Source organism: Lutra lutra, chromosome 2 (assembly GCF_902655055.1).
Source record: "Lutra lutra chromosome 2, mLutLut1.2, whole genome shotgun sequence".
In the NCBI taxonomy this organism is placed as follows: domain Eukaryota; kingdom Metazoa; phylum Chordata; class Mammalia; order Carnivora; family Mustelidae; genus Lutra; species Lutra lutra.
In genome coordinates this window covers 185136305-185207881 of record NC_062279.1, presented here as the reverse complement: position 1 = coordinate 185207881, position 71577 = coordinate 185136305, and the positions used below count along the sequence as shown (strand labels likewise).

The 71577-nt window shown below is 46.8% G+C and overlaps 1 protein-coding gene across 7 annotated transcripts; it reads right to left on the bottom strand.

Annotated features, from left to right (window-relative positions):
- Positions 1 to 15531: 15531 nt before the first annotated feature.
- PDGFRA (platelet derived growth factor receptor alpha) lies at positions 15532 to 61772 on the bottom strand. Of its 7 annotated transcripts, none has more exons than XR_007125326.1 (24): positions 58210 to 58378; positions 49134 to 49194; positions 47023 to 47340; positions 44073 to 44333; positions 42785 to 42915; positions 41385 to 41556; positions 41105 to 41294; positions 38278 to 38393; positions 37180 to 37306; positions 35911 to 36104; positions 35093 to 35187; positions 34750 to 34882; positions 32518 to 32622; positions 32000 to 32110; positions 31626 to 31779; positions 30568 to 30734; positions 28134 to 28249; positions 27699 to 27821; positions 26839 to 26950; positions 25458 to 25557; positions 25231 to 25336; positions 23281 to 23522; positions 16645 to 18112; positions 15532 to 16533 (listed from the first exon to the last, which is right to left on the bottom strand). XR_007125326.1 is itself a non-coding variant. In XM_047719279.1 (24 exons), exons 3-24 carry the CDS (start codon positions 49183 to 49185, stop codon positions 17965 to 17967), a joined length of 3273 nt encoding a protein of 1090 aa, XP_047575235.1. In that variant the 5' UTR covers positions 49186 to 49194; positions 57025 to 57148; positions 58210 to 58378; the 3' UTR covers positions 15532 to 17964. The 7 variants fall into 7 exon arrangements, 6 of the variants coding, with proteins under 6 accessions (XP_047575235.1, XP_047575237.1, XP_047575231.1 ...); XM_047719279.1 differs by adding an exon at positions 57025 to 57148 and having other exon boundaries at positions 15532 to 18112; XM_047719281.1 differs by lacking the exon at positions 58210 to 58378 and adding an exon at positions 61754 to 61772 and having other exon boundaries at positions 15532 to 18112.
- Positions 61773 to 71577: the final 9805 nt, after the last annotated feature.

Here is a 71577-nt window from a genome sequence, read left to right as displayed (position 1 = left end):
TCCTGACTGACTCCGGTTTCCCATGTGGCCCTGCACAGTGTGGTTTGTGCCCCCCTCCTCTCAGGAAATTTAAGAAATAAGAATCTTTCAATGGCATTTGACTTCTCCATGTCATCACTCAGTCCTCTTTATATTTATAAATTAAGGGGGAAAATAATCACACATCTTCCTTTGTAATTCTAAACATGCTACTTTCTTTGAACTTTCTTTTGTTTATCTAAAATATAGGAATAATAATAATGAGTTACTTCGTATGGTCATCATGAGACTTGCTTCAAATAGGTGATAACAGTCTTTGCACATTATGAACATGTTCATTATTATAATTAGCCCTCAAAAAACTGATCTCCTAGTGTGTTTTCAGCAAAATCAGCTTCTGACTTTTTTTTCCCCTGACAATATAGTCAACGAGTCATTTTCATGAAGCATCATTCCTGTCCAGGTGAAGAGTAAGTTGTCAGAACCAGGTAAATTCAAGCAACAGATACAGAGCTACAAGGAATTGTTGAATTGTTTGGACTTACCTGATGCAGTATCACATACAAAACTGATTAATTTAGAAAGGGAAGATAAAAAGTGCTCCCCAGACTATAAAAGGATGGCTGGATTTGTGATCATTCTAGTTAGACCTTTTCAGGAGTCCAACTAAACAGAACTTGGCTATTAAGCCTTTGTTAAATGCAATTGCTAGTTTACAAAAATTTCCCACCAGATTCTTAATTATTGTTGTTCTAAACAGAATAAATGGAACAAATAATGTTTCAGGAAGGAAGGGGAGACAATCTATGTAGAAGGGGAATAAATAGAAAGAAAGAGAATAGAAATAGAGAAAAATATAGAGAAAGAAATAGAAAAGATATAAAGAAAGAAAAAAAAGATATAGAGAAAGAAATAAAAATAGAAAAGAAAGAGTAAATAGAAAGAAAATGGCCTTTTCCATAAGCAAAATGGCATTATTGTTGTTCCAGGAAATAACAAAGTTTCCACAGAGAGCTCTCCATAGTTTCAAGATGCTAACAGGAAAGGGTTTGTCCAAGACTGTTCAGAGAGTATCACAACCAAGATGGTGGAAATCTAGATTTCCTGGAACATTTAGTGCTAATTTCACTTGATTCAGAACAAGAACAGATCATAGCAGGACAATGACCCGGGTGAGGTAAGTGAGATGCCAAGGGTGCAAAGTTTAAGGAGGCACTTGAGATTTCTGACTGTGAGTGCCCCCGATCCCCACCCCACAGTACAGCTACCAAGGATAAAGAATTTCCTTTCTAGCATCATTAACATAGAGAAGTTCCATCAAGTGGCTAGCCCTCAGCTGTAGCATAATCATAATGCAGACTATTGTGTGCTATACTCCACGCTGAAACATGCCTCTATGGATAGACTGGGTTCTTTGCCAAGTAGCCTCCATCAAAACCTAACGAGAGTCCTGAATTTGAAGAGGAATTGAGACTAAACAATGTTTGCTTATTCATACCAGAAGCGGAATAAATTCTCAGTCTTAGTGAGGTGAAAGTCAATGTTTCTGAGAAATTCACCTCAACGTCTACAAATACAAATGTGTCCTTATGACAATAGCCACTACCCAACGCCACCCATGTACTTAATTCCTATAATAATAGTGCTCAGGATTTTGCCACTATTTTCCTCCCCTGTTGCCTCACTTCAAACTTGGACAGCTTGCCAGTAAAGCTCTGGGTTTTATTTAACCCATGCATATATGGTCAATTAATTTGCAATGAAGGCCACAAGAATATACAATGGGAAAAGGATAGTCTTCAATAAGTGGCTCTGGGAAAACTGGACAGACATACAAAAGAATAAAACTGAACCACTGCCTTACACCTTACACAAAAAAAACTCAAAATGGATTAAGAACTTGAATGTAAGACCTAAAACAAGGAAACGCAGGCTGGGGGCACCTGGGTGGCTCAGTGGGTTAAACCTCTGCCTTCAGCTCAGGTCATGATCTCAGGGTCCTGGGATCAAGCCCCACATTGGGCTCTAGGCTCAGCAGGGAGTCTGCTTCCTCACCCCGCCCCCGCCTGCGTCTCTGCCTACTTGTGACCTCTGTCAAATAAATAAATAAATAAAATCTTTAAAAAAAAAAAAAAGAAAGAAAACACAGGCAGTAAGCTCCTTGACATAGGTCTTAGAGGTTTTTTTTCTTTAATCTGTCTTCAAAGGCAAGGGCAACAAAAGCAAAAATAAACAAGGGAGACCACAAACTAAAAAGTTTCTGGGGGCACCTGGGTGGCTCAGTGGGTTAAGGCCTCTGCCTTTGGCTCAGGTCATGGTCTCGGGGTCCCGGGATCGAGCCCCGCATCGGGCTCTCTGCAGGCAGGGAACCTGCTCCCTCCCCCCACCTGCCTGCCTCTCTGCCTACTTGTGATCTGTCTGTCAAATAAATAAATAAAGTCTTTTAAAAAAAAAGTTTCTGCAAATCAACAGAAACCATCAACGAAATGAAAAAGAAACCTGCCTAATGGGAGAAGTTATTCGCAAATCATGTATCTGGTAAAGAGCTGATATACAAAATATACAAAGAACTCAAAAAACTCAATAACAACAACAAACATCAGATTTAAAAATGGGCAGAGTATCTCTATAGATACATAAGAAGACATCCAGATGGCCAACGGGCACATGAAAAGATGCTCAACATCACTAATCATCAGGGAAATGCAAGTCAATATCACTATGGGATCTCCCTTACACCTGTCAAGATGCTATTACCAAAAAGACAAGAAATAGGGGTGCCTGGGTGGCTCAGTAGGTTAAAGCCTCTGCCTTCCGCTCGGGTCATGATCCCGAGGGTCCTGGGATCAAGCCCTGCATTGGGCTCTCTGCTCAGTAGGGAGCCTGCTTCCTCCTCTCTCTCTACCTGCCTCTCTGCCTACTTGTGATCTCTGTCTGTCAAACAAATAAATAAAATCTTTAAAAAAAAAAAAAAGACAAGAAATAACAAGTGTTGGTAAAGATGAAAAGGAAATCCTCTGTGCCCCATTGATGAGAATGTAAAGGTGCAGCCAGCATGGAAAACAGTATGGAAGTCCCACAAAAAAAAATTAAAAATAGGGGCGCCTGGGTGGCTCAGTGGGTTAAGCCTCTGCCTTCAGCTCAGGTCATGATCTCAGGGTCCTGAGATCAAGCCCCACATCGGGCTCTCTGCTCAGCAGGGAGCCTGCTTCCCCCTCTCTCTCTGCCTGCCTCTCTGCCTACTTGTGATCTCCATCTGTCAAATAAATAAATAAAATCTTAAAAAAATATATAGCGCATGATTTCACTTACACATGGAATCTAAAAAACAAAATAAACAAACTCAGGCTCACAGATACAGAGAATAGACTTGTGGTTACCAGAAGGAAGGAAAGTAGGGAGGTGGTAAAATGAGTGAAGGGGATACAAATTGAAATGAGTGAAGAAGTACAAACTTTCAGTTATAAAATAAGCAAGTTATGTGAATGTAATGTATAGCACAGGGAGTAGAGTCAGTGATACTGTAGTAACCTTGTATGGTGACAGATAGACACTAGACTTACTGAGGTGATCATTGTGCAATGTATACAAAGACTGAATCACTGTTGTACACCTGAAACTAATACAACATTGTATGTCAATTATACTTCAATTATTTAAAAAATTGGGGGTATTCAAAATAAGTAATGTAATTCTTCCTATAAGTCTGAAAGGAATGTTATGATGATAAATGAGGGCATTCGACAGAAGGTTTGATTTTGGGGGATTTAAGAGAAGCTCTATTTAAACACTTTCCAGCACTTTGCAAATGTGTCCTACTAAATACCTCCCGTACACGGATGCCTGGGTTGCTTAGTCGGTTAAGCAGCTGCCTTCAGCTCAGGTCGTGATCCCTTGGTCCTGGGATCAAGTCCCTCATAGGGCTCCTTGCTCAGCAGGGAGTCTGCTTCTCCCTCTGCCCGCTGCTCCCCCTGCTTGTGTGCTCTCTCTGACAAATAAATAAAATCATTAAAAAAAAAAAAACAACCCTCCCCTACAATCACTGTCATGATTGTTTTTCTTTTTCTCACTAGAGAAAAAAAACAGGCCATTATGTAATAGGCATTTTAGATTGGTGCACATGGGCGGGAGCTTTGGGATCAACATTGAATTTGTCCTCCAGAATTGCCAGAGATTTAAGTGTTGCTTTCTCAATTCTTCTGCTGCCCTGCAACAAATATGTACCAGGCTTTTATTCTAAACCAGGCACTATTCTAGGGACCAGGGATATATCAGTGAAGAAAACAGATATAGATCTTGTAATCATACAGCTTACATTCTAGCAGAGGAGACAGAAAATAACAACGAATATATCACTAACTTATACAGTAAGCGAGATGCTTGTAAGTGGAGGAAGAAAGAAAAAGTAGAGCAGGGTAGGTGGAAAAGGAAATGCTGGAGGTAAGGGGCAGTGTCAGGGGGTCAGGGGGCGGGTGGTACCAATGTCCATATTAAACAGGAGGTCAGGTTTGGCCTCGTGGGAAAAGTGAAATTGCAAAGACACATGGAAGAAATGAGGGAATTATCCAAGCATAGCTGGGGACGAGGATTCCAATTCAAAAGCAATAACATGAGTGTGTACTTGTGTTCCAGCAACAGCAATGAGGCCAGTGAGGTTGGAAAGGAGTAAACAAAGGGAAGAAGAGGAGAAGAAGTCAGAGAGATGGCAGAGGCCAGACCTTGAAGGGCCTTGACACCTATTTTCAACACTTTATGTTTTACTCTGAGTAAAATGGAGAGCCATTATAGGGTTTTGAGCCAAGGGGGTAACTGCGATCTGACTTCATTTTAAAAAGATCACTCTGGTTGTGGTATTGAAAACAGTCTACTGTGGGAGAGAAGAAAGCAGAGAAAGGTAGACCTAAGAGTAACCTGATGAGGCCTTGGTCAATGGTGGCAGCAAGGCAGGTAGTGACAAGTGGCCAGATTATGAATCCATCTGGATAGGCTTCAGGTAGAACCAAAGTCTTGGCAGATTAATTTCAGAGTGTGAGAAAAAGAGAGTTGTCAAGAATGACTCCAAGATTTGGAGCATAAGCAACTGGAAGGTTAGAGCTGTCAACACACAGAGGGAGACTAAAGACAGATCAAACTTGAGGGAAGAAGTGAGAGTCAAGTTTTCAAGTTAAGAGGTCAGGGCACCTGGGTGGCTTAGTGGGTTAAGCCTCTGCCTTCGGCTCAGGTCATGATCCCAGGGTCCTAGGATCGAGCCGCACATCTGGCTCTCTGCTCAGCGGGGAGCCTGCTTCCCTCCGCCATCCCCCTCCCGCCTACCTCTCTGCCTACTTGTGATCTCTGTCTGTCAAATAAATAAATTTAAAAATATATAATAAAGTTAAGAGGTCAACTATTTGACATCCAAATGAAGATGCTGAGGACGCAGTTGGACACATGTATCTGTAGTTTAGGAAAAAGGACTGGGTTGGAAATACGCATTTAGAAATTGCCAGCACATAGGGTATTTGATGCCATGAACTTAGATAAGACCAGGAAAAAAATGAGGTTCAGAATTTGCCTTGGGGCACTCCGATATAAACAGAGGCTGGGAGAAGAGAAGGATTAGTAAAGAGACTGATTAAAATCAACCAGTAGGGATGCCTGAGTGGCTCAGTCAGTTAAGCATCTGCCTTCTGCTAAGGTCATGATCTCAAGTTGCTGGGATCAAACCCTGCATCCAGCCCCACACTGGGCTCCCTGCTCCATGTGGAGCCTGCTTCTCCTTCTCCCTCTCCTCCCACTCATGCTTGCTCTGTTTCTCAAATAAATAAATAAATAAATAAATTCAACCAGTAGTGCAGGATGAAAACGAAGAGACGTTGATATCTTGGAAGCCCAGTTAAGAAAGTTGTTACAGGTTGAAATTATAGATATCCCCATACAACTTTTTTACTTGTTACAAAAAGGTTGCAACACTTATGAATGAATTTATTTTAAGTGATAGAAAACATGGAAGATAGTCGCTTGAACTTGTGTTTTTTTTAACAACAAAAAAAAGGGGATTAGATAGGTCAGAACTAATGTACTTGTTCAAGAATGTCATCAGGAAGCCTGCTGCAGTGTCCTGGACTGCCATTTTTAGGATGTGATTTTGAATGTCATGGTCAAAAATGACTGCTGCCACCCTAGGAATTGTCTCCAAGTTCCAGGAAGGAAAAAATGGGAATCCTGGACTATGTACGAAAGATGAAAACTTCTTCTCATCTTTGCCTTTTTAATGCAATAAGGAAGTCCTCCCCAGAAACTACACCCACATCTTATTGGCCAGGATCATGTCACATGGCCAAACTCTAGCAGCAAGGGAATTTGAGTGTTATGCCTTCCAACCTTGGTATTTTTTAAAAAGCAACGAAAGTGTACAGAAAGATGTTGAGTGGGCCAATCTATAATATCTGCTACAGAGATTAAGAAACCATGCAGAGATAAAGGTCCTATGACTGTAGAAGTAGATGGGAAGTTGGGAGATTCTAAGGCAATATCTCTCTAATAAATGAGTGTTTCTTAATGGTCTATATCTAAGAGTTATAACCAGATACTGCTCTCCTGTTTCCATGTGCACCTTATTTTGCCTTTGTTCTGATCAATATCCAAGAATTTCACACATGACAGTACTTTCTTTTCTTTTCTTTCTTTCTTTCTTTTTTTTTTTTTTTTTTTTACTCTCTTGGACCAACACTATTCTCATTTAAAATGTTATCAGCTAAAAGGATGACTTCAAGACCCAAACCAACGTTCAGCCTTAATATCACTTTTGGTTTATGGGAATGACTGGCTCTGTCCCTGTCTTTCAAAGATGTTCTATCTGTGGACTATAGCTATTAAATATTCATGAGCATGCTTTAAAAGGAAATGTCAATTCATGAATCCTGGCTTATTGTTCTTTTGGCTTAGAATGCTCTTACCTTCTTCTATCTCTGGAAAAAAAAGTCATTCGAAGGCCAGCTCTAACACTTCTCTGCAACACCCCCTTCATCGATTAAAGGCTCTTTTCTCTGTACTCTGGTAATACTTTGAATTACATATCATACTGCACTTTACCAACATTTGTAGGATGCATCTAAATTAACTCTTATAAGGAAGCTTAAAGCGTTAAATCTGTACGTTAGGAAGTTTAAAGGTATCACAAAAATTATCTAAGCTTTTACCTTAAGAAACTAGAAAAGAACAAATTAAGCCTAAAGTAAGCAGAAGGAAAAAAGTAATAGAGTAGAAGTCAATAAAATAGAAGCAGGACAAACAATAGAGAACAGATAAACAATGAAACCAAAAGCTGATTTTTTTGAAATTATTCTTAAAATTAATATGCTGCTGTGAATATCCTCAATTAAAAAAGGAAGAAGAGGGCGCCTGGGTGGCTCAGTGTGTTAAGCCACTGCCTTCGGCTCAGGTCATGATCTCAAGGTCCTGGGATCGAATCCCGCATCAGGCTCTCTGCTCGGCAGGGAGCCTGCTTCCCTCTCTCTCTCTCTGCCTGTCTCTCTGCCTGCTTGTGATCTCTCTCTGTCAAATAAATAAATAAAATCTTAAAAAAAAAAATCAATAAATAAAATCTTCAAAAAAAAAAAGGAAGAAGACACAAATTATCAATATCATGAATGAGCAAGGAGACAACACTACAGATTTTATAATAAAGAATAATAAGGAATGTTATCAACAACTTCATGTTAGTAAAATCAAAAACTTTCTCCTAATACATTCATAACTGATACGGACAAATTCCTTCAAACACAAACTACCCAACTTACTCAAAAAGAATCAGACAGATTGAAGAGCCCTGTATTTATTAAGGAAATTGAATTCATAATTTGTGACCCTCCAACAAAGAAACTTCCAGGCCCAGGTGGCTTCTATGGTGAATTATATAATACCAATTCTACACAAACTCTTCTAGAATATAGAGGAGGAGGAAACATGTCACAACTCATTATATAAAGCCACTTATTACCTTTATGCAAACCAAGACAAAGAAATGACAAGAGTAGAAAATTACAATTATAGAAAACAGAAAAAAAGTCAATATTCATCATGAACAAGGATGGAATGTTTTATGTATATATATCTTTTAGAACAGTGTATTCTGACTGTACTTCAAGTAAAAAATGTTCTTGTTGAAAAAAATAACTCTAACTGAGGGTACTTGTTTAAAATAAAGCATATCAGAGGGGAGGTAGGTGGATAGATGAGTGAAATAGGTGAAGGGGAATAAGAGTACACTTATAATGATGAGCACTAAGTAATGCAAAGAATTGTTGGATCACTATATTGTACACCTGAAACTAAAAACACTGAATGTTATCTATACTGTAATTAAAATTAAAAACAATAAGAAATAAAATTTTAAAAATTAGAATAAAAAATAAAAGAGCCCCAGAACAAAAATAGACCCCAGCCATTAAGTACCTGAGGGGGGAACATTTTGATAAAGACACCTGAGGATACTGTAAGCAACAAGGACATTAGCTAAGTAACTATACTATGCTGGCTAAGAATCTTATTTTTTAATTTTTTAATTTTAAAATTTTTTAAAATTTTTTTCAGTGTTCCAAGATTCATTGTTTATGCACCACACCCAGTGCTCCATGCAATACATGCCCTCCTTAATACCCACCACGAGGCTCACCCAAACCCCCACCTCCCTCTCCTCCAAAACCCTCAATTTGTTTCTCAGTGTTCACAGTCTCTCATGGTTTGTCTCCCTCTCCAATTTCCCCCAACCACTTCTCCTCTCCTTCTCCCAGTGTCCTCCGTGTTACTCCTTATGCTCCACAAGTAAGTGAAACCTTATGATAATTGACTTTCTCTGCTTGACTTATTTCACTCAGCATAATCTCCTCCAGTCCCATCCATGTTGATACAAAAGTTGGGTATTCATCCTTTCTGTTGGAGGCATAATACTCCATGTATATATGGACCATATCCTCTTTATCCATTCGCCTGTTGAAGGGCATCTTGGCTCAAGGAAATGTTGAAAAAGAAAAACAAAACTGGGGGCATCACGCTGCCTGATTTCAAGCTTTACTACAAAGCTGTGATCACTGAGACAGCACGGTACTGGCACAAAAGCAGACACACAGACCAGTGGAACAGAGTAGAGAGCCCAGATATGGACCTGCAACTCTATGGTCAACTAATCTTGGACAAAGCAGGAAAAAATATAACAGTGGAAAAAAGACAGTCTCTTCAATAAATTGTGCTGGGAAAACTGGACAGCTATGTATAGAAGAATGAAATTCGACCATTCTCTTACCCCATACACAAAGATAAACTCAAAATTGTTAAAAGACCTCAATGTGAGGCAGGAATCTATCAAAATCCTAGAGAACATAGGCAGTAACCTGTTTGACATCAGCCACAGCAACTTCTTTCAAGATATGTCCCCAGAGGCAAAGGAAACAAAAGTGAAAATGAACTTTTGGGACTTCATCAAGATCAAAAGTTTCTGCACAGCAAAGGAAACAGTCAACAAAACAAAGAAGCCCATTCCCATGGAATGGAAGAAGATATTCTCAAATGACACTACAGACAAAGGGCTGATATCCAAGATCTATAAGGAGAACTCCTCAAACTCAACACACACAAAACAGATAATCATGTCAAAAAAATGGGCAGAAGATTCACAGACCTGTACCCCTGGGGCTAATAATACATTATATGTTTATAAAAAAATTAAAATTTTTTTTAAAAAATGGGCAGAAGAAACAGACACTTCTCCAAAGAGGGTATACAAATGGCTAACAGACACATGAAAAAATGTTCATCATCATTAGCCATCAGGTAGATTCAAATCAAAACCACATTGAGATACCACCTTACACCAGTTAAAATGGCCAAAATCAACAGGACAGTAAACAACAAGTGTTGGAGAGGATGTGGAGAAAGGGGAACCCTCTTACACTGTTGGTGGGAATGCAAGTTGGTGAAGCTGCTTTGGAAAACAGTGTGGAGATTCCTTAAGAAATTAAAAATAGAGCTTCCCTATGACCTTGCAATTGCACTACTGGGTATTTACCCCAAAGATACAGATGTAGTGAAAAGATGGGCCATCTGTACCCCAATGTTCACAGCAGCAATGGCCACAGTCGCCAAACTGTGACAAAGAATCTTGTGGGGTAAAATAAAGTTGGTGATCAATCAAGCTGTTCCGAGAAGGAAAAGAACAATTCTTAACAAAATATTAGCATACTGATTCCAGCAATATATAAAAAGAATAATAAATCACAGTTAAGGGTATTTTAACCCAGGAATGTAAGAATCCTTGACTTTTGGAAAGCAGTCAATGTAACTAACCAAACTAACAAATGAAAAAAGAGAAAGTATATGATAATCTCAAAAGATGCAGAAAAAAGCCTTCCTAATAAACTGTTTTCATTCAACTTTGTAGTGGAATTCCTAACCAGTGCAATAAGGCAAGTAAAACAAATAAAAGGCATCCAAATTAGAAAGGAAGAAGTATAATTGTCTTTACTTATACATAACATCATTTTCTATGGTAAAAAATTATGTTGAGTTAGTGTCAAGAACTATGAAGGGTCTAAGATTTTATTGTACTGGAAGCTTACAGGTTGGACCACCACAGTTTCATGGATGCTTCAGAAAATAAAAGAGACTCCTGGATCAGAAACAAGGGACTTTACTACCCACAATCCAGTAAACAGCATGAGCTTGATATTTAGGTCAGTTTTCCCTGCATCCTGAACTCTATGAGGGAAATGCAAAGTGGCCTGGGTGGGTGCTCAGAAGCAATGGTCCTCATAGGCAAGAACCTTGAGCTTAGGAAACACCAGTGTTTACGATAGGCTGCAAGCACATCTGACCAACATCTGTCCCAGAAGGAGACACCATCAAATAAATCTGCTTTCTGCTCTTGAGAGAAACTATTTCCATCTTCCGTGATGTAGAGATCTTGTGTGTTGTATTACTTCTGAATCCCAGGGCCTGTAACAAGTGCCTTGCTCAAGACCATCTAAGGATAGGGGGAAAAATTGGGGGAGGATGGATGTGATGGTGGCTGTGAAGCGTCTGGAATCAAGCTAGGACAGGGGCTGGAGGAAACAAGTCCACAGGTCTCGCTACCCCAGCCCTACCTTCCCATTCTCAGATGTTCCGACAACACTTTGTGTCCTCTGGTTGCAGGAAAGCTTTAGTTTTACCGGAAGTCTCCATTAAGCTATACTCATATCATATAGATTATTCATGATATACTACTCCAGCTTTTCGTTACTCCCAAGTATAGACTGTGGCCCTCCACCCACCACGTTTTCTGTTCGGTGCTGCTCTGCTCTGTGATGTCATGTTCCCCTCAGGTAATTAGCCAGTTGGAATCAACTCTGCCAGCTGCCTCAGTGAGGCTTAAATATTCTAGAGATCAACTAAACAAAGAAGAGGCTGTTCTCTAATAATATTTGTTGAAGAGATTAATTAAAAAATGACTTTCTGTGGCCAGATCATTACATTATGTCCTCACGCATTTTCCATACTTAGAAAACCTATCCTAATCCCTCTAGGGAAAAAAGAAAGGATGTCTAATAATCTCAGGCTAACGAAGGATACTTTGGAATTGTCTTCATATATGCCAGATATTACATGCAACCCTGTGGGATGGCAAGCTCAGCAAAAGGAAAAATGTAATGGAATACTCAAGTCAGAGAAGAAAAAGGTTTTCTTCATTGCAAAGAGTTACTTAATTTCTAATCAAGTCTAAAACTTTGACCAACCCAACAATCTGCAGCTCAAGCACCACACAGAAAATTCTGGATCCAATTCTGTTTGGAGCAGTCAGCATGAAATGGAATGAAATTCAAAATAGACAGGATACACATGCTCCAGAGGGAAGTCATTAATACCCATGAATAATGATAAAGCAAAATACCATCTGCCAGGATCATGTGGCAAATCTTTTTAAAATTCCAATTAGCCTTTAAACCAGAAACAGGGAGCAAATATGCTCCCCTTGCCATGTGAAACCATGTGTCCTTGATATCTCCATTGCTTTACATGTAGACTAAAATGCGGTTGATGGAAACATTACCCACATAGGAATAGATTTTGGAAGATGCGTTCATTATTCCTTAGGACATTGGTGCTATTTATGTAGCTGGGTAGAACAGAACATTACAATCTGCTAATAAGGCTATATTATACATATATTCACATATATTTAATTGTAGGGGTGAAAAAATTGTGTTATTAGCGCAGTATATTAATTTTGCTCTAACAACGTGGTTGGGTTTAATCCTTGTATGTATTTGGAGTCAGAGATAATGAAGCATTTCTGTTGCCATTATCCTGGGGGAAATTGCCTAGTTTATGATGGATTCAGGTATTCTAAGTCATTTTCTTGAGCTGCATTTTATGAGGCATATAACTATTAGAGTCATAATATTATTAGAGCTGTTGTAGTATAGCCTAAAAAGAAATTCTTATTATAAACGTGTGAAATGCTTCTACAGGCGAACTAGTCCATCACTTGTCTTTTGAAGTATCTCAAGAAGCAAAGCAACCTACTTCTGAACACGAACCCTTTCTCGGGATCTCTTGCTTTCCCATGGTCCCGTATGGTATAAACACTGGAATCAATATACTCGGAATTTCTAGCCTTGGTGCTGTCATTACTCAGCTGTATGGTTTTTGCAAGTCACTTGGTTTCCTCATCAAATGTCTTCCCTGCCTCAACGTGCTATCTTAAGAATCAAAAAAAGTAAATGTGAAAAGGATCTTTGACCGAGTTTTAAAACCATCTAATAGTCTAACTGGGTGATGGGCATTAAGGAGGGCACGTGACAGGACGAGTGCTGGGTGTTACACGCAACTGATGAATCACTCAATGCTACATATGAAACTAATGACATGGGTTAATATGTGGGCTAATTGAATTCAAATAAAAAAAAACCTCCAATAGTGAAAGTTGTTCTTATTGGCATGAGGAGATAAAGTAGGCCACATTGTATGTATTATATTAAGAGGTAGAATTATACATTAAAAAGGAGAATAGAAAGATCACTCTGCAGGCTGAGCGCCTTGCGTGGATGCTAGATCACGTCTCCTTCTTGGGGCTGGAATGGAAGCAGAGCCAATACCCAGCCTGCAATCCACATCTTACAACTGAATGCCATGAAGGTGAACTTTGATCTTCAGGCTAATAGAATATGGGTAATAAGGAGTTATATTAGAATAGGGTGCTACATTCCCATTATTAGTAACAATCATTTCCATCATCCAGAAATTGAAAATAAGTTGAACTGTTATCATTTTTGTGTTTTTTTTTTTAATTTATTGGACAGAAGGAGTAGGAGAGCACAAGCAGGGGGAACAATAGAGGGACAGGGAGAAGCAGGCTTCCCACTGATCAGGGAGTCCAATGCAGGGCTTAATCCCAGGACCCTGGGATCATGATCTGAGCCAAAGGCAGATGCTTAACCATCTGAGCCACCCAGGTGCCCCTCTAATTTTTGTTCTTTAAATCCTAAAGTCATTTGATTCAACACGCTTCAGAACACAAAAACCAACATCTTCCCAACACTTAACATATCGCAGTGAACAATGAGAGGCAGAGGAAACCCTAGAAAACTAGGGTTCCTAAAATAATGTGCATATCAGGTGATTCAAAAATTTACTGGGACAATCATACAGGAAGACCTGGGCTTAATATCAACTTATTTCTGCAAACCCTTTGGCCTTGCAAATTTCATTTCTAAAATTCTGTCCTAGTGAAACAATACAATGTGCGCACAAGGACATGTGTGCTAAGAGCTTCATGAAGTCATTCCAATAGCAAAGCCTGGGAACCATAAAGGCACCTAGGAACATGATCGCATTGATTCTAGAACCATTGATTCCCATCGCATTGACTCATGGGAACCATAAAGACACCTAGAGAACACGATCACATTGATTACGTTCACATGTGGAACTGTAAAACATGAGGGAAGCCTGTCTACAGGGACTTCTCACAGAGATCTCTAAAACATAGCATTGACAGAGAAGAGCAGCACAAAGTCTGATAAGGATGTGTCAGTATTATTTCATCAACTGTAACAGATGTGCCACTCTGGGAGATGCTGATGATGGGAAAGGCAAGGGGTAGAAGGGGAACCTCTGTGCCTCCCATTCAATTTTGCTGTGAACCTAAAACTGCTCTAGGAAATAAAGTCTTTGTTTAAAAAAAAAGAAAAGGTGGGGGGAAGCACTTTAGAAAGCATTATGGAGGCACCTGGGTGACTCAGTTGGTTAAGCATCTGACTCTTGGTTTCAGCTCAGGTCATGATCTCAAGGTCATGGGATAGAGCCTTGCATTGGGCTCTGCGCTCAGTGAGGAGTCTGCTGGAGGCTCTGCCCTCTCCTTCTCCCTCTCCCTCCACCCAGTTCATGCACACATGCTCTCTCCCATGCTCATGCTCTAAAATAAAAATAAATAAAATATTTTCTAAAAACAGAAGTAAATCTCATTTAGGTAAAATAAAAAGCAAAAATACAGATGTATATATATGTATAAAAACAGATGCACAGAAAGGAAACTAGAAAGATAGAAGATGCATTTCTGCCTCTGGGAACCAGCATGGGGACAGGGAAGAGGTTAGAATGAAAAAACTCTGTCATCTTTTGTATTACACCTATGTACCATGTTTGAATGTTGTAGACAGTAAACACAGTCGTGTACTTCTGCAGGGGAGAAAAGTACCATGCAATACGACGCTTTTAACAGTAGGATCAAAGATGAGCCACGTACCCGTCATCTATAAGACAAATCCTGGGTCTGAAAACTAACCAGCTCAAATAATGTTTCAATCTTAAATTTCCTATTGGTTTCATCGAAACCCTATTATGGAGTCCCACTGAAATGTTGCTAACAAAGCAAATTGCACAGGATGGCTTTAATTTCTGGGATTCAGCTAAAGACCAAAATGCTAGAACCTCAGCATAACTTTAAATTATATATATCATTTATTGAAATATAAAGATCTTCATTTACACGTTTTAAAACAAAAACACAAATGGGGCATTTTGTAATACATTTTTTTTTTTTATCAGTAGACCCTATTGAGTTACCTCTCACACATTCGCCACACCACTATTTTGGAAACACTGACGTATTTTTCTCTTTATTTTTCTAAAATATAAATTTTGGACATTCAAAAGTGCAAGAGTCAATGTGCCTGTGGGGAATATCACAGTCAAAAAAATATAAACCAAGGCAGTGATACAGCTCTGTCATAAATGTTTTGGCAGTATTCTCCAAGTCTACATAGAAATACATATATACATATTGATGTATAACATCATTTTATCTCACGTCCCTCTTCACAAAAATAGGACCATTTGTACAGATCGGCAGACCACATTTTAAGGACATCATCGACCATTTAAAAAAGTCACAAATTGTGTTTCTCAGGCCAGCTTTGATTGTCTTCATAAAAATAGAAAGCAGGGAGGATTGGCCAATTTTCATCTGGGGACTTTGCAGGAGGCCAAAAAGGAAACAAATCTTAATACACCGAAAACACGGTAAAAAATTAAAAAAAAAATGCAGTCACACACAAACTCAGGTGGGAGTATTCATTAGGACTGGAACGTACTCATCTGAGAATTTTCATCCAGTCTCATGATGTCATGCAGAACTCCAAGGAACATCAAAATGCAAAGTACCGTCAAAAGAAGGCTGTACAACAGACAGGGAGCGATCAACAGAATGCTTGAGCTGTGATTCTAGAAACACGAATGTATTTCAAGTCTAATTGGCTCTACAGAACCTAGTCAGATTTTCTGTTTTTAATTGGCCAATCTGGCTCAGTCTTCACACTCAGTATGAAAATGGGGGAGAAGAAAAGTTGGAGCTTGCATTGAGACTGCACCCGTGGGGAGTCAAGGACCTTGTTTGTTACCGCTGCTGCGTCTTCCATCACCTGCCAGGAGCACACGCCGTGATTGCACTAATCACAGCCCAGGTTTTTTTCACACGGTGTCAGCAATTAAGCGCTACTGCAAAGAATGCCAATGAACCCACACCAATCAGTCTGACAGTCTGGATGGATGTGACTATCATCCTGCCGTCTCACCCCACAATTTTGGCAAAACTTAAAAAATCTTTTTTTTTCACCCAAATATCAACCTGGTTACGCAGAGACTTGGGACACTGAATTGTGTCATTTTCATGCATGCCACGGGGGGGCAGGTCCAGTTGCCTCATGCAGCTGGAAGCAGTGTCTTTACTCCTAGAAGACCTGCCAAACCAAGGTTTGGCTCTCTTCGCCTCAGCTAAGACTGGGAAGTTAAACGAAAGGAAGCAATTGCTGGATGGAGGGCACTGAATGTCACTGACCCAGAGCCAAGGATTTAAACTGTAGGCTTCTGGCATGGCTGACTTCTAGCCCAGTTCCAAATTTCAAATGATCTGTTTCCCATGGCAACTTCCTAAGCAGGTGTTTCCCAAACCTGGCTCATCAGAACAGCCAAGGAATTTATAAAAATACAGGTTCCTGCTCCTGGCCAGACTCGGTAATTCAGAGGCTCTGGGGTGGGGACCTAAGCAGGTGTTTCCCAAACCTGGCTCATCAGAACAGCCAAGGAATTTATAAAAATACAGGTTCCTGCTCCTGGCCAGACTCGGTAATTCAGAGGCTCTGGGGTGGGGACCTAGAATTTGGTGATCCTGGTTGCCATTAAATTTGGGAACCAAGGACCTAAGCTAACACATACGCCTGTGTGTTCTCCCAGTTTCAAACTATTTCTCTGTGGGGAAGGAGATGAACCAAAGAGAGCCATAGTCAAGGCATCCTTCTGACTCTTCTAGGGTTTGTAAAATTTTAAAAAAATATAGACGCTGGGATGCACCAGAGTCACCAGGCATGAAAATGGCCTCTGCAAATTCAGTCTTTTTTGCTGATGATTGTATTTTCCACTGGGTAATAACATGAGAAGTCACGTTAGGCATGGGCTTATGCCTTCATATTGAGAACATTGCGGATTTAGGGGTTTTGTTTCTTTCAAATCCCATCACTTCAGAGGGCGATTAATTGTATTTAGCACAATGGATTAGGGAACCTATTCAGTCCACACTTTAAAACACTTGACTTCCTGGAAGATGCTACTTTTACTCTGTTCTCTATGTTCAACTAAATTTAATCCACTAAAGCTATTACCATATTTTCTAGAGAAACATCGGTTATTTGATATAAATGTCAAAAACTGTCAAACTTGTTGCCTACTTAGTAAGAATTTTTTAATTGTGCTTTCTCTATAGGGAAAACGTGTTACACATGACACATTTAGCATTACTGATAACAGTAGTATTATAAACGTAGATTACTATATGAAATGAGTTGGTGGGCTTCTAAATGACCCAAATCTAGTAAACAAGATTGGTTAATTGTTATTCTTTATCTCTTTAACATTTAAAAAAAAAAAGTGAACTACTATAGTACCTGTACCTTTTAAGGTTCAAAAGTGGTTTTGCATGTACTTCACAGAGGAGCTCAACAGCAGCTGATACCAGTTTTCAAGCAGAAGTACATGGATGGGACGAGTGGTCTCTTCAGAAGTCCAGAGAAGACAGTTAACATAAACCTAAACACGTCCTCCGTTAGACCTATTTACATAATTACAATGCTGGAGTTTTCTCACAATCAAAGTTGTTGTGTCTGTTGGAATCTCACCAAATGCCCTTGAAAAGTGGAGTTCACCTTCCATGGCCTATCACTTCCTTGTCCATCCATCTCCAGAGTTCACACGCTGCTGAGATGCTACTGAATCACGGCCAAGAGGCAAGGCCGACGAAGTCCATCTCTAAATCTCCCATTCAGCCATAGTGAGCAGGCTCCCTGAGGCCCTCGGCTGGGAACTTCTCTTGACGCCTCATCCAAGTCCTCCTCCCAAACTTCTGCATTGCAATAAAGTGGTTTGCTTAAAGGGATCCAAAGTGGCTCCAGGAGTGGAAGGTCCCCGCCGAAATCTCAGTCACAGGAAGCTGTCCTCTACCAGGTCTGAGGAGTCTATGCCAATGTCGTCCATCATGTCGATGTCCTCGATGGTTTCGTCCTCTCTCTTGATGAAAGTAGAGCTGCTGGAACCTGTCTCGATAGCGCTCTCTTCAGAGGTCTGCGAGCTGGACGAGGGAGAGGCGGAAAGGTTAAGCCCACGTGCAGACCCATGAGACTGGGGTTGGGTGGCTAGGGTGGTCCCCCAAAGGGAAAGGAACTCTTCCTGCACGATCTTTTGGCTTTCAACCTCGGGCCATCTGATCTGGCAAGATTGTACTGCCAAGCCAGGCAGCTACTCATCACGCCACAGTGGGCCCCGGGGCAAAACCGATATCCACAGGTCCTCTCCACACATTGGCCCTCCTCCTGTCAAATCTTCCAGCAGAGCTGCTAACAAGCTGTGACCATTTCTATGCTCCCTACTCAGTCCTAGTGGAAAAGAAAGCAAGCAGTGCCTGATCAGAAGACAATGAGGGAAGGAAAAGGACAGAGGGAAGAAATCAGCTGCAAACTATAGTCGGGCCAGTCACTTGCTGTCCCTGAAATTTCCCCAGTGTCCAAACAGTGTTCTCAGGATCTGAATCCATGCCCTGGGAATGCCTTCCTCCCTTTCCTCTTTACACCCTCCCACTTCCCCCATCCCTAGTCTGGAAGTCCCCATGAAGGGGGGGACTTTACCCTCTAGAGGAGAGGCTGAAAAGGACTGTTCTAGAGTTGGAAAGCTGTAGGTCTGGAATCGTCCACCACGCAGCAGCTGTCAGAGTCCCACCAGTCACTTAACCCCCTGAGCTTGTTGTTCCCTGGCCTACAGAAAGGGATGATAACAGTACCTGATGAGATTCCTGTTGTCAGGGTGAATGAAGGTAAAAACCATAAATCACTGAGAAAGTACCTAGAACATACTAAGTCTCAATAAATATTAGCTATTATTATTACTGTTGTTACTCGAACTCCTACCTGAAAAGGCCCTGAATAGTAGAAGATATCATGGAGGGTGCCTGGGTGGCTCAGTCATTAGGTGTCTGCCTTCGGCTCAGGTCATGATCCCAGGGTTCTGGGATCCAGCCTCGCACTGAGCTCCCTGCTCAGAGGGAAACCTGCTTCTCCTTCTCCCACTCCCCACCCCCTGCTGTGTTCCCTCTCTGTGTCTGTCAAATAAATCAATAAAATCTTAAAAAAAAAAAAAGAAGATATCAGGAAATGGTTAATTTTCTTACATGTGATCATGCGGTTATGATTTTATAGGAATATCCTTATTTTTTTTTTTAAGATTTTAGTTATCTATCTGATGGAGTGCGTGTAGGTATGAGTGTGGGGGTGGGTAGGACAGAGGCAGAGAGGGAGAAGCAGGCTCCCCACTGAGCAGGGAGCCCGACATGGGGCTCGAAACCAGGACCCTGGGATCATAACCTGAGCTGAAGGCACACGCTTAACCCAATGAGCCACCCAGGCACCCTGAGAGTATCCTTATTCTCAGGGAGGTGTTTGCTGGAGTTTCTAATGCTTTAGCAAAAAAAGAAAAAGTATAGGTATATATGTCTCTGTGGTACATATACATCACATGTGATACGTAGTATATATTAGATATATACATACAATAGGCATAAGTATACATTATATACTTAGAGAAACCAAATGTTAACAACTACTAAAGCTGAGCAAAAGATGTAATCTCTCAATTTTTCTGGACATTTACAATTGGTCACGAAGAGTTTTCGAAAAATAATTCTCCCTAGTCTCTAGCCTGTCATGGTTCCCTGTCTGTCTCCTGTCTCTGAACCCCTACTGCCTTATCATTCTCTTGCCTGGGATTGCAACAGATCTACATGTCTTTTTGCCCCCCCCCGGCCCCCGACAGGGTATGTGCTGACAGGCAGGCCCATCCGCTCTCCCCGCAAGGCTCCAGCAGCATGCTGGACACATGACGTAAGCCTCACTATGGACTGGCCAGCTAGAGCAGGGAGGGAGGCGTGCGCACGCGCGCACACACACACACCCTTGCAGTGGCTCTCAACCCTGCCAGCTGTTTTCTTCCATGAGGACCAGGCTTGACAACTCTGCCTCGCTCCCCTCCTCTCCAGGTCAGTCCCGTTTCCAAACAGAGAACTGAGCCTGGCCGGTAGGAGCCCATGGGAAAACAGTCTGCTGCCCTCCACCCCAAGGCCACTGCAGCCCAGAGAGCTCTTAGAGCCTGCGGGGTCCCCAAACTGAGGTTTCCTTTCACAACCCCACAGACTGGGCCCTTCCTCTGTCTCTGTTCTGCATTTGTACGCCACTCCACCCCCAACTGATACCCTGGTCCGGGAGCCTCCCGCTGAACCCCAGTCCATTGGGGCTGGTCTTGATAATCCCATCGTCCTGACAACCCTTCTCCCTGGGAGGCCAGACAGATCTGCTTCCTGGAGCCCCCACCAGTAGCTGGAGGCCTGAGTCAACCTTTGGATATGGACCCCAACCCAATGAGGACCTGCCTTTATGAGACTTCTTTGGACACTGTGATTCAGACTAATGGCCCCTCCAGGGGGGACTCGATAGCTGAGTCCCGCAGTGGAGTCACCCCACCGTGCACTGACGCTCCTGGGCTTAGCCCGCTCCTCTCTGCCGCTGCATCTCACAGACAGAAGGCAGGGGTGGCCATGGAGGAACCTAACTTCAGGGAGACTCAGCCCCAGATCATCCTGGCTGCGTGCCAGGCTTTGTGGCGGACCTAGATCTGATGACTGGGCTTATTTCTGATTCCTTTCTTACTGACGGAGCACCCCAATACCCTCTACAGCAAGCAAGGCCCAGTCTTTCTCATGCCCACTCCCCTCCCAAGGCCAAGCCTCCTGAGCCCAAGGAGGGGATTCCACAGGACCACTAAGCCTTCCTAGACCCAGAACATCCCAACTCTAGCATCCCTACCCCCATGACCCTCGGAACTGTATACTCCGTCCCCCAAATTTACATGTTGAAGCCCTAATCCCCATTGTGATTTTATTTGGAGATAAGGCTTCTTAGGAGGTAATTAAGGTTAAATGAGGTCATTAAAGTGGAGCCCTCACCCAAATGGGGTGGGGTCCTTGTAAGAGGAAGAGACACAGGCAAAGCACACACAGAAAAAGACCACGTGAGGACACATTAAGACAACGGCCATCTGCAAGCCAAGGAGAGAGGCTTCAGAAAAAAACAAACCTGCCAACACCTTGATCTTGGACTTCCAGCCTCCAGAACCGTGAGAAAACAGATTTCTATTGTTTAAACCCCCAAATCTATGATAGTCTAAGCTGACCAAGACGCTCCCTGTGCTCAGCCCACCTGTCAGAGCCACAGTTTCACCTGACCTGGGGTGTTGGGACATACTTTTTACAATTCGAAAATCAAACATTACCACCCTTGCCAAAGTTCTGATTATCTAGGATGACAACTAGCTATCAGCTAAAATTAGTCTCTCCATGTAATAGATGTCAAATTCTGCAGTGCAGTCTTGTGTACCCTCAGAAAAGTTCTGGGCAATTTACCTATGTTACTTATCAATACAATTTCCTAACTCAACTTAGAAGCAAGACCTTTTTATAACTGAAATATTATTCAGAGTCCCCGACAGACAAAATAACCAAAATGGATGGCAGATCCGGGGTCAAGTGCTACCACAGATAACCCAAAGCTCAGGGAAACACTTTGCTATAAGAATATGAACGAATAGAAGAATATGAGCTTTGTCCTCAGCGAAGGTAAATCAGGGCACTCTGCCCAAACTCTCCTATTCTCATAGCACATTTTGAAAACAAAAGAACCCAACTATACTTCTTAAATTACCTGACTCATACCAATAGCAAAGGATGCTAAAATCACAAGGCTCCAAACTAATGATGCCATGTGCTTCTGCCTAAGTAACTGTACGTAGCAAACCAAATGACAGAGGAAAAAGGGATAGGAGTCTCCTGAATGAAGAGGGGGGAAAAAAAGGGAGAGAGAGATTCATACGAAACTTGGACCTGGAACCCAGGACCACTATGATCATTTTCTCCTGCCTCTGTTCAAGGGCTACGCAAAGACCATGAGGAACTGGGACGCGGTTCCCTATTTGGGACTCTGTAAACTAATGGCTTTAGTCCTAGCTGGGTGTTAGCATCACCTTGTTCATTAATCAGTGGATCCAGGTGATGATCACTGGTGGCCATTAATGTCACAGAAGGGGAGACAGCTGGACAGTACGTAGTTCCCAATGGCCGTACACACCACCAGCTTTGAAGCATGCTTGCCCAAACTCTAACCTGAGCCACATCAAGGCTCTAGACTACCAGTTGACAGAAAATACAAGAGACAAAGCACGTGGTAAGAGACACTACAGGATGCACTCCGCGACATTCAGAACGTGGGAACATTACAGACAGATGCTCCAGTTTCTTCACAAATACCATGCAAGGTGGTAAAAACGGGCAGGACAAACATACAGAAACATAGCAACTAAATGCCATGTGTCACTCTTGTTTGGTTCTCAGAACAAAACAAATGCAAAACCGTATTTATGAGAGAATCAGGGAAATTTGAACACATGTGATCCTCTTAACAATTTATTGTCAATGGGTGGGAGAGCAAGATAATGATACTGCAGTTCTTTTTGATAACTTAGTAACTCCAGCTGTTTTTTTAAAATAAAGCCTGTATCTTTTAGAGGCACCATAATGGGAGTATTTATGGAGGAAATGATAGGATGTCTGGGATTTCCTTCAAGACAATCCAGGAAGAGGAGAAACAGCTCTTTGTCAGTCTGGCCATGAGGTCATAGATGCTCAAGCTGAGCGAGAGAACTGACAGTTCACTAGTCGCCTTGAATGGGGCAGGTCAGAAATCTTCCATGGTAACCAAGTTAAAAAGAAAGAATAAATCAGCCAGCAGGTGCCTGGGCCGGGTTCCCAGAGATTCTAACCTGCTGGTCTGGGTGAGGTATGCAGATCAGTTTTCAAGTCTCCCCACGCACAGCTGGGGTTAAGATCCACTGGAACTATCAGTATGGAACAGCCCAGTCTAGCCTCTCTCGGCTCTCTCCCCAGTCCCAGGACCCATGCCGGAAACAGCGGAGGCTTCGAGTATCTCGAGAATCAGGGCTGCAGTGACTGATCAAACTACCTGGGGACTCGGGTCAGAGACTCTCCCCCTACCCACTCTCACCTCGCCCAGCCCCATAGGGCCGCATTAGGATTGTCTAGGAGGTCTTTACAAAAGCCGAGCCTGGGGCCTCTGCAGCAGGGGGCGAGCCTCACCAGCAGGTGCTCTGGGGAGCGGGGCGGGTGGCTCCCAGAAGCCCTACCTGTGTCTGTTCCTCTTGCCCAGGTCCTCCTCCTCAGGGACGGGGTCAATGTCGGGCAGGGGGATGATGTAGCCGCTGTCCGCACTCAGCCTCTGCTCATCCAAGCTGCCGTCCCAGTCCTTCAGCTTGTCCTCCTCGTTTTTGTAGGTGACGCCGATGTAGGCGTTGTCCGCGTCCACGCGCATGCGCGCCACGGCGGGGTGGTCGCTCTTCAGAAAGTCCAGGTGAATCTTCTCGTAACTCTGCGGACATGCATTTCACACGGTTAGCCACGTGCCACGGACCGAACTGCAGAAAGGACACTCAGAACTTAACTCCCATTTAACCATGTGTGTCTCCAAGCTCCCTCAAAGATACAGGATTTAGACAACTAAGAGTCTGATGTCACCCGTCCGAGGGTGTGGGCCATGGAGAAAGGGCCACCAATGACAGGGTCATCCTGCAGGAAAGATCTCTCATCACCTTAAGATACAATGAGCCCGTTCTCTGAGTCGGTAGCTAGGACTGTCCCCCTCAACCATCCCCCACGCACACACCCACTCCCTTCTCTGAGACTAGCAGGGACCCTTCTGGTTCTCATTACAGTCTCTCTCCAGGGCTTGGATGCATCCCAGTAAGAGGTGACAAGGACTTCCACGGGGAGCACCATCCCTGGAAACTTCCTGATCCCTAAATACTGGAGAAAGATATCTAATTCCAAACTCACAGACCTTTGATTGAAAAAGACCCCATTTTCAGCAACAGTTCTAGTCTCTTCCCACCAACATGTACCCCAGACAGAACTCCTTTGACGGACCTATCTTAATTTCCTTCTGCCTCCTCACTGCCTCACTTCTAGGAGTTGTAATGGGCAATGAAATAATCAAAAGACAAAAGTATTTAACTCTCAGTTCAGCACGCAACCTCCTAACATGGCTCCTCTTTGAGGAGCAACAACAAATACAAAAACTACACAGAGTGACTCATCTGACTCGCAGAAATGCAGTTTATAATGCAACTGCGTCTGTGGTTCCCTCCCAGCGTCTCAGCAGAAAGTTGTTCCATTCATTAACATATCCTGCTTGGTTCCATGAAATTACATTTGTTCCTCTGAACAATGCTTCCTATTGCACACACACAAAAAAAAACAGCTGGAGCCCCAGATAACAGCTGAGGTTGTTCCTTCTAGTCAGCTGGTAAAAGCCAATTTCACATGGATTTAAGTGCATTCAAATGAGCGACAGAATGGCTGTAGATGCCCCGAGACTTCTGACTGCACGGTAGCATCTGGAGAATACAGTGCTTACAGGTGTTGCACACTTAAGATGAAAGGGGAGCCCTGCAGAAAGGGGAGGGTTTTCAGACATCACTGCTACTAGGGGACTGGGGAGCACTCCAGGATAAGCCAGGCCACCGGATCAAACAATCTTTTTCCTCCTCTGAAAATATCCCTTTAAAACAGTGCTGAAAGGCGCCTGGGTGGCTCAGTGGGTTAAGCCTCTGCCTTCGGCTCAGGTCATTATCTCAGGGTCTTGGGATCGAGTCCCGCATAGGGCTCTCTGCTCCGCGGGGAGCCTGCTTCCTCCTCTCTCTCTCTGCCTGCCTCTCTGCCTACTTGTGATCCCTGTCTGTCAAATAAATAAATAAAATATTTAAAACAGTGCTGAAAACAAACTGAGGGTTTGGGAAGGGAGGGGCACGGGGGGTGGGGTGAGCCTGGTGATAGGTATTAAGGAGAGCACGTGTTGCATGGAGCACTGGGTATGGTGCATTAACAATGAATCCTGGAACACTGAACAAATATTAAAATTTTTAAAAATATACACATAAAATCTTTTGAAAATAAAAAAAATAAAAATAAAATAAAAACAAAACAGTGCTAAGCAGTGCTGCTTGCCACAGAACCACCAGCTACTGCCATCTTCCCTTTGCCAGTTCCTTTCCACCCAACTTGAAGGGGCCCAGACCAACCTTCTTGTACTGTCCAGGCAGCAGATTCTCCACAATCTCACTCAGGTGGTAGAAGGAGGGTCTCTTCTCTGGCTCACTGTGCCAGCACTTCACCATGATCTCGTAGCTGCGGGAGCACACAACCAGAGTGGGCCTGCGGAGCAGTGTCAGGGCACCCCTGCCACCCACAGACCGCCCCCACCCCCCGGGCATGAACACAAGGCCCCCAAGCTAGGGACGGGGCTCACACTTCACTGGTGGCATGGTCCGGCTTGGCCATCCGGTACCCGCTCTTTATCTTATTGTAGAAAGTCGAATCCACCATCATGCCGGGGTACGGTGTGCCGCCTGAAAACCGAGGGAAACCACCGGGGTTAGCCAGCGCATGGGACACTGCTGAAACTCCCAGGGTGACACAGAACCTACAGAGAACGCCTGGGGATCCCCACTTGAAGTTCTGGTTCTTTCAAGGAAATTAAGTGTGATCGTCTCTTTGACTTCACAGGCTTCTGCCAATCTTGAACGTAACTAGGACTGAACATTGGTCAAGTCCAGACACCCGAGGCACAAATTCTACATCTTTAGAAAGAGCACAAACGTGTTTCTCAATGTATCTGACTCCTGGGTCTACATACACAAAGCAAAATAGAGAATCAAGAGAAAATTCAGAACCATGGAAGGAAAAATTATTTTCACCAAAATATTCAAGTAACTAGAGCCAAAGTCAAAGCTGGGGCTTAAAATATCTAGATAATACTCTGCTTTTAATAGACTGTAAGACTCCATGAAGCCACCCACTGGGATGACCCACAGTGACATCCAAGCAGGGAGAACAGGGATCGAAAAAGGAGACGAAGAAGGGAGGAATTCCTTTCCTACAGTTCAGGAAACGTTTTATTTACTGTGTATGGCCAAGTTCAGATCAAGCTTAGCTTCCTCTCTAAAGCCTCCCAAAACTACCGCAGGGCTCCCTTCTTTCTTCCCATTACAAGTTGAAACTGTTTATTGCCACGTGGAGGTCTTGCCTCTCCGAAGGAGCTAAGGTCAGTGTCACAAATCCCTCCTCCCTCCTCCCTCAGGGCCCTCGCCTGGCAGTGCGGGGTACCTGTATTATTTGGGACCTGGTGACCGACTCACTCAATGACCAGATGGTCCCTCTCCTCTCCCAGAGCGATGACCAGGAAGGCTAGTCACTCCCATGCCCTCAGCATACTCCTTTTCACCTGAGCCTTGATCACCATGAAGCCACAGAGGCGACTGTCTGCCAGTGAACCTACTTAACCCACAGTCCCACTTGAAAAAGCAGCTGGGGAGTGGGTGTTCTAAGAACACTTCCAGTGGGAGAAAGTCACTCTGGCACAGCCCAGGGGTGAAGGTGCAGTCCCCCAAGACTCCCGGCTCAGTCCGCATGGGTGTACACCAGCCACCGCAACCGTGCAATTCGTCATTCAAAGCAGCGGCCGCACCCTTGACTCACAGCAGGCATCTTAGCATCGTTTACACCCTGGAGCTCGGAAACCAGTGTTTCCCTTCCAATTTTAGTATATGTGCTGCCGAAGCGAGCACCAGCGTTTCCCTTCCAGTGCTGTTGCAAAACCACCCAAATGAGCGGAGAGGTCAGGCCCGTACCAAGGGAAAAGATCTCCCAGAGCAGAATGCCGTAAGACCAGACGTCACTCAGCGTGGTGTAGAGATTGTCGAAGATGCTCTCGGGGGCCATCCACTTCACGGGGAGGAAGGTCTGCATGGGGAGAGGGAGGAAGTTAAACCCAGTGTCCCCGCTGATGACCCACAGCAGCAGAAATAATAGGGCTTCTCTTTGGACTAATAATAACTTGCACTAACAACCTTGCCCAGGAAATCTTTGTTTCTTGTTCGGCACTCCGCTCCCCACACTCTTCTGAGCCTGGCATCTAGTAGGTGCTCAATAAATATCTAATAAAGGACAGATGGTTGATGTCACCTCTCATGTCCTCCCAACGGAAAGCACCCAAAAGTATTAACCCTGAATGTTCACCCAAAGCATAGGAGCCTTAAATGCCATCTGCAGATCTGACAGAAGTCAGAGCTGCTCTCTCTGGAAATGAATGCATGTACACGGGCATGTAGGAGTAGTAGCTAACACTTGCTAAGTGCTCGTTGTGTACCAGGCTCAGTTCTAAGCATCTGACATTTAAGTCACTGAATCACCACGGCAATCCAGGAGACAGGTATTATCAGGTCACTGCTACTGACAGGGGAAACCAGGGTACAGAACAGGCAAGAAACTTGTCCCCAATCTCCAGGCTACTAAGTGCTAAGCCAGTAGTCGCGCCCAGGCCATCTGGCTACAGAGCCTACGCTGTGCATGCTGATTCCCTGGAGCCCGTTCCTGGGTTTCATGGACTCCATGTTAAAAATGCAGACCCTGAGTGGCCAGAAGCGACATCTAGTTCTAGAGACTGAGTGAAGAAAGACGAGCATGCCCAGTGAGTGGAGGGAGCACGTACGCTGCCTTTCGACACGTAGTTGGAATCATGCATGATGTCTCTGGCCAGACCAAAGTCACAGATCTTCACGATTTTCCCTTGCGCCAGGAGGACATTTCGAGCAGCCAGGTCCCGGTGGACACACTGCATGGGAAGGGAAAAACAACAGTCTGTCCATCTGTCCCTAGACAACGTCAGCCCTATGTGACTGGCCGCCTACAGTGGTGCCAGGAGCTGCGTGGCACACTTCACAGAGGGTGTCCCAGCACAGAGAGGTCACCTCCTCCAGGCTCTCCTCCCAGCCAATCCCAAGACGGAGAAAGTTCTCTAGAACAGGGTAGATACCTGATGATACCAGACTCCCCACTATGCTTCAGGAAAAAGGAAGAGAGAAGCAGCCATTGCCACCAGCTTCTTGGAGATCTACAGAGAACTCTGTTCCACGAACACACTCACATTTTTTGAAGCCAAAAATTCCATTCCTCGTGCAACTTGATAGGTAAAGCTCAACAAATCCAACAAAGTAAGGCCTTCTGAGTTGTCGTCCGAAAGGAGATTTTTGACTTCTGAGTCTGCAGAAAAGGAGTGAAGGGAGTTGGCCTTAGAGGGCAGCATGAAACATCTCCCACCAGGACGCTCCCATGGGGCTGGGCCACTTGTCAGTGTTCGAAGGCTTGTCCAGAGAACAGATCTAAGATTTTTTCTTTCCTATAGTGTTTCTGGACCTCATGGGTGGGTATGCAAGACACGCCAAGGTTCTACCATTAAAAAGAAATCTACCTGCAGAAATCTCTCTCTGGTTTACATACACATGTATCCATAAGGACCAGTCTAGTGGGTTCTCACACATCTTGTTGTTTGCGGTCCCAAATTTTTTTCAGCCTTAGTTAGCAAGTTACCTCAGCCACCTCTCTCTCTCTCTCTCTCTCTCTCACACACACACACACACACACACACACTTGCAAAATCTTCTATGATGAATATACATGAGGGTCCTTTGAAAAAGTAGTTTCTAGGAGCCCCCTCCCCTTTTTTTTTCCCTCTTTTTAAAGCCACCTTCACAGCATTTGGCTCATTTCCTGAATAAAATCCAGCCCCAGTCAGACCAGAGTAACAGTCTTCAAAGGTCAGTCCCAAGGATTCTGCCTTTAGTTCCTTTTATAACTTGTCCACTTGCCCCAGTCAGTCCCATCTGGAGGAGTACCAGGGTTTTCGAGGAAGGAGGTAATCTAGGCCAGCCGTTCTCATTTCTTTTTAAAAATTTTCAGGCGAGTGAAGTGTAGCTGTAGCCATTCATGTTTTTCCAGCCAGCTAGGAGGCGGCCAGCACGCAGAGGTCTGCCTGCCAGCGGGGCCCGGGCTGAGTATGAATCAGGTTCCCCTGACATCTGGAGCCAGGTCCAGCCTGGGAAGCAATGTAAACTATTTTTAACAACACGGGAGGGGAGAGGAAGCACTAGTTCCGATAACTCCCATTGGCTCATCTTTTAAAAGGGCTTGGAAGTGTACCCACTTGGCAAAAACAAGGGAGTGGAACTTGGAACCGCAGCAATGGAAAATACTCATGCGTACCGAGCTTTGCAAAACAAGCACATTCTTTTTTAACAGATTGTACCTTTCACTTAAGAACCCTACAAGCATTCAGAGCATATCGATGATTTTCAAAATAATTTCCATGGCAGCTCAACACTTTTGTGCACTGACTAATGGGAGGGCTCAGGCCAGTAACAGTGAATCACGAGATACGTCAACAGCAGACCCAATAGTAGCGTCCTCCCAGCTCCAAGCCTGGGATTAGACAGGAACCTGGAGGGGCCTATGCCCCGCCCCCCCGCCCCCCACCCCCCCGCACAAATGGGGTGGTCCATCTGCTATGGGCATCGGCTAGACTCCCTGGAGTTTATAAATCAATGCAATCCTGCCACATGTTCATCTGTTTTGAAAGACGAGACAGACCTTCCTTCAAACAACAATAGAAATACCCAACATTCTCCGCAGAAAAATACAAAACCTCCAATTGTCTACTTTCCAGTGTCTACCACAAAGTGGATATTAACACAGCTCAAAGCAAGGGCTACTAACTCCTAGGTACTAGAGACTTAGAGAACTTGAAATTTTAAAAATAGTTATTAGGAACCAATAGAGGATAGCTAGCTTTCAATTTTGCCAATAGGGGCAGGGGGTGGGGGCGGGTGGATTCAGTGATCACCATACTTTCATTAAGGAAAAAAAAAAAAGACACATTAACACACACACAAAAAAAGCTAATTATATCAGGATAAACCATTCTTTAAGAGGATTATGTTTAAAGTGTGAAAATATATTGCATTAATTGTTTATTCTTTCTTTTCTTTTCAAGTCACAGGCCATGAGCTTCTGAAAGCACATCACAGACCCGTCCCTCCCACAGACACACAGGGACCACAGGATGGCAGTTCCGCTCACCTTGCCTGCTCACCTTCCTCTGAGGTTTTGTTTTTTGTTTTTAGGAATTTTGGGGTTTTTTTGTTTTTGTTTTTGTTTTTTTAAGCAGACTCCACACCCAGCCTGGAGCCCAACACAGGGCTTGAACTCACAGCCCTGAGATCAAGACCAGGGCTGAGATCAAGAATCAGAGGCTTAACCGACTAAGCCACGCTGGCACCCCTTCCTCTGAGTATTTTAAGTGCAGGTTTCCACGGCTATCTGAAAATAGAGCACTCCTATGAGCGAAGAAGCAATTACTATTTTATGAAACCCAAAATCCTTTCCGAACTTCAGCATGTGAGAACACGTACCAGTGCAGGTCTTTCATAAAAGCAAAGTGGCAGAAACCCAGCTTGTGGAGAGCAGGGGAAATCTGGATCGTATTAAACCACCGGCAGACCCAAGAGTGCACAGTGACCATTTACCTAACACAGATTTCTTCTTGTATGAGGCTGGGCGATCATACAGTGATCTCTGGATGTCCGAGTACTTAGAAACCTCCTTCCTCTCCAGCATGGGGACGTACTGTGTGGTGTCAGCCTGCTTCATGTCCATGTAGTCTCCGTTGTTTTCAAAAGATAAAATAACGTAACTGTAACAACAGAAGAAGAAACCTTGTTCAGTGTCCTGCCCCCCCCCCAGGAGTGGTCATTTGACCTTCAGCGGATGACCAAGGGCTGACGGTAACCAAGGCAGTGCAGTAGGTAAGGGGGCAGCTCGGGGGCCAGAGCTGGGGAGTGTGGCAGCAAGCTAAAGCAAAACCAACATGCACCTCCCACGTGGGGCAGTCCAGGGGGTGAGACGAGCATGAACAGTAATCACACAAACACTTGGGTCATCTCCATTCAGTGTGCTGGTCTTTATTCTTGCTCCATTTTCCAACTCACCCACCACAAACCCAGGCCATACAACCCCAGGGCTTGGGCAGATGTTTCCTGCCCCTCAATAAATTCAGTGCCAATTTGGGGTCCATTGAGTAACTCAGTATAAAGCGAACTTGCGCTTTCTCATCTTACGGAACTGGAAATCCACACACAACTTGACAGCTCCTTGTATGTTCCTGCAGGTGGGATTACTACCACTGGCTTGACCTCTAGGCCCAGGCTCAGTAAGGGGCAGAATCCCGAAACTTGGGGGTCCTCGGGCAGTTTCTCACAAGATACCAGCAGGCAGCCTCCCTGGCCGGAGCCACATCTTACAGGCCTGAAGTGGACCGCACCTTAACAGCCAAATAGCTCCCAGAATGATTCCAATGATTCCAACTCTTGCCTCCATTCAAACCTCTCAGCAAGGTCTCCCCGCATGATACCCAGTCCCAAACACCTGCAGGCAGGGATGTCCCAGCTGCATCAGGGGGTAATGGGCAGGGCAGTGGGGCTCTAAGTCTTGCTGGGTCTGCAGACACGGATTCTATGGGGACACGGGTTGTCTCCAGCCATGAGTGAGACTTGTGACTGTCAGCAACGCATAACTCTGCACCCACCTCCGTGTGCTGTCATCCGCAGGGTTCAATCCGAAAATGTCCAACTCCTTCTTCGGCTTCTCTGGGTGGCGGCTCAGGAAGCTATCCCTGTTCTTATGCAAATAGTTGACCAAATCCCCATAGAAGCAGTATTCGGTGATGATGTAAATAGGGCCTGTGGAACCAAAAGCAGTTAAGCAATAGGCATGAAAATGAAGAACAGAAATGCCGTGAAATGCTATGTTTGCCCCAACACAAGATGATTCTCAAAAATGAGGAGCTTCCAATGATTCAGTGGAAGTCAGGCAACTCCGTTCAGGGGACTTGTATTTGCTGGCATGTTTGGAGGTAGACAGTAAGGACTTACATCCTCCCTCCCAGGTCAGGAAGCCTACCTGACTTGGTACAGGCTCCCAGCAAGTTCACAATGTTTAAATGCGGCCCCAGGTGAGTCATTATCTTCAGTTCCGACATGAGAGCTTGCTTCTCACTGGATCTGGCTGTGGCTGTTGAAAAATCAATCTCCCATCATTTCAAGCCATTTACCTCTCAGAAAAACCCAGTACCATGGCCAACCCCACGAACAGATAGCATTTTATTTACCGAGAGTCTAAAAGAGAAACACAGAGTAACTTGGTCTAGACTCTAATAATACCTAGTCTTCAAGGTAAAAAGAAGTCACCAAAAATGACAACTCCTGATTTTCCAACATATAGGCAACGAGAATAATCTAAATGACCCAGAAGAGAAAAGAGCTTAAAGACACAGAAAACCTAGAATCGGAAAAAAAAAAAAAAAAAAACAATAACTGGTCCTTAATGTGGCACACACTGGCTGTGATTTTGAGCCATTCACTGGACTGACCTTGATTTAAAAAAATAAATAAATAATAATCCCAGGAAAGGGCACTTACGTTTCAGCATCTTCACGGCTACTTTCATGACAGGCTGGGACCGGCTTAACCCATAGGCGGTTCCTTCAACCACTTTCCCAAACGCACCAGATCCCAGGATCCGACCTGCCAGCAATCAGAATCATTAACACAGGTGAAATGTGGCGTCATCCCCTCGGTTTTATTCAGCACAGTCAGCGGTAGGCTTGCCCAAAGGCTCAGGGGCCAATGGGGAAGCAGGGCAGGGAGGGAGGCTGGTTCCTCCAGGATGGAGTAAGCGTCATGATTCCTGAAGTCAGCACGTGGGACCAGAACAGAGCCCAGCCCACACAGAAGGAATCAGTACAATTGCTTTCATCAAATACCATTTGCAAGGGGAAGGGAACCTCGGGCAGGAGTGAGGAGGGCGCATCCCTCCCTGGAGTGAGCTTTCTGTCTCCCAGCTCCAGTGCAGGGCCAGTCCGCCGGCTCTGAGGTCCCCCGTTTCCTGTGGCTCTCGCCCAAACCCCCTGTTCTCTACCCTTCAGTTCTCCACATGCAAACAGAGACATCTTTTGCAGCAGTAAGTCCTTATCCACTGGAAAACCCTCAGTATCCGAGGCCTCGCTGATTCCAAGGCGTGAAGAAGTGAACTTCGGGCTGGTGTCCTTGCCGCCTGCTTGTCGGAAGGACCAGGAATGTCACAGGCTACTGCATCCCGGGAGCCACACTTGGCTCTACGCTGGAGGTGATGTAAGTAAACAGCTGGGGAAGACTCGGCTCATAAGGGACTAGCAACCAGCAGTGCGTGTGTGCACATGTGCATGTGGGAGACTGTACCCAGAAACGTACCGCTGCCTTAGGGGAACACACAGGAGCAGAGACACACAGAAATGCCTCTTAGCATGTTAGGGGTGTCACCCTTTCCCCCCACATTTTACTACTTTAAGTTCCTCAGCTCTTTCTGTAAAATGGACAGAGGGGAGGGGTAATAGGGTGCAATTGGTGGGAGGGAGAGATGATAAAGCTTCATTTCCAGGTACAAGTAGTTGACATTGGAAGTAACTAGGACATCATGTTTGATTTCAGTTTAAGAAGACCTAAACTGGCTGCACTTTGGAATTAAGCAAGTCTAGTGTGTTCCCAGCGACACAACCTCTAGTCTTTCACTTGTCTTTTTTTTTATTTTTTTATTTAAATTCAATTTAGTTAATATATACTGTATTATTAGTTTCAGAGGTAGAATTTAGTGATTCATCAGTTGCAAATAACACCCAGTGCTCATTGTATCAAGTGCCCTCCTTAATTCCGATCACCCAATTACCCTATCCTCCCACCCACCTCCCCGCCCCTCCAAAACCTTGTTTTTTCCCTCATAGTTAAGAGTCTCTTATGGTTTGCCTCTTTCTCTGTTTTCATCTTATTTTCCCTTTGCTCCCCCCCCCATGTTCATCTGCTTTTTGTCTTTGTCCTGTTTTCATTCATCCATGATGTGATTTAAAAAAGAAATTCCTTGAACTAATTCACGTACTCGGTCTCAACCCTAGACGGAAATAATCTGAAAAGTTTGTGGTAAGTTGGCTTGATTATTTTCACATGTTTTGCTTTGGAAAGTACCTGTGTTTTTATATCCTATATACATTTCTAAAGAAGCATCTAATACATCCTCAGACTGGGCTAGATTAAAATACCCTGTGTGGTTGTCCTCATTCAATTCTTGTCTGTTCCTTTTCAGTCACATAAATTCATCTCATCAATTCGTGTCACTCCCAAAGCAAAGCCATCTCAATGACTATCTTTGGCAGGACATTCTCACATTCTCCTCTCCGCTTGTACAATTTTCTTTAACCATAATCTGCTATAGAACAAGATTTTTATTTTTTTGTTTTTATTTTTTTAAGATTTTTATTTATTTATTTGAGAGAGAGCACGAGCAGGGGGAAAGGGCAGAGGGACATGCAGACTCCCTGCTGAGGGCGGAGCCTGAAGCGGGACTCGATCCCAGGACCCCGAGATCGTGGTCTGAGCCGAAATCAGAGACGTTTACCTGACCGAGCCACCAGGGCGCCCCTGGAACGAGATTTTTTTTTATAAAAACTACGGCAGTGATGCAATTCATTCATTTTCAAGACAGAAAAATATTTCTGAAAGCCAATTTCTATTGCCTAGCTCTTACTGAGCAGAAGTTCAGATCCCTAATTCCTGCACAAGGCTATAAAAGGTCATGTCCAAATCAAAGGGGAGCCTTGGGAGATCAGCCCAGGAGGCGCTTACCAAGCACGAGTCCATCTCTTGGAAACTCCCATCTCGAGTCGTAAGGCAGCTGCATTGGGTCCACATAAATATATTCATGTCCGTCAGGACTGATGGATTCAATGACCCTCCAACGGATTTCATACCTGGGTTTCTACAAAAGAGCACGATAGGTAGCTGGTGAATTTCCAAAGTCCAGAGGCACCAAAGCTTGACCGCAGCCAAGCGACCACAACACAGCAGGACTGACACGTTCAACACATCCTTACGGAGCTCCTCCTCTGTGCCAAGCCCTGAACTAGGTTGCTATTCTTCTTGTTCTTACTGGCCTCAAGGGTTTTCGTTCTTGGAGAAAAATACCTACCTGTTTCCAAATGACAACCAGGACAATGAGTGAGACGATCACAATCACCAGCAGCACGAGGACCGCAGCGGCCACAGTGAGCTCGGATCGCAGTGCTGAAGGAGAAAAGGCTGTGTGAGGTAGAAATTTCCACAAACACGCAGGAGGGCGGGAAGGCGATGTGGTTGTTGTGTGGGTCAGAAACCTCTCCCTTCTGGGGGAAAAGTGCCAGGGCTGCCTGGCTCATTTTAAGGATGGGCGATACCGTCTCTCGATCATCTACATACATGACACTACCCCAGATCTTCCCTTGGAAGAGAAAGGGAACAAAATTCCATCAGGGAAATACAGTACTTGTTCCAAAGGTGCCACAACGCTAACCTTCTAGACAGAACATGGGCTGGAATATAAAGACTGATAAATGGGACTGAAAGCCATGTAAGTTCAGTTTATTTTGAAAGGCTGCATTTTGTTTATATTATACTCAGGGCTTCGTTGTTTTTTGTTTTTTGTTTTTAAGAATGCAACCTGTTTCGACAGTTCAAAGGAGCAACAAGGCAGAAGATCCTCCTTCCCCATCATCCATCCCCACACTCCGACTACAGAGACCAACTAGCTATCCGGCTAGACAGGCAGAATGCCTCGGATGCCTCTTCAAGGTGCAGTTTGGGGTCAGAATCCGAAAGAAAGGGTTCCCACGTGGAAGCCCAGAGAAGGCCCTTTAAAAGCATTCAGAGCTGAATTTCTGCCTTGGGACCTTCATTCCTTTCAGACCCCATCTGGGATTCAAGGTTCTGCCTGTGGGAGGAGGAGCTTGGTGGTGACTAAGAGCAACTCACTGGGCGCCACCAGCTTCAGCTCTCGGCTCTCAGCCCCAAGGAGGTTCTTGGCCAGACATCGGACAGCGATGGTCTCCTCCACTCTGGTGAATGTCACTCGTCCCTCCACAGTACTCCTGTCTCGGGGGTGGACCTCTGTGATGATGTTTGAGATATTGCTGGCCAAAATCGCCCATGACGTTTCATTATTACACCTGGGGAGAAAAAAGACATTCATGTAGAACCAGTTACCAGGATAACGGAGGTGAGCAAAACAGAGAGAATCATCGACGGTGGGAAGCCGTTCCGACCTCGCCTGCATCTGAGGTTGCTACAGGTGGATTTTCTTATTTTATGTGCGTATTAACATGAAACTCGTTTGCACAGACCCAACAGAGGATAACCTATATGCGGATAACTCAAAGTTAACTGCTGATGAAGCAGGCAAAGTAGAAGTAAGTTCTGTCAAATGTAACTACCAATTCCAAGCCTTGAACCCATGAGCCAATGGATCACATCTACTTCAAGAATGTTTAACTATCCCAACTGCCCAGCTCTTGGAAATGCCTGGCTCCCTCCTCTTCTCCCCACCTGCACTATCAAGAGCCCCTCAAGTGTCAGTAGGGTTGGAGTGATCCACTGGCTGAGTTATGAGACCTAGATTCCAGCCCCAGTCAAGATCCCAGTCCTGTCATTCTGCCCTAAGAAGGGGGAGGTCTAGGACTCTCAGCCCCCAAGAGAAACAATCGAGGCCCCCAGCCATGGGCACCATGGGCACATGGCTCGAGGGCCCATCAGAAAAGGTGGACAGATGGGTGGGTAGAGGAGGAACTGGTGAGTTAACTCTGCCCAGACAGCAGGTAGGCAAATGGGGCAGTCACCATGCACAAGACTGTCCTGTATGTTCACGCGCCAGTCTAGCTACCAAACAAAGCTCACCCTGTAAGACCTATAAGGTGAAGTGGGCCAGGGTAGTAAAAATCCTCTCTTAGAGCTGTGATCCTTTAAATTCATCTTCTTTTCTGATGAGGCATCCTTGGAGAATCTGGTGAGAGTCCGGGACCTTCTCCTTACAGTACTCATGACCACACAGGTGCACAGGCACGCATACCATCCACACATGCACGCCAGGCCTATCCTTAAGACACTAGCCTGGAGTTTATGGAACTTTGGCCCAGGAAGAATCACAAAAGAAGGGAAAGCCAAAGAAAGAAAATGCATCTCAAGTTCTTTGAATCAAGGAAGAAACATTCTGACCACCAATGAGAAAGAAACCTCTAGTTTCCGTACTTCTTAATATCCTTGCAGACCATCCACTCAATGTCAGGAAGTGGCGTCCCTTCAGCGGTGCATCTCACGGTCTGTCCCCCCGTAGTGCCATGGTGGTCGTCGACCAAGTCCAGAATGGAGGAGGGAACTGCAAGAGGGGAAGGGTCATCAGAATCGAACGGTCTGGGTCCCGGAACTCCTGTGAGCCCCAGGTTCACAGAAATCGGGTGCAAAATTCGTCCCCCACCGCCCCCCGCATTCAGACCTGTCAAGCGAGTAACCCCCCAAGAAGGGGCTGAAAACAGTTACGGGCTCCACTCTGGATAGACCCACTTGGTTAAGAGCATTTTCACAGTTGCAGTGTTTAGGGATTTGTGTCCTGTGGTGTTCTAAATCTGGAGTGAGGAAAGCAAAAGGCCCCTGTGGCTATTTGGCTTGAAAAGCAAGGAGGTTCTTAAAGCTGTCTTAGGGCTTGGGGTTTAACTAATGGATTCAGCCAGAGTATATAATGTAAAGCAGCATTTACCAAAGTGCATCTGTAGAATGTGACTAGCTCTTAAAGATTTTTTTTTTAAATCCTTGATCAAATAAATTAGAAATATGCTAGCATTTGTATCATAGGTTTACTTTGAGGGTTAAAGGAGCCTGGAAGAAGTCCTGGGCACATGGCAGGTACCCAGTGAACAAGAGCTAGACGTGAACATGGAGAGACTGAGGCACGCCCTCCTGGTAAGTAAGGGCCACTGCGCAGTCGATGCCAGTGAGGGGAGCTAAGCAAAAAGGCTAAAACTCTCCAGAACAACCTGAGGTCATCTGGACCAAAACCATCACTTTCCTCTTCCAAGAACTGGAGGAGCCAGACTGAGAAGCAGGTGGTGTTGTAAGCTAGGAATTCCCCCAGACTGTTACAGAGCAGCCCGGAACTTCCCAGAACTGTGTGAATTTGTAAGACCAACAAAGCTCTCCCTGACAGGTGACGTCTACACCCACTGCGTTTCCCATGAAGTGTTGGTTTTTCTCTTCACCAGCTGGGAGGAAAGTGCCAGGCTCTCCTTGGCGGGGGGAGGGGACATTCACGCAGTCACTGAGCTACCATTATCTTTATACTGCCTGACGCACCTTGAGTTAAGAGTTCGAAAGTATAGCTCTTCACGTCGTCCTCGTTTTGAACGACAATTGTGTAATGGCCACTGTCTTCCTCCTTAGCGCGGATCAGCTTTAATTTGCTCCGATATCTGAAACGACAAGGACTCTGTGTCAGCAAGTCGGACCCAAACAGATACCAACTGTTCCAACAGTTACCATGTTCACGTTCAAGTCCAAGTTTGTAAAAAGTAAAAACATCTCTTTTTTTGGTCCGCATCATCGCTTTTCTGGGATTTTCGGTGTCCTTTCTACACAGTGAAGGTCTGACTTACAGACACTTAATTCTCAAACGAAGACCATGTATCTTGATGAGCAACAGCTTATGTGGCTAGAACAGCAATCGGTTGTGTGAAGGCCTGACTTCTGAACAAAACAGACACATCCCACCAACTTTCCTTAAAAAAACCTTGATTTTTACCTTTTTAAAAATACCTGCTTCCCTGAAATACCCATCATTGAGGTGGTGCAACTGAACAACGGGGGCACTCTTGAAGAAAGAATGCCGACCCCGTCTGCACACGGACATGGAAAGATCTCCAGGACTTAACATTCCTACTTGCTGGTATTTGCTTAAAGAAAACTCTGGAAGGTTTCAGAAGAATCTAATGAAACTAATAAAGGTGATTTCCCTCAGCTGGGGGAGGCAGGGAGAACAGGGCATGTGGCGGCAGGAATGGAGCAAGGCTTCTTACAATGCAACTTCTTCATGCTTCAATACCGATAAAGCAAAGATTGCATTGCCTATTAGAAGAAATTAGAAAGATCTATTTCTTCATACTTTATCAAAGGGAAGTTTCCCCTAAAGATTTCTTCCATGTATTATAAATGACATCTGGCTCTGTGTGTTTGTGTGGGTTCATCAATAAAGTATTTGCCCATTTGATTGCCCTTCTTTTTGAAACATCACAAAGGCGCCTCGGTGGTTTAGCAGGTTTAAGTGTCTGCCTTCAACTCAGGTCATGATCTCAGAGTCCTGGGATCAAGCCTCGCATTGGGCTCCCTGCTCAGTGGGGAGCCTGCTTCTCCCACTCCAACCCCTCCTACTTGTGCTCTCTTGCTATGTCAAATAAAAAAATAAATCTTTAAAATAAATGAATCTTTAAATAAACGAGTAAGTAAAACACCACAGTGCTGAAAAGCAACGGGATGGATGGAAAAAGCGCTGGTCACAAAGTGAGAAGAGCTGGGGCATCACTAAAATTCTCCACGCCTCAGCATCCTTACATGTAGCGTGGGATAACGATCATGTGCAACAGCACAGTGTCCTTTCCAGAACCAATTCAATGAAATTATATACGTGTGGAAGGATTTTGAAGCCCCAAAGTTATGCTGTAAACAGAGAGTGTTCTAGCCCAAGATGCCAGGCACCAGCACCGTTAACGGGAGCAGAGTGGGCTGCTTTGTCCTCTGGGGACCATACGGGATGTGCTCCAGGCCAGGACTTTCTGAGCGAGTCCCCACAGGCACTCCTGGCTAGTCGTCACCACACGATCCTCTGCCATTCATTGTCTCCACTGGCTCAGCCAAGGAAACTGGTAGATCCACTAGCCCAAAGCTTCGGGGAAGCCATATCCCCCATTCAGTGCATTCATCCTTATGGTCCCTGGTCCACCATGGGAACTAGGCAAATCTGTGCTGGGAGCTCTTGGATCACTTTCACAGGCAGCTTTCCCACACCTTTCCACTGGCGAGCTTTGTCTTGTCATGACGCTCAATCTGGCCTGCGGAGAGCATGCCTACAAGCATCCCAAGTGTTAGTTGTGCCAGGATCACCCCGCTCCTCTCTGGCCTCACAGCCCAAAGTAAAGTTTGGCCCTGCCCACTTCTTTGCACACCTTCCCCTTGTGTCATCGGAAAAGCCCTCCAGATTCAGCACTCGACACTCTTAACATCGCTGTTCTCCAGAGGCTATAAAATTCTGTTTGCTCAGATACTACTACTCAATGACACATGGGATTTAGTTCACAAAGAAGCAAGCAAGTCCCAAGGTGAAGTGAACCGATGAGAGAGGGTCTGCCCTTCTTCCCTGAGGGCTAGAAAGAGAGGACTGAGGTGCGCCTCTCTGGGATGGTTTCTGAGGAGGGCGTGGGGTCAGAAAACCTAGTAGTGCAGGATGTACCTTCTGCTCTGGGATTCCAATCAGAATTTAAAAACTGCAAGAGACCTCAAGATGTCATCTGGTCTAATTCCTTGCCTTGAAGGACAAAAAATACTATTAACCCTACTTTACAGATGTGGAGACTGAGGCCAAGGTGACTTACTCCACCCCTAGGTAAGAGATGGGGGCCGGAGACGGTCTCCTCAGGGAGTGAGAATCCATTTGCTCTAAACCAGGTCTAACCAGCCACTGCTCCTATTTCCAGCAGAAGCCTCCCTTGGGCAAATGTGTTTCTGATGAAACTACTGATGTTTTGTTTCATGTAGGTTTATGTGATAAATGGCCTCATCATACGTTATCTCCTTGCCATACAGATGGAGGAGGTCATCAAATATATTCAGCTCAAGTGGGTCCCACTTGACTTCCTTTCCTCCATCCTATCCTGGATGCAGGAAATGTTCTTTCACTGGGAACAGAGCTCTTTAGTTCCTTCTTCTCATTTTATTGTTAAATATCTATCAACAGTATTAGCACATGGCAATGGTATCATGAAAGGTACCTGATTTCAAGTTATCTCCCATGTCAGACTGCTCATTTTCTAGATCGATCCTTGTGTCACAGACATGCACAAACCTCAGTCTATCCCGAGAGAAACAGTAAACAGTAAAAAGAAATGCATACTTGGGAAGGGTGTTTCGTTACCTTATTTCCTGAATCTTTTCTATGTCCGTGGTGATCTCTGTGAGATTTTCAATCAGAGTCAGATTGTCCTTCAGCCAGGATATCCTGGGAGGGGGGTAGGCCTGCACGTCCACCACGAAATGTTTGACTTCATGTAGGTCGACAGCTTCCAATGGGCTGAAGTTGGGTTTGATTTCAATGAACCCTTTCTCTGTAGGGGGAAGAGTTTCCATTAAGTAACGATTACCAGAGTGGATCCTGAGCAGCAGGGACGACTGACATTTTAGAAAGCAGAATGTACCATGGACAGAAATGGTGACTTTCTTCATCTCTTTGACCTCCTTGGTGGCCTGGCGGGCAGCACATTCGTAATCTCCACTATCTTTCACCGTGGCCTCGGGGACCCTCAGAGTGTACACCAATTTGATGGATGGGACCTTGATTTCCTCCAGCATGGTGATGCCTTTGCCTTTCTACAGCAGGAGAGAAGGAAAACCAACTTTAAAAAACTAGCTCTGAAGAGTGAACCCTCATGTACACTATGGACCGTGGGTGGAGATGAGGAGCCAATGTAGGTTCCTAGATTGTAATGTCCTCCCACCACCAACACCGCGGGGCTGTCGATAACAATGGGGAGCTGTGCATACATGGGGCAGAGGCTAATGGGAAATCTCTGTATCGACCACTCAATTTTACTACTAATCTAAAACAGCTCTAAAAAATAAAGTCTAGTAAAAAAAAAAGTTCTTAGACTAGCTTAGAAAATCATATTTTAAAAGGATATTTAATGACATAGTAAGGTGTCTGTGCTATGCTGCTAAAGGAAAAAGGATACGACAAAGTACTATTTAAAGCCTAATACCTATTAATGATTACATTTATTCTGTATACAAAGTACTGAAAGGACTCATCTTCTGAAATATTAATGGGGATGTCCTGGAAGTGGGTTTTCCTCTGTTTCTCTCAATTTTATAACATTATGACAATAAACCTGTATTATTTTTATTACCTGATGAAAACTTTCTTTATAAAATGATACTTAGATTATATGTTTTGCGGCCAAAAAGCGGGTACTATGGTTTGGGGGTGGGGGGGAATGTCTATTTTCAGTAAGTGAGCAGAATGTTTATGCTTTAAGGAAAAAGGCCAATCAAGTATGAACAGTGAGACCAAACTCCTTCATAGCCAGGGAAGACGTATGCATATCAGACGATGAATGTCTCTTCAATGCATGAGGTCCTAAGGTCCAATGTGAAAATGCCCAACTTCCAATTGATGCCCCAGAGAGAAAGAAGGAGGGGAAGCAAAAGCAGAGGGGAGAGAAAGGGGTAAAAGGAGAGAAACTATCAAATGCCAAAAAAGAGCAGGGAGCAGAAATGTACAAATCAGGAGTGAAAGGGAATTAGATAGACAGACAGACAAAACCATGTAGATAGAACCTTCCTATTTCTTTCTGACTTGTGAAAAACAAAAAAAGGCTCAGTGTACACCTTTATAGGTTCTGCAGGTCCTCGTCAGCTAGCGTCTCCACCTCTCCCACTGCCCAAAGAGCCATAAAGTGATCTAGTTAGAACAGGCTCACTGCAGAGACGGGAAGCTGAGTTCTTGAGAAGCCCGGTGTCATGCGCCACCAGTGACAGACAGGTGTTCCAGGCCTGCTGGGCTCCTCTCCATGCCACCAAGAGCCCTGCAGGTACCTACCACTTCTCCGGGGTACGTCCACTGAAGGTCGACCACCTCGTTGTTAAAGACAGCACAGGTGACCACAATCGTCTCCCCTGACTTATACACAGTTTTAAGAGCTTCCATTTCTAGATCAAGTTCTGATGTTGCTATTTAAAAGAAGAACAGACACAAGGACCTCAATACCCATAATACAGTTAAGAACCATTGTAAGGTTTGGGTTTGCTTTCCTTTTTAAAACCCTGAAAAATAATTTTTTCTTTTTAAGCTTTTTATGTGTTTGTTTTTTTTGGGGGGGGGGCAGAGGAAGAGTGAGATCTTAAGCCCTGATACGGGCGGGGTTCAGTCTCACAACCCCGAGAATGAGACTCTGACTCCAAGGCAAGAGGCAGATACTTAAACTGAGCCACCAAGCTGCCCATAAAAAATAATTTTCAAACCCCTGTGATCAAAGTCTCAGAAGCTTTGATTTTGTGCCGACGCATATAATTTGGCACAGTTATAAAATAGCACACACACACACAAATACCTACGCACGCAACAGGAACAATACTAAACCTAAGTTCCAATCAAACAAAGCACCACATTCCTGAGCATCTGAGTTGAGGATGGCTCTCCTCTTCTGCAACCAGCTTTATGGATGTATTTATTCATTTAATCAACCAGCCTTGACTGACCAGCACTGCTCTGGGCACTTTGCTCCTCCCCTACCACTCTCTATCTCTCCCACCTGCTACTCAGCTATTCTCCATTCTTTTCTAGAACCAAGCACAGTGCTGGCATAAAAAGGCCCTTACCCAGCGTTCAGTAGCATTCGCTAACCCCAAACTTCTGACCCCAAACACACATTCTTCTTTCCCATTCACTTGAACCACTCACATCAAAGGGAGGGCTATAGCAACAAGCTTTGCTCAGAATCAAAATCACCTTCTTAAGTTACTGAAGTTAATCTAGGCATCCACCCCCCACAGGTGTGTGTTTGTATTTAGGGTCTCTGCAGTCAGGAATGTGGGTACAACAGTAAGAGGCTTATCAAGAAAAGAATTCCTCACAGTATTTCGAAGTCAACTGATGAAATATGAAATCTTACTGGGATAAAGTAGCATTTGCCTTTAGTAATGCTAAGCTTAGTGTTACTTCAGACACAGATGGCAGCCTAACATTTTATGGCAAAGGTGGGGTACAAAATCCCCAAATATTTAGAGTCTCCATCACTAGGGACTATGATTTTTAAAAAATCCCATCCACATACATCAAATTGTTCTGCCTTTAACTCTTAGGTAAAGGAGAGAGAAGGTACAAGTACCTTTTAAAGCATAAACATTAAATGGAATGGTCTGGAACTTCTTCCCCCTGACGGTGGCTTCGCAGATATAGGGCCCGACGCTGAAGGTCCCATTGAAGCCCTGTCTGCTGTCATAGGAGGCGTGCACCACCCCGTCACTGCTTATCAAGGTGACCGGAGTCTCGGGATCAGTCGTGCGACAAGGTATGATGGCAGAATCATCATCCTCCACGATGACTAAATAATCGGTCATTCCCAAAGGTACAAAGGCTACATCTGGGTCTGTGGTTTGGGGAAGAGAGAAAAACACGTTAGGCATTAATTTCACCTTTACCTTCTATATTCAGAAAAATTATCTCACTGGCATGAATCACATTAGGTATGAATGATACCTTCACATATACCCAGAATGTTCACAATGATACTAACCATAGTAAGAGCTAGAAGGCTGTTTTGTATGAACAAAATAAAATATAGTATGAACAACAAAATAAAACGAAGTATGAACCCCACCAAAATACCTGAACTCTAGTAGGAAAAAGAAAAGGCTGGTGATGACTATAAATTAGCTAGGAGTTGAAATCAAAATTTAAGCACTACTGAAAAAATGATCAATCACCAAGTCTATTCGAAACAAGAGAAAATATTCATAATTTCAAAAATTCTTATTGCCTATAGTCAGTATCACTGAAAAGTAGTACAGAGATCTATTAAAAAATAATCTGTCAAGTAATAAACAGAATTTACAGTTCCACAGCCTGAGAATTTTATTTCCAAAAGAAAACCAGCTATGTAAGCTACTACAGTAAGGAGTACTGAGTGTCAAACGTTGGGTTCTGAAGGGCCCCTTACTCTCCACGGGTACAGATAATAAGATCTCTAACCGACAACAGTTCAGAGCCTACTTGGATGATGTTTGTGCTGAGGGGGAGGGAGGAACAAGAATTTTTGGACAATCTTAAACAGTTCAAAACAAACAAAAGATCAAAACACCATATGCCTTTAACAAGCCCATATTCCATTCTCTTCAAAGCAGGAGGCATTTATGTGTGAACAAAGCTAGGGTGACATTCTAAATGCCTACCCTTCTTAAAACAAAACCTTTTATTTTTAGGAAGAAGGGTCCAGACAGTTAAGAATGTCATGAAAGAAAAGAAGAGGATCTCGATCCCATGGGCCGCCCACAGTCACAGAGGACAAGAAGAGCGGCCAATCTGGGGGGCAGGGGGAACTTAGCAAGGAAAAGGCAGAAAGATCAGAAGATATACTTCAGAGACCCCCTTACCGCACCTCTGCCAACACAGGATGGCAAGAGTTATCAACAGTTTGTATATTTGTCTGCTTTAAGCCAAGTAATCCAACTACAGCCTCTTTTAAGTATGAAGACTGCTGTTACCGGAGTTCATGTTCAGAGTTCCAAATCCTTGAACTCTGTTCATAAAGATTTCAGCAAACAAAGCTACAAATTCATCTCAGGTTAAAATATACAGTTTGATATTCCTAACACAACAGCCAAGGCTTCCTTTAAAAATGCAAGTCATCCTTACCATTATGCACTATCTATGTGATGTTTAAACAACATCATGGCCCTCCTTTAAACAACTGTCCTTGGTAGAAGCCAATATACACAGATAGAGATGGATACAGAGATGGATATAGAGATGGACATAGAGATGGATACAGAGATGGATGCAGACAGAGATGGATACAGACAGACGGATACAAACAGAGACGGATACAAACAGAGATGGATACAAACAGAGATGGTTACAGAGACGGATACAGAGAGAGATGGATACAGAAAGAGACAGATACAGACAGAGATGGACTGGACACAGAGATGGATAGAGATAGAGATGGATACAGAGATGGACACAGACAAAGATGGATACAGAGATGGATACGGAGATGGATACAGACAGATGGTATAGACTCAGAGAGACAGACAGGCACAAAGGAACATCCAAGACACAGACACAGATACAGATGGGGATTTCAATCACTGCAAGGAGGGCACAAGGAGTACTAGCTGGGTGGCAAACCAAATGAATCTCAAGCTCATGGCTAAGCCTGGCTGATTAACAGGTCTACTGGGAGAAAGCACCACACTGTCATCCACTCTAAGGGCAGGCTCTGAAACCCATCACACCCCAAGGCCATGCCGTCTGGAGGGGCCACCAGCCAAGGGCTGTGGGGCACTGGGGTTCCTTAGGCTCCCAGACTTTCTCAGTGCAGAGTTCTAGGACTCATCTACTCTACCTTCCTTCCTTCTCTCCTCCATTTAATATCACACCAACAACGTAGGTAGACAGCCCTCCCAGGCAGGCTCTGTGGGATCCTTCCCCATTTCCTCTCACAGGCTGTCCCCTCCTCAAACCCTAGTGTGCTTCATCCCATTTTAACTCCTGTCTTGGCACCTGCTTCTCACCGGTCAGAGACAGCATCATCAGTATTAATCTGCCCCGAATTTTAATCAAAAGGGAAAAACCCCCCCCTAATTAATCAAAAATATGTATTTCATTCCATCTGAAAAAAATAGCCTGGTTATTGGGAAGCTATTAAAAGAAACGATAAGCAGCTCCAAGACAGGATCTACTTACTTACTTTTCGTGTCCCCAACACTTCGCCCAGGGCCTGACACACAATAAATAAACCGAAACACTTGTCAAACTTGGCTGAACCGGAACGAGGTCATTTCAGATTTTTTTTTGCAGAACGTGAATAAAACGTGCTATGTACAAATGATTTCTAAAACTTCACACAGTTTCCAAACGTCCCCCATAAATGTTTCTTGATAATGGTCTCCCAAGCGACCTTGATTTAATGTGCGCTCTCTCGTAGTTTCCAAGTTTTCTCCCTTACACATTTATTATGTTCCTATTTCTTAAGACACTAACCCGGCTGGCGGGGGTGGGGGAGGGACCACAAGCGGGGTGTGGGGGCGGGAGGGGTGCCCCCCCACACAGCTCACCTGGCACATAGATGTAGATGTGTCTGCCTTCGAGCTCCATTTCCTCCGTCTGCGTGTGGTTGTAATAGCAAGTGTACAAGCCTGTATGCGCCGCGGACGCATTGACCACTTCCAGCACAGTCACAAAGAGGCCGCTGTTGTTCTCCTCATTTCTGATTTCCACATTGGGGTTCTCTTCTTCAGACATGGGGTACTGCCAGCTCACTTCACTCTCCCCAAAGCATCTCAGAGAAAAGGACGAATTCAGCTGCACAACCTTTTCATTTTCGTTTGGAAGGATAGAGGGTAATGAAAGCTGGCAGAGGATTAGGCTGGGCCCTGTAAAAGGAAATGGGCTCTGAATAGGCACCGCCAGAAAGGACCGTCTCACCCAGGGAACTGACAGCGGCAACAGCCGCAGCTTACGGGAACAATGACCGTTTCTGCGCAAAAATCCGTTAGCCTGGATGCCCATGAAAGGCCCCCCATTCTAACAGCCGCCGCATCTGCTGAGAGCAGCAAATGCTCCAAAGGCCTCAGAAGCCTCACCCCACCCCGGGATTCACCCCAGCAAACACTCAGATGGAGAGAGGACGCCTGATTCCCATTCCATATTTCAGACTCCCCTGTGTGACCATAAAATATCCCAAGAGGGCAGAGACGCGAGCACATGTGGCTTCTTCAGGGTCCACAGGCCCTACAGGCAACTCCCCTTAGTACGGAATGGGGTGAGAATAGGGGCAGGGAGACTGCACAACGCACAAAGCAGGTTTGTGATCAAGAACTAGTCTCTTCCATTCTGCACGACACTCGGGCATGCCTTCTCGCTAATGGCCTCCCAGAAACCCAAACAGGATGATAAAGATTTTAATTTTAATTTAGTTTTATTTATAAGTAGGCTCCACACCCAACACAGGGCTTGAACTCATGACCCTGAGATGAAGCGTGGCCTGCTCTATCTACTGCCTGAGCCAGCCTGAGAGCCCCAGGATTTTAACTTTTTAAAGAGAAAATATTTAAAGTCCAAGAGTCAAAACTCGAAGTTCATCTTAGAACCTAAAACTTTAGTCCCGCTTCCCCTATAAAACGGAAGAGATATTATGACTTCATTATTAATCAGTGGTCTCTGACCTCCTTTGGAGCCCAACCCAACTGCACTATGCACCCACTATGACTTGCAGCTCCAGGCTGAAGTCACGAGTGCCTCTGGTCACCCATCCTCCTGCAGGCAGGGTATCCTTGGTGGAGTTTGGAACTACCGAGCCACTGACCTTGCTTACTGCTAACATGCCCATATAGGTAAGCCCTACAGACACTAACAGACTTAACTCCTCCCGTCAGGAAAACACTGGGTTCACGGTGAACATCTGTGATGTACAAACATCTGGATGAACACTAAAAAGTGCCAGTAAATGTTTCCACAAATGGTCCCAGTACTATCCTCCTGGTACAAAAATGTCAGTAAGATTTCCCAAGAGTCAAATACTCTACCAATCAGATTCCAAGGGGAAAGGCGGCTCCAACACTTTTCCAGCTATCTAAGCATGTTCCACTTAAAGACAGGTATGATTCCCTGGACATGAGTTATTTCCTTTGAACATTCGTGAAGTCCCCAGGAAACCCATGTCCCAGGGAAAAAGCTCAGTGGGCAAAATTTAGGCTATTTTTCCTACCACGTTTCCATGCCAGGATTATACGTATATTAAAATTACCACTGGTGAGCATTCCTTCTTTTTTTTTTTTTAATAAAGATTTCATTTATTTGAGAGAGAGAGAGAGAGCATGAAAGGGGCGAGGGGCAGAGGGAGAAGCCAGCTCCCTGATGAGCAGAGGGCCTGATGTGGGACTTGATCCTGGGACTCCAGGATCATGACCTGAGCTGAAGGCAGTTGCTTAACCAACTGAGCCACCCAGGTGCCCGTGAGCATTTCTTCTTAACTGGAGTTAGCACGATACAGCGAAGGGAACTGAAGGTTTGTGGTCATTCTACATTAACTTCTCATCATTTTCGACTTCCCTCCCCTCTTTTGGACTGTGTTTGCTGAGCACTGGGAACACACTCCCAGAGCACAGAACTTAGAAGGCAAGGCTTCCCCCAGAACAATGAAGTCAGAGAGTACTGGGATCCTTACCTGGGAGAAGACAGCCTAAGATCAGCAGGGCCGGAAGGGAGGTCCCCATCATTCCAGAAAACTGGAAAATCAAACGTCAAACAGAAGCAGTGTTAGCCAATAAAACCACCAGTGAGCCTCGTTCTTTTTGTGCTTTGCAATATGGAAAACGTTTTAACAGCATCATTTTAGTCGAAAATACCTCGCCTTAAGATTCATGGTTAAAGCAGTTAAGATACCTAAAAAAGAATCCCACAGCCCAAAAGGACCCCAAGATCATGACAGGAGCCATCTGAAGCTGAAACCCTTTTGGATCGCACACAGCTTTCAAATTCCAGAAAGTCTGGCTTTTATGGTCTCAGAATGCATCCAAGTATATAGAAGAACTGTTCCTTTTAACCCACTGAAATGAAGAATGTGAAAAGCACACGCTATTTACTCAACTTCCATTAATGGAGCTGTTTTCGCTCAAAATAGGTTGTCAATGGCATGTTTTGCTACAGAGAGTAAGTGGTGAAGTCCACATCCTTCACAACCTTTTGCAAAAAAGATACTTCGGCTACAACAAGTTTTTTTTTTAAATCGAGGAGCCATTCTGATGTCAAGTTTTTTAAAGTCAAAACCAATGTCATTTGCAGGACGTCCCTTTGCCATGCAGGGCAGGGCCCTAGCAGGCTCAGGCTTAGAGGTGTGACGGGGTGGGGCGGGGGGAGGACCAGTGGGGGTGCAAGCTTTAGGATATCCCACCAAAAAAATCACCTAAGCCTTAGCCTGGGATGTCCTGGGTCCCTGCCTTGCTCAAAACCCCAAAGCATGCAATGGAAGGACTTCATGGGATTTCATTTGCTCCACGGCTAGCTTTGGAAAACAAAGATGTGTGTTCATGATTCCTGAGTACATTGGCCTAAAACAGACAAACCAAGAAAACACAACAACAACAAAAAGCTCCATATATGCTTGTGGTTAGCCCCTCATCTTGCATTTTTGCTTTCAGATGGCCCATATGCACAACCCAGATTTCTGCTACATCAAATTCTACCAGGAAAATGCAGGAGGAAGACAGAGTGAAAGGCAGAATGCTGGCAGGGGGCGGGGAGGGGAGGGTTGGACAGGAAAAAAATGCTAAATCTGTATGCCATGTCTATTAATAATAACCCTGAGACATACTTGATTTTAGAAGTGCCAGCTGAGGCTCAGAGAAGTTTAGCAAGTCACCCCAAGTCACACAGTGAGCGCTAAAGCCAGAACTCTAACACGAAGTCTGTGTGATGCAAAAGCCACGCTCTCTCCAATTCACCATATAGTCTCCCTCAAGGGAAGGTCAGTGCTTCAGCCTTGTGGGTCCCCTCCCTCCCTCTCCCAGCACTATTTCCTCATGCAAATTGGGGCCCTGCTTCCCTTCTCTGCTCACCCTAGTGAGAGAAATACAATTGCAGCGCTGTGAACCCAAATGCAATTTGCACAATGCTGGCTCGCTGATGGCTTCTGAGGCTCCTGGCATGTACCCGGGGAGCTTGAGGGGAGCGGGGGCAGGGGTTGCAGGGTTTCCTCACTGCTGTGGTGACGGGCACAGCAGGTCCCCAGCCAGGCCGGCCAGCCTGATTTACCACAATTAGCAGTAACCGGCCTGTGTGTTTGTACATATAAGTATCAGCCTCCCGCTGATAATCCACTTAGCCAACTTCAAAGGAGCCCTCCAGAGACAGCTTGATGTCTTGGGTTTTATCACATTTATATCCTGTATTTCTGTAGCAGGACTTGCCAATGGTGCATCTTTAAAGCATTCCCGAGCTTAGGAGAAGGGCTCTGAGGAGCATTTTGCCCTGGGCCAGCCCCACCAGCTTTCCTTCTGTGCCTGCAGATACAGCGACCCTGATGCCAGGGAGGAATCTTTAGTGACAAGCTACGTGGGCAATGAAAGCGAGACCTGAGAGCCAGCGATAACGATCCCAACACTGAGAATCAACATGTATTTGCCGAAGACTTCCAACTCCCTTCTCTGATAAGAGTAGTTCCCTGGCTTTTAGAAACCCAGGCGTATTTGGGAAGTTTCGTGTCATTACTCATCTGTAACTCAAGACAATCTCATCCTGAGTAATTGCAGCGTTTGCCCTACAGGGAGGCAATGGAAAACAACAGGAGAGGATGGCCTCCTTGCCTACTGGGCACGTAGCAAGGATCTCGAAGAGTCCGGCTCTTGTTATTTCTGGGGCTTTTCCACCCAGGGAGTAAATGCAAACCCTTAATCCGTAGACCCCACCCACCCACCCATCCTGGAGCATATCCAAAAGTCACATGCGCAAACACAAGTAACTGTACAGATTCAGAGAAAGGAGTCAGCAAGAACAAATCACTTTGCAAGGAGAGCAGTGGACTTCATCCAAATCTGTTTTGCTAAAAAATCATAATCGTATCTTCTCATGCCAGCTACAAGTTGGTTTCAGGCTTCATCCTCTATAACCACAACGCAAACAGCACGGCCAAGAGTTAAGAGAAACAAACAGGGGAGAGAGATGTGTGCCACGTTCTCGCTCAGGCCAAGGGACCCGTAGTTCCTCCATGGCATTCCCTTGTCTTTCTCATTCCTTCTCTCCGAAGTACAATGGAAATCGCTTCGGACTAGGTTCATCCCATATCGATGCTTAGTCTCTGAACCTCTGGCTCTTCTTCTATTACAGGGAACGGGAACACCTAACTTGCTGGCTTGCCTTGCCACGTTATTATAAAGACTAAGTTACGGTTCAGTCAAGAGCGTTTTAGAAACTGCAGCCATTGGTTTTTATATCGACCTAGGAGTCCTGCAGACTCCTAAGATGTTTTATGAAGATTATTTACTTGAAAGAGAGAAAGAACATGAGTGGGGGAAGGAGCCGAGGGAGAGGGAAAGAGAGAGAATCCCAGCAGACTCTGTGCTCAGCACATGGCTGGATCTCACAAATCCGAGACCGTGACCTGAGCTGAAATCAAGAGTCAGCGGGACACTCAACCGACTGCCACCCAGGTGACCCCCTGCCCAAATGTCTGAGATGAAAGGAACGTCAGAGTAACTCCTTCAACTTCTACTTATTGAGGAAATCAGACCCACAGGCCTTTGAACTTGCCCTTCATCACCTGCATACTGAAGACGAGCATCTAAACTCACTTTAGATGAAGGCCTGCTGGACGATCAAGGCAGGCTGTTTTAATTCGAACCAACACACACGGTCACATTAGAAAAAGAAATCTGTTTGCACCCTCTGTCCTTAATGGGCTTCCACCCCTGTTCTGCAAACACAAGTGAAGAGCCTTGGAAGGCAACTCAATAACCAAAGACAACATGCTAAGCTAGAGAGTAAACAGAGCTTGGGCACTATTTCCAGAAGTGAGAGCAGGCTAGCCTTCTCAGAAATCCACAAAGCTAGCCTCCAGATCGCCAACGGCTCAATGCATCCCGCCGCAGAGCTGCTGAATCTTGAATTTCACCCCACCCTGGCATGATTAAAGGCCACAGGAGACTCTCTCACAGTCCCCAAAGCCACTGACAACCTCAAGATTCAGATTTCCGAGGCTCAGTTAATTTCAGCTCTAAGTTAATTCTAACTGTGAAAATTACATATCCCACTTTATTCTTGTGACAAACGTTCTAGCCCGTCTCGTAGCTCTCGCCCCAGCAATCCAAATGCTGGTCGACACCGGTGGCAACTTCACGGAGGGTGTGTTTACCAGGATCCTCACCCCACCAGATGCCGTTTTGCCGTTCTGATCTCCCTGTGTTCCATCAGACGTTCCAGTCTTGGGTGGTGGCTGGAGTATTTCACACGGGAGCATCTTATGGGACAATCGGAGCCCATAAACCTTTCTGCTCTTCTGCACCAGGTACTTCGCCACGGAACACTGAAACGAGACTTCCTCTTCATTGTCGCCAAACTGGTGACTCTTAATGAGACAAAGCTGGGTGTAGTTGCTTACAGTGCACCTGAACTCAAGATCACCAAGCTCCTGACTCCAGCGCTGCACTCATAAAGGGATATGCAAATGTCCACTCAGCTTCTGGACAGATCTGCTCTGAGAGTCAGACGTGGTACGGCTGCAGCTTGCTCACTACACAAATGCAAAGGACAAACTAAGGCAGAAACTACACAAAAGCCCACAAAACAAATGCGATCAGCCCCGTGATTTTTGCAGCTTTGTAGTAAGAAACGCGTCGTCACCTTCCACCTGGCCCTACCAGGCAGGGAATGCATCTTCCTCAAGCCACAACTTGCTTATAATCTCCGCGAAGCCCATTCCCAGAGGATCGTTGCAGTTCTCAAGTGTGGCCAGCAGATGACAGTGTTGGTCCAAGGACGCGCGTCCCAGGCTCCGTGGGGACACACACACACACACACACACACAGAGCTGAAAGTTCTGTGCTAAAATGTCCCAAATCTTAACTTCCAGTCCCTTCCTTTCTCCCATCGTACTTTTAGGTGTCACGGTGACCTCAGTCCAGAGCCCCAGAGAATGGAAGCAGGAAGAGGCAAACTGTTGCCGAAATGCTCCACTGTCCTGGGAGAATTTGGGGAGGGACAGGCACCACCAGCACCGTCGCTGCGAACGAGCCGGCTAGGCCGCGGGGCCTCGGGAGCCCGGAAGACGGCGCTGCCACGCCAGGCCGCACAGGTTCCGAGGGTTCGGCAGGAGAAGCCCCTAGAGAAGAGGTCGGGGTATCCGGGGCTTTGTTTCCCCCACGCTCTCGCCACCCCGGGGATGGCGCACACCCGCAGGACGGAAACCCACCAGGGCCGCGCCGGGGGGGGGGCGACTGCGACGCCGTGACCCTGGCCAGGCAGCCCGATCGGTTCTCAGGCCACTGTCACCCCTGGCGAAGAACAAAACCCGCCCGGCGGGGGCCGCGACGGCCGCGCAGCCGGGAACCACGGGCAGACTGGAAACGACTGTTCCCGTGGCTCAACAGCGTAGTGTCCTAGAACAGCCAGGGGCCGCCCGCGCCCGGAGACCCTGTGAGAGTCCTCTAAGTCGGCGGCTACCCCCAAAAGCGCCCGGGACCTCATCCCCTGCGCCCTCCTCCGCTAGTCTCATACTCAATCACGACGACGCCCCCAGCGCATCCCCAAACCCTGCACGCCGCCCCTCCCGCCCCCCCGAGCGCCTCCCGAGCCACACGCACCGTGCTTGCCGGCGTCTATCCGAGGCCCTGGGGCCGCCGCGAAGCTGACGGGGTCGGTCGACCCGGGGCCCTCGGGCTCAGCGCTGCGCTCCGACGCGTCCGCCTCGCCGAGCGCCAGAGGCAGGAGGAGAGCCGGACGCGCGCTCCGGACGGCCACTAGAGGGCGCAGCGGCGCCGCGAATCTTCCCCGGCCCGCCGGCCGCTCCGGCTCCGGCTCCGGGTCCCCGACAGCGCCGCCGGGCCCGGCAGCCCGACCACCTTCGCCGGGGAGGTTCCGCACGGTCCCGCCTCCTGCCCCGCTGCCGCACACGAACCCGCGCCGGCCGCTTCCCTCCCCGCCGCCCCCACGCCCTCGGCGGCTCTGTCACGCCGGGGCTGGCGGGTGACGACCACCCGCTCGGTCGGAGCTGAGCGGTCCCTACCGGCGCACTCCCGGCCTCAGAGCGGCGAGACCGCGGCGCCCGGAGCACGACGCTGGGCGTTTGCATTGTTTTCGGCGGAGACCTGAGAGGGGGCCGGGAGGGGTGGAGGGAGAGCGGCGGGGGTTAGGGTTACAGCCGCGCGCCAGCGCCTCCTATGGGCCCGAGGAGCCGCACGGTCGCCGGCAACCACATGGCAGAGGAGGCCGCGGGGCGCTGAGACTGCGACCCCTCCTCGTCTTTAAAGAACCGAACCTTCCCCCTGCCACACACACCCCCCCCCCCCCGTGGTCGCTTCTGTCCCCGCTGCCCAGTACACTCTCGCGCCCGCGAGCGCCCTCGCTTCCCTTTCTCCGGGAAGGGGAGGACTGCCGTTGGCTGGGAGGGGAGCGCCCCAAACCCGAGGTCCTCTTTAGCTACTCCAACCTATTTTCCAACAGATTCCCGGCTCTCTCCCGGAATTAAAATTCCGTTTTAAACAAAGGAATCGCCGCAGAGCCACTTCAGAAGAAGACATGCGGCGGCAGAGCCCGGACCAGGGCGCAGCAGAGAAAAGCAATTTGCCCGGAGCCTGCATCCCGCGCGGGACCTACCCCCTCGCGCCCCGACGGCTGATGCTGCTCGAGGGCCTCTCGAAGCCAGACTCAAGGAACGCTGAGAGCCGCACCTTTCCGTCACCGACCAGGCTTTAGCTTCTCCCCCAGAACTGCCACTCGTCCATCAGCAACACGCAGCCCTGTCGCAGCTCCCCGGAGGCCAGAGGGAGTCCCACCCGCTGGAGTCTGCAGGAAGGCGCTGGCCACCACGTCTGCAGGACGCGTCCAGGCGCTGCGCGCCGCCCACGGCCGGTCCCCAGGAGGCACAAAACGGACCCGCCTCGGCGCCAGACGAGTTTGCAGCTGGAAAGCCCGGCCCGTTGCCCCTCCCCCTGCACCCCTCCCCAGTCCGCGCCCCAGGAAGAAAGCGACCTGGGGCCGGGAGCCGGGGTTCTGCTTCGAGTTGCTCTCGGTCCACAAGGACTGGTGCAAGGCCCGAAGGTCAGCTACCCACTCCTTCGCGGCCCCTCCCCCAGCCCCAGCCCCAGCCCCACCCCCCCATCCTCCACCCCCGCTGTGGGGACTCACCCAAGCCACACTTGGGTCAAACCAAAAACAACACTGTGTAAGAGACTCGAAGCCGGGACTGACCAGGGTGTCAAAACGGGGATGGACGGGCTCTCGCCTGTCGGGGAGCGGAGGAAGGACCCCTTTATCATAGGAGAGTGTAAAGAAGGAAACCAAGGAGGAGGAAACCAAAAGGAAAAGAAAATTGGGAAGGGATGCAAAGCAGAAGCGCCAGGGTCCGAGTGTGTCAGAGGCGGGTGAAGGGTGGGAGATGTTAAAGCCGGAGCCACCAGGGCTGCGGCTGAGGCGGCAAGCCCGGAGTGGCTCTCCCTGCCCTCCAGCAGCCCGGACGCTCGCTGGGCTGAGGAGTGCTAGTCCCGTGAGCTGTGCGGCTGACTGTCCTGTCCGTGTGCTCTGGATATCTCCCTGCCCTAAAAAGCTGCCTAGTTCTGGTCGCGAGCGATTGCGGCGAGACGAGTCGGTCCAAAACGTTGAGCAATTCGGCTGCGGAGCCAAAAATCCATTTCCCACACGGCGCAGCCCGGGGCTTTTCCAGGCAGCTGGGCCGGGCTCGGGGCAGTCCGGACCTGATAAAGGCCATCCACACTCCCTCTCCAGCCCGGGTTTGCCTCTCACCCTGGCAGATGGAGTGGGTGGCAAGTTCTTCCAAGCACTCGTTCCGCAATCCTGAGGTCTTAGCAGGGCTAGGGAAGCAGAGAGAGGGACGGGCGCTCTGGCTGCTGGCAAGACGCGCAGCCAACAGACAGACGGCCCAGCACTTCTTCCCGTCGGAGACGTTTGGCCAGGACGCTGGCAGCACTGGCAACACCTGGCCAGGCGGCCCGGTTCCCGGCCCCCGGGGCAGTGGTACTCGGGCCCCTCTGGCTCTGAGCGGGCTGCGACCCTTTCCGAACAGAACCGCTGATCCCAGTTGTTTCCGAGCCAAACCGACGCCGCCCGTTTCCCCGGCACAACCGGGAGAAGTTAATATCACAGGTAAAAGCCGACTTCCACGGGGATAGACGAGGAGGAAGGAGGGGCGCGAGGAGAGGGCTCCGAAGCAGGCAAGGAGGCCAGAGCAAAGAGTGAAATCGGGGCACTGGAGAGGCTGAAGCAGCGCAGGGCGAGTGCAGGCGGCGAGTGCCACGCGAGGAAAGGGACACGCAAAGAGGGGGGCGGTCTTGAACTCAGGTGCCCGGAGGAAGGTGACGAGGCCGGTTCGCCTACCATCTTTCTCTTACCTGGGAACCAAGTTTTTCCGTTCCGAGTCTTCCCTAACTTCCCCTAAGAAAAATTCTGCACTTTTCCGGCGATCCTCCTCCTTTCCTTCCTGTGACCGGGACTGGGCAGCAGTAGAATCCCAGGCTTTGCAAATAAAAAATTAAAAGAAAAAAAAAAAGATTCCACCGAAGATAGGGGACGCGCGGAGACGAGTGGGGGTGGGGACCACAGCGCACAATGAGGGCCCCTTGGAGCGCAGTACGAAATTCCTCAAACCCACTTACTGGAATGCGAGGCGACGACGACTTCTTCACTCGGGGCCAAATGTGTTTGTCATTACTCCAGACCGCCTGCCCGCCCGCGCCCCCGCACTCGGGCGCGCAACCCCAGCGCACTGCGGGACTGGCGCCCGCTCTCCCTCACACTTCACTGATCCCGCAAACGGCTGGGGAGCCCCCCCAAACCCTCGCCCCCGTCTGCGCCCCCTCTGCTCGTCTTGCAGCCGCCCCGGTTGTGCTGTGTCTGGCCCCGGCTCGCACCCCGCGCTCTGCGCCGTCCAGTAATTACGCGCCCTCGGCCGGCGCCATGTGCCCCCGGCTGGCACCGGAGGTCCGGCCCCCTCCAGCCGAGCCCTTCACGCCTCCGCCCCTCGCAACCCCTTCCGCGCCCCACTCGGCGCTCTTCTCCCTCCGCCTCCCCCAGCCCTCCAGCCGCGCTCCACGCCACCCGCTGCAGCGCTGTCCCGCCAAACCGCGGGCGAGGAATGAAAATACTCATTAAAAACCTGTCGCCTTCCAGGACCTACTGCCAAGAAGAGGGCAAACACCTCTGCCCCCACTCCCAGCATTACTTGGTGCTCGTCCCAGTATACACGAATACCACCCCCAACCCCAAAAGAAACCTCAAAAATGTAAGCCTAAACAATTTCGTTGGGAGGCTATAGAGTTGTTAGAAAAACACTGCTTTTAAAAATAGGTCTGGAAAATGTGTTTTTTTTTCAAATCCCTAGACCTTCTAGCTCTTGGTAATCTTTCCTCCAAGTGAAGTTTATTAAACATAAATGACTCTCAGGACACATAGCTGGAATTCAACTTTTTTTTCCTCATCGCCCAAAGTTTGAGTGAAGTTTCTTCTCTTTGAGCCCAAAGGGCCTGATAAGGAACTTCTCTTAGAGACAAAAATCATTTTTTTTTCTCCTTTCTTACCTTCTCCTCCTATGTCAATTCGTAATGAAAATCCTACATATGGAGTTAAAAGTGTCCACGGTTTTCAGTCCTCTCCTGGAGTCCCCTCCTCTGTTTTTCTCCCTCTAGCTCCAACTGTAATGGGCTCAAAAACCGCGTTTTGTAATTGATTCAATGTTATAGTCCATCCTTCTAAAACTAATCATTTGCTCTTAGTAAAGAGCTGTCAGGAAATGAAGCTCCCCCCCCCCCTTGGCCTCTTCAAAATAAAAGTTTCTCTCGAACTCCGTGCGCTCTGAATCTCCACGCAGCCAGATCGCGCCTTCGCTTTTTGCTCTTACGCAATCAGGGGGTCCAGTCCCAACCCCCAGACTTCGACAACAACTGGGGGGCGGGGAGCAGACCAGATGGGGTGGGGGTGGTGGAAGGGGGAGGTGTTGATATTCTGCCGGGAAAGAGGTTCGTGAAAATACAAACTGCCCTTCATTTCCAGAATGAGTTCGCCTCGTGGTTTAGGGGGTTATTTTCCTACGCTGCTATGTTGCTCTGCATGCTCTTTGAGAAAAAGAAAAAGAACTTGTGAAATTTCACTTAATACCCAGAAAGAGTATACATCTGGAGTGGAGAACGTCCCTTCTGTAGAAATTTTTAGCCCAGCTAGACAGGGGGCTTCCCGGAGAGGTCTCCAACCGGTTGCGTCTTTACAACTTGGGGTCTTTTAGGGAAAGTGCGGGGTAGTTGCTAATCCCTTAATGTGATTAGGCAAACTCTTGAGTCCCATATGAAGATGATGGTCTTTGTTTTTGGTTTTGTTTTGTTTTGCTTTGAAAACGGGTTTGAAAGAAGGTACAAAGAACCGAGGGTCTGCGTAGGTTTGGAACGTTCGCCAAGAGAATGACCTTTACTCCCTCGGAGCCACTTATCTTGTAGTGTCTTTGTTTTCGGGGTAATCTGGGCGAGGTTGCCCTGGCTTCTATCACTCACACAAAAAGGCTCAGGGTTGGGCGTTTGAGGAATCGTCCACAACAAATCTGCCACCTCCTCGTTCAGGGGAGGTTTGCCTCCCCGTGCTCCCTCCCGCCGCAAGGGACGGAGCTTACCGATGCCCTGGGGTTGAGCAGAGCCCCAAATCCTATCCCCAAGTTCGAGGCAAGAGACTGTACGGGGAGAGAACGATTCTGCTCGCGAAGGAAAGGGGGCGCTCACGCTCCAGGAACCAGACCAGGCGAAGTTGGGCTTCCAAGAGATGGAGGGGGAGGGGAGCGCATTCACCTTCCCCGCCTTCTCTTAATTTTGAGTTCTGTTGGATGGAAGGGGTCATTTTTTACCTCCATCCCCCCCCCCACACACACACACACACTCTCAGAAGGGTTTCAACGTCCAGGTTGAGCCTGGAACGTCGGACAGTCATCAACCTCCTTCCTCAGGAGAGCGGACAAGAAGAGCCGGCAGGAGAGGGTCACAGAAAGGTGTGGGGTCCTGTACTGCTCTGGGATGGGCTCCTGGGGTGTCAGGCTCGGGAAGACGCCTGGGGCTGGGCTAGGGGCCCCATTCCCCCAGCTCTTCAGCGCGCCCGCCTCTCGTGCATCTTCAGTTCGGGTGACTGCACTGCTCACTATTACTTCCACATGTTCCTTCAGGAAATCATTGAAGGCAAATATATGAACAGCCCCTTGTTCGGAATGCTAACAGGATACCGTAATGTTTGTAGATAATGAACCGGGAGGCATGACCCCCCCCCCAAAAGAAATTATAGTGCGGAATAATAGGAAAAGGTGGGTGCTGGCTTTCAGGCTATTAATAAAAACAACTTGAGATCTAAGTTTTTGTATCAAATACCCTAAAAAGTAGGAAGCAAGGTAGGCAGCCTACCCAGGAAGGCCTGCTTTGCTCTGGGAAACTGCCTGCCCGTCGCGCCGGGGTCTCCCGAACCCTGGGCTCCCAGCCCACAAACGGTAACTTCACAGTTCATTTCAGAGATGCTTAAAGGGGGCCCGAAAAGCAGGCTGGGCGGGGACGTCTTCGGGTCGTAACTCCTCGCGAGTTTGAAGCATGGAGAATGGATGAGCCAGCGAGCACCCAGTTGTCCTTCTGGTAGTAATTACCTGCCTAATTTGAATGATGCCTTTGTTATGATCATTAACAAACATTTGCTAAAGGTTTCCATGTGTTACATTCCAGAAGGTTTAAAGGACTGGGATGCTGACTCCCGGGATAGCGCACCGGTGGGGGGTGGCGCAGGGAAGCAAATGGTTGGGGGGCGGGGGGAGGTGATTTCGGCGAGTCTGGGCCGAGCGAAGATGGAGAGGTCAACATCTGCGTCCCCGGCAAAAGCAAAATAAACCCAGTGGTCGGGAGCAACTTCGGGCCTGCAGGCCCTCGAAAAGAGGCGGTTGGTGCCTTAAAACCATCCCAGCCCCCGCAGCCACCATCCACCCGCGCCTCCCACGGCTCATAGGCGGGTTTGAATCTTGCCGTTCTCCCTCCGCTGCGGGTCCGAGCCTCGGGACTGGACCGGTCTGCCGCGTAGTCAGCCCGGGAGCCGGCGGGGCGGGTGGGAGGAATGGAAGCGGGGGAAGCGAGCCGCTCTCTTCCCTTGTTGTTCTAAGATCTTTCCAGATTGCTCCCTGGGCGCCCGGGGTCCTGGGTGGTCCTGGAGCCGCCGCGGGCAAAAAGTGCCGCTGGCCAAGGCGGACTGCGAGGTCCTTTCTCCTCTCCCCGGGCTTCGGCCCCTGGCACCGCGGGGGACCAGGCCACCCGGTGCGCGCCGAGGGGTGACTTTCGCCGACGTGGGCAGCTGTGCGAAGGTCCCAGCCCAAACCGGGTTTTTATTTTTAACCTCTTGTGTTTTTCCCTTGAGGAATCATCATGAGGTTAAAAATGAGTCTTTTCTCCCCAAACCGCGAGTCGGGGGGTTGGGGGGGGGTGCTGCGGCCCTCTGGGAAGGAGGCCTAACTCCAGAATTGATCTGGGCCGAGAAGTTGGGGAAAGTCGCAGGGAGCACGGCCGTTCTGGCGTGGCCTCGCTCGTCCAGGCCCGGAGGCGACACGACATTGGGTGCAAGGGTAGAAAAGAGATGTGTAGAGCCAACCATCAAAAAGAGGGCCTTACGAACTTCGCACAACCAAAACAAAATGGTCCCTGAAAGCAAAACAAAATCTCCCCCTCCCTGCTCCCGGGCTCGAGCCTGCGGCCCCCCACTCCTCCGTAACCCCGGCCCCAGCTCTGGGAGGCGCACCTTTGGCTCTCGTGGGCGTTCCCCGCTGAGCTGGGGTTTTGTTTCCTCGCTCTACTCCCCTGCTCTACGGCTCCGCCCCCAATTCTGGCTTCCTTCGAGAATTCAGAAGGTCCTTTTGCTTTAGAAGACTTGGGTTGTAGCAGTTCTCCAAGCCGTTCGTTGTGCAAATCACAGTTTAAAAAACTTGTGATCCCCCCTCCCCAAAATGAAATTGATGGAATGGGGCGCATTTCTAGGTTCGCAATTTGAAAATGCAAACCGTTTGGCGGTTTGCAGAAGAAAACGGCGCTAACCACCCCTTCCTCCCTCCACCCCTTCGCTACTTGCCTGCGCCTGGAAGAGCCGCCTCCCTGGCCCCGCAAAGGGACCTTCCTAGGGAAGGCTCCGACGAGGCGTGTGGATGTGGCGCACAGATGTGGGGTCCCCGCGGGGAGAGGGAGGGAGAGCGGCGAGGACTCCGCCCTTGCCTCCTGGGTCTGCACTGGCCGGCGGAGGCTTGGAAGCTGGCTCTGAGCCTCTTTGCATGCTCAGTATGCAGAGAGGCTCAACTTTTGAAAAAGAGGAAGAGCTCTCCAGGAGGGTCCAGACCAGCATGTGTAACTTGGGGGTTGGAGTTGTCTGTCCAGGGGTTCCCGCACATCTCCTCTCCTTGGCGGTTACTGTTTGGCTAAAGGTGCAGCGTCTCTTTTGGGTTCCTTGGGTCTTTCTGTCCAGAGATTTGGGTCTAGGAAGAAGCAGATAGCAGTTCCCTGTGGGCAGGCGACCAGCTTCAAATGCTCCTAAGGTCCCTAACCGTGCTGCCTGCTTACAGACCGCCCAGACGTCCGGAGACCCGGAGGTCTGTTTTGTGGCCCGGCCCAGCCCAGGTGGGCCTACACGCTTCCGAGTTGAGAAAGGCGCGGTAGGACTGAACCCTTTCTAAATCTGGATCTTAGGGCACCCTTTTCCTAGGGAGAGAGCCCCACTTCCTCGATCTCAGGGCCCTTGAGGGCCTCCCCCCCCCCCCCCATTTCCTTCTCTTTAGGATTTAGCTTTTAGTTACTTTTAATTTGAAAACCTACGTGAGGGGAGGGAGAGGGAACGAAGAGTTGGGAGGTCTGCTCCTTATTACGGGCCTGAGCGGCCCCTTTCCAACACACAGCTGTGGCTCGGGGAGGGCTGGGAGGGCTGGCTGTGCTTAGGTCAGCCTGACTGAAGAAAGGGCCTTGTCCTCGGCAAGTCCCAGGAGTACAGCAAGGCTCTGTGATGTTTAAAAAAAAAAAAATCCAGCAGAGGCGTTGTGAAGCGGAAAGCCACTGGGACCTGCGTCCCACAATTACATTAAGTATAGTACCTACGTTTGAAAATGGGCCCCATTATTTAATCAGGGTATTATTTAATCCCCAAGGCAACCCTGTGGCTTGTGCATGATTGCCCCCATGAGCAAACAAAGTCAGAGGAGTTAAGCAATTTGCATAGAGCAGTGCCTCAATCTGCCTACCCCGGTCCTGGCTCCAGGTATGGTGTCATCTGGTCAAGACAGGTGATGGTTCCGAGCCTCCATTTCCCTGTGTACGTGAATGGGCACACTGTCTGCCTTAAGTCCCTGCACCATTGTGAAGATCAAGTGAAATGAGGTCTGTGTGGCTCAGTGGGTTAAGCATCTGCCTTCGGCTCAGGTCCTGATCTCAGGGTCCTGGGATCCAGCCCTGCATGGGGCTCTCTGCTCAGTAGGGAGCCTGCTTCCCCCTCTCTCTCTGCCTGCCTCTCTGCCTACTTGTGATACCTCTGTCAAATAAGTAAAATCTTTTTTTAAAAAAAGTGAGATGAGGTCTGTGAAGCCCAGCGAAAAGCTAAATAAAGATCCTTCTCTCGCTTCTTCAGGCTTTTCCACCACGTCATCACTGCCAGTTCCCTTGGATCGGCCTCAAGAGATGGGGGAAAGCCAGTCCAGTTTTCTATTTCATATTCTCAATCAAGGATGGGTGGGGATGTCATGAGTCTCAGCTGTCACTACTCAGAGTCTCAGGCTCTCCTAAGAAAATGAGCCCGAGGGCACCGGGGTGGCTCAGTCGTTAAACTTCTGCCTTCCGCTCAGGTCAGGATCTCAACATCCTGGGACTGAGCCCCATATAGGGCTCCCTGCTCAGCAGGGAGCCTGCTTCTCCTTCTCCAGCTCCCCTGTGCTTGTGTTTCCTCTCTCACTCTCTCTCTGTGTCATAAATAAATACAATCCTTAAAGAAAGAAAGAGGGAGCCCTTTTCTTCTGGCTGCTTCTTCAGCAGCCAGAAGAAAATGAGCCGGGAGGCGAGAGGGCTAGAGGAGACAGAGCGAGGAAGGATAAAGAGAGGAACTGAAAATGAGAAGCCGGCCTGGCCTACCAGCCAGAGGGGCTGCAGGAAAGCCAGGAAGAAGGAAGGGTGGGGGAACTCGGTGCAGAGAATTTGGGGTAAGGATCAGTGAGGGAACCCCTTGGCTGTCTTGTGGGGCTGTGCACCAGACGCCCTGACTTTGACAGGATGCACCCGCTGGGGCAAGATATCCCCAAGCATGCACCTCAAGCATGGCTCTCCTCCCCCACTAGACTCCTCCTCCCCTTAACCTTGATTTTGGAAGAGTTTCTTTTTCCATTTTTTTAACCCATCAAAAACTCATGGTATGTGCCAGCCAGAGTTTCTTCTCAGCTTTGGAGAGTCCATTCATTGAGTCAAGAAACACTTACTGAGCATCTGCCTTGTGTCTTGGCTCTAGGTTAGGCATTAGTGATACGGTAGTAAGCAGAATGAATATATGGTCCTTGCCTCAGGAAGTTGCTAGAATATTCTTGTCTGGCCACCAAAGTTTCCCCCTTTGCAACCTCACTGCTGAGTCTTAAGAGAGCACCCATTGGGACAACATTCACTGCTTTGTGAGACTCTTATGAAGATGGCCAGAGAAGGCAGACCAGGCACCGTCTTGAATCACTGGCCACACAACCTTCCCAAACTCTCCAGAATGTTTACAACTGAGATCTCCAGCCTGGGCTGGGAGAAACTCCAATTCAATACCATATATACATACGGCCCCACCTGCAGAGAGTTTGTAGACTGGTTGAACAATCAGTCAGTGAAACATACAGCTGCACTACAGCGCTGTACTCAAATTTTAGAGGAGCGCCACGACAGGAAGCACGTAGAAGGAGCCTAGCCCAACCTGGGGACCAGAGGGGCAAGAGACATCTTCTCCTTGAACCTAAGAGCAATAACAGTCTAGCTGGAGAGGAATCTCTTGTGCAGAGACTTGGAAGTGAGAGAGAGCACAAGGTCATCCCAAGAAGTGAAAAAAAAAATTGGAATGGCTGGAACTTGGAAAAGGACCAGATGGAGACGAGCGAGAAGGAGGCCTAATCATGGGGCCTTCGGGCCCTGTAGAATCTGGTCTTAATTCTAGGGAAGTACTAGAATTGGTTTAAGGAAGGACAAGACTGGAGCAGAGCTGATTTTTAGGCTAGATCAGACTAAAGGATGCCTGGAGGCAGGGAGGCCACCACTGTAATCTGGCAGAAGAGGATGCTTTCCTGGCCCCAGGGTTCCAGGCAGAGGGTTTGGAGAAAGTGAATCTGAAAGGGGAAAGTAGGACGCACCCTTCCTGCCTGAATGTGAGCCCTGGGGGAGAGTGGAGGCTTAGCGGGTGCTGTTCCTCAGTTGGGGAACAAAAGGAACACAAATTTGGGAAGGAAAATGATGTGCCCACTGTTAAACATGGTACATTTGAAAAAGCTCTGGAAGGCAAGAGTCAAAAGAGGAGAAAATCCAGAACAGGATTGCCGGGTAACTCCAGCATTTTCTGGTGGGCAGAACAGAATTGCCGGTAACTCCAGCATTCCCTGGTGGGCAGAGAAGAGGCTACGGAAGGACCTCCAGGAATCCTCTGTATCTCCTGAATATTCAGTTGTCATCCCTGATCCCCGATACAATACAGGGGATTGTATGGGAGTTGGTTGAATTTAAAGAGCCGTCTACACGTATGTAAGTTCAGTATTATAAATTCTGGTCTGACACATCTGGTAGTTCTGTATCGCGGGAACTTGAATTATTAGACAGCTGGCAATACTAGATTATGGTTTCTGTCAGTCATACTCTTAAAAATATATTTGCATTCAGATTTGGATTCAAATCACCCAAAGACCCAAATGGGGTTGAAGCGTGATCCTTGTCCTAAGGACATTCAAGTTCTAGCTCTATCCCTCACCCCCAGCCCTCACCATGCACGGGAAAGATTGAGGCAGAGCTTACTCTCAGGGACCAAAAGAAAAATATGATTTCAGTGACAAAGATTGCGTATTGTCCCCTAGTAATCATTCTCCCTTCCTTCTCCATAACTGAGCCTCTGATTGTTTTGCTTCCTGGGACAAAGCCTTTTTTTCATGTCTCTCTTACAGCTAGATGTAGCCATGAAGAAAAGTTTAGGCCAATGGGATATAAGCAGAATTTTGGGGTGCAACTGCGGACAAGTGTCCCTAATGGTAAAGGGGACATCTTTCCCAATCTGGTCTTTTTGCTGAATGGAAAGCAGATGTATGACTGGCCCTTCAGCAGCCATCTTAGACTATGAGGCAACCTTGAAAAGTGGAAACCACGCACTACAACCCAATAAATGGAAGGTCCCTGACCTGGGAAGCTTCAAACACACCCTCAGAGATTACCCATTATCTTCTTGAAGATGTAGGGAAAACAAAACTATCTCATTAAGCCTTTTATGTTGAGTGTTTCTATTACTGGCAGCTTGGCTTGATGCTGACCAACAAAATCAGAAAGCGTTCATTCATTCTATCTACAAACACAATCACCTTCGCCCAAAAATGAAAACTGGGGATAGAAGGGTTGAAACACATACACAGTGGCATGACATCCCCAGTAAGCCTACAAGGCTTGGATGTGTCCCTGGTGACATACATATTCATATTAACAGTATCCCTGGGAATCTAAGCATATGTGTGTGTGTGTGTGTGTGTGTGTGTTTTACATTCAGGCATGCTGCTTATTCAAGTTAATTTGTCTCTGGATAGTAATGGAAAAGGGACTCTGAAAGAGACAAAAGAAAGTACTGATTAGTTCCCTCTCCCCCATCCTTTCACCTGGTCTCCTATTTTCATTCTTCATTGCATTCTTGATCTCACCCTTCATCATATTCCTACAGTCCGCACACTTCTGGCTCTCTCTTGTTGCTGCCTCCGTGTCCTCAGCCTACTCACATTCTTGCAGGGCGCCTGGGTGGCTCAGTGGGTTAAGCCTCTGCCTTCAGCTCAGGTCATGACGTCAGGGTCCTGGGATCCGGCTCTCTGCTCCTCGGGGAGCCTGCTTCCCCCCTCTCTCTCTGCCTGCCTCTCTACTGACTTGGGATCTCTGTCAAATAAATAAATAAAATCTTTTTTAAAATAAAAATAATTAATAATTAATTAATTAAAAAATAAAGCAATCCTGCAGCTAAAGCTTCACAGACTTCAGGCCAGCTTCCACCAGGCCCTAGGTCGAGAGATGCAGGCTCATGCGGCAAGGAGATGCTGATATCTGATTGCTTCAGGAAATCTAATGAGAGCCTGAGTTTCTCCTCTCCCCGCCCTCCATCTATAGCTACGGATGTGCCCTCACCTCTGGGTGCTCAATGGACCCTCCAACTCAGCTATCACTGAGTGTTTAAGCATATACCACTGCTCACAATTGGAGTGAAGCCCTAAAATAAGAAGCAAAATCAGCTTTCCTCTGTGGCCTATCTCCTTAGCATTTCCCCCACTGGATTCTATGGGTCAGCGGACCAATATTATGTGCCAGGCATTGTGCTAGACTCAGGGATGCTGTGGTAGAGAAGCAAACAGGACCTCTGCACTATGGGGCTCAGCTTCTGTGCGGGGGTGGGAAGTGCAGAGAGACAGACGGAAAACAAACCCACACCCTGATTAAATGGCAGAGAGTGACATGCCCCCTCTGTCGTCTGGTCATGCGGGAGGTTACAGCAGGAAGCCAGAGCACTCCAAATCCTCAAGGAATCTTCCCCCAGGAGGTGATATTGAAAGCTACGTGCCATTCTGAGGGAAGTAGCTATATTCTGCTATGATTTTTAAGTCATTCAAAAAGTTAAGTCTCATGAAGAGTATGTGTTTGGGGCATTTGCAAAGACAGCAAAGCTTACGGTCCTGTTTCTGAAAAGGACGGTTTCCAGTGCCCCTAAAGGAACTCTAATTTGCTGATGTTGAATCACAGATGGATTGAACACACTCATCTGAAGAACTGTCCTTGTTCAGAGGAGACACTTGGGTGCCCTAGAGATTGCCTATCATGGAATTTGAATATAACTGAGACTCAGCACAGCTGCCAGATCTGACTCTCCCGTCATCCTTGGGGTGGAGCAGTCTTGGGGAGATAAGAGGAAGGCGTGCTGTCTGTCACGCAGCTCCCAGAGCTAATGTTTCACAGGCTGACAATGACAGAATGATTGCCTTTGATTAAAGCACATTTTCAGTTATCCACTGGGCACACACAGCCCGTTAAGAGTTTGCACTACTTTAAAAAAAAAAAAAAAAGTTCGCACTACAAAATGAATAACCCAAGGCCCTTCAAGGATTCCACAAGATGTTCCAAGTTCCTTATTGTTCGTGCATTTGGTTAATCTTTGCATTGCTCCCTAAGTGCATTTATGAAATGACCTCGCCGCTTGGTTGATGTCTAAATGGTTAACTCGGATTAAATAAAAGAAAAAACACTGAGCAGTCCCAGAGTTCTCCCTCTGCGCGGCTGTGACCTTGGACCACTAGAGGGCGCAAGAGGCCAACTCAGAATCTAAGTCTACTCGGCCAGTCCACGTTAGCGTGTAGAAAGAAGAGGACTGTTCCCAAACGTTCTGGAGAGCAGCCAGGTTAGGGTCTCTCCCTTCCCTAAGACTCCCCAGGCACCCCTAAAAACTGGTTCAGTTCCAGTCCAGCCCTCGGCAAGCTCGACGTTCGTCTTGAAGGTCGGAGGCTGTCTGGAGACATCCTCAGAACACTAAGGTTTGGGTGTCCGTGCGAGGGGGAGGGGAGGGGCATATGATGCAATCAGGAGCCAAAATGCAAAGGAGACACAGCCCGTGGCCATTCACGACCACTTGTCAGTTTCTGTGGTGGGGAAAGTCAGCGTGAAAAGGTGGGTGAGAGCAGAAAGGTATAAATATAAAGGCTTGAAAGCACAGAAGTAGGGCACTTTAGGGAACTTCAGAGGTTGGGAAAGACACTCCTGCCGTGGGTTCTGAGCTAAAACCTGACGAGTGCGTAGAATAACCCTGGAAGAAAGGGAGAGATGTGTTCCCTGCAGAGGGAGCGGTTTAGCAATGGCAAGGAAGCCAGAGCGGAGAGAGGGGCAGCCATGCTGCCCACCGGGGTCAGGGGCGGGGAGCCCTGGCCTCTGCGTGCAGCTCTAGAGATTTGAAAGCCAACCCCCCCAACCCCACCCCCCGACTTCAGAGTGCTCTCTCAGGACCTGCCTGAACTTAAGTCCAACTCAAAGTAAAATGTCTAGAATTGGCTCCCATAGCAAATAACAGTGCTTCATAACGTCGAGTCGGCCTTTGATTATTGGAATTCTCAAACATTAAAATAAAAATTTCACCTGTTGGTAAGGAATATCATAGTACATTTTGCATGTATTACCAGAAAATTAGTATTTTGACAGACTGGCTTGGACTGTGGAGCCAAAAGATTGAGTTTTCTGAGGTTCTCCTATATGGAATTAGCATTGCTCTAGAATGGGCAGGCATCATGGAAAGTATTTCTTACCAAATGATTTTCCATGACAGCCCTGTGAAAAAACCGCTATTAATACTGTTGGTTAGCCCCCTTGCTCCATTGGGGAATAGTAAGCCAACCGAACCAGTGTGATTTACCCAACTCAAACACTCACGCTTTTATGGTTAGGTCATGTTACTACAAACACGGATCACACTTGATTGACACACACTTACATCTTTCAGAAGAACTTTGATAATTGTGGTCCAATACCTATTTCCATTTTAGTTGAATTCAGGGAAGATCATCATGACTTCCAACCTTGGCATTTAATTCTCCTACAAACCCATCCTCTACTAAATAAGAATGCAATGACATGATTTGTAAAAACACACAAAAGTAAATTGAAGATGTGTTTCAGTACTCCTTATGATAATTAGAGACACACACAACTGTCACACATAAAAAAGGTAAAGAGTAATATATAAGTTCTGTCAAAGATCCATGTGACATGAAAAAGTGCTCCACATCACTCAGCATCAGGGAAATACAAATCAAAACCACAATGAGATACCACCTCATACCAGTCAGAATGGCTAAAATTAACAAGTCAGGGAATGACAGATGCTGGCGAGGATGTGGAGAAAGGGGAACCCTCCTACACTGTTGGCAGGAATGCAAGCTGGCGCAGCCACTCTGGAAAACAGAATGGAGGTTCCTCAAAAAGTTGAAAATTGAGCTACTCTACAACCCAGCAATTGCACTACTGGGTATTTACCCTAAAGATACAAACGTAGTGATCCGAAGGGGCACGTGCACCTGAATGTTTATAGCAGCAATGCTATAATTGGTTAATTTTTTTTAAAGAATCTAGATGTCTATCAACAGATGAATGGATAAAGAAGTGTGGTGTGTATATATATATAATGGAATACTATGCAGCCATCAAAATAAATGAAATCTTGCCATTTGTAAAAATGTTGATGGAACTAGAAGATTTTATGCTAAGCGAAATAAGTCAATCAGAGAAAGACAATTATATGATCTTCTGATACAGGAATTTCAGAGGGAGGGAGGGGGGTAATGGGGGTAGGGAGGGGGGTCATGGGGGTAGGGAGGGAAAATAAAACAAGATGGGATTGGGAGGGAGACAAACTACAAGAGACTCAATCTCACGAAACAAACTGAGAGTTGCTCGGGAATGGCGGGGTAGGGAAAGGGTAGTGGGGTTATGGACATTGGGGAGGGTATGTGCTATGGTGAGTGCTGTGAAATGTGTAAGCCTGACGATTCACAGACCTATACCCCTGGGGCTAATAATACATTATATGTTAATAAAAATTTAATTAATTTTTTTAAATATTAGTGTGAGTCATTTGAATTTTCCAGTGACAGAACGTGGCGTGCATTTGATAACTCTAGCATATGTAACTGCTGTTTCCGTAGCTCCCAAACCAGGTAAGCATCAGCAATTCGTACAGCATAACTAATACCTAGCCTACAGAACAACTCTATTATTGCTGGTGAAAATCCATGTTATACATTTATTCTACACACTTAAAACATGATTTGTCTGGGGCACCTGGGTGGCTGAGATGGTTGTTAAGCATATGACTTTGGCTCAGGTCATGATCTCAGGGTCCTAGGATGGAGCTCCCACTGAGTGTCAAGTCTGCTTCTCCCTCTCCCTCTGCCCGTCCCCACCCCCGCACATGCATGCACTCGCTCTCTCAAATAAAAAAAATAACATCTTTTAAAAAATGATTTGGGGTGCCTGGGTGGCTCAGCGGGTTAAGCTTCTGCCTTTGGCTCAGGTCATGATCTCAGGGTCCTGGAATCGAGCCCCACATCGGGATCTCTGCTTGGCAGGGAGCCTGCTTCCCCTCTCTCTCTGCCTGTCTCTCTGCCGACTTGTGATCTCTGTCAAATAAATAAATAAAATATTTTAAAAATAAAATAAATGATTGTCTATAGCTATGTAGTTGAATCTTTAAGTTTTGCCTTGGCATTTAAAGGAGATTGAATGTATTTCCAAATAAAGGACAATTTAAAACTGCAGACTCACATTTCAGATAGTGGTTATCTTATCTGCCTATCTGTGTGCTGTCTGCTTTCCCTCAAGACACGGAAAAACCTGAGAAAGTGGAATTTGGTCTTCAAGAGTTCCCTGCGCCCACCCCACCTGGATCATGGAGGAAGAGCTTGTCTGAAGGGTGTTGCTTAATACTTCCCTTTTGAGCACAAGACTTCCAAGACGCTTGGTTAAAATGACCGCCCTCTCCTGACCATTGTTAAGTTTTATTCTAAAGCTGAGTGGCAAATAGCTCATCCTCATTCCGCCAGCACTTCCTACCACCCAGAGGATAAAGGCCAGCCGTGTCTACATATTACAGAAAGGACAAATGACAAACGTTGTAATTATTCTGGTACTTTCGAA

Coding starts and splice junctions, on each gene's coding strand:
- PDGFRA (XM_047719281.1), bottom strand. CDS start 49,185: ATGATGGGGACCTCCCTTCCGGCCCTGCTGATCTTAGGCTGTCTTCTC. Junction 32,623..34,749: donor AAGAGATGGACTCGTGCTTG/GTAAGCGCCTCC, acceptor GATTGCTGGCAG/GTCGGATCCTGGGATCTGGT. Junction 25,558..26,838: donor CTGGGAGATCTTTTCCCTTG/GTACGGGCCTGA, acceptor CTCGGTTTTCAG/GCGGCACACCGTACCCCGGC.